The sequence below is a fragment of the Aedes aegypti genome, chromosome 2, assembly GCF_002204515.2.
Source record: "Aedes aegypti strain LVP_AGWG chromosome 2, AaegL5.0 Primary Assembly, whole genome shotgun sequence".
Classification (NCBI taxonomy): domain Eukaryota; kingdom Metazoa; phylum Arthropoda; class Insecta; order Diptera; family Culicidae; genus Aedes; species Aedes aegypti.
This window is the reverse complement of record NC_035108.1, coordinates 384,539,932-384,612,020: the sequence shown is the minus strand read 5'-3', so window position 1 is coordinate 384,612,020 and position 72,089 is coordinate 384,539,932.

Here is a 72,089-nt window from a genome sequence, read left to right as displayed (position 1 = left end):
TGATCTATCGAAACGATAGGGAAACTGAGTTACTCTTTTGATTAAAACTTATAAACCTGTTGGAAAATTACCCCGAGGATCCAAATCTTCGGCTACTATTAATCAGTAGTATTCTATTGCTATAGTATCTATTGCTGTGCTTTTTTATACTGAGGCTACTAAAAGCTTCATCCTGTTCAAGCTAGCTCATCCAAATGTTCTCTCATTTTTCCGATTCTTAACTCATAAGATGATGAAATAGGTTCAAATATAGCTATGAAACAAATTCTTACAAAGGTAGCGAACGTATTTATGTCTTTTTCAACTTAAGATAGGTTGTGATCTCCACGATGAAAAGCCTCTGTGCAAGTTTGTCGGAAATTGTCACAAGTACTCTCGGACTAAAATATTCCTCTCTTGCCATGCATCAGAAATTAGATTCTATAATTCCAAGATATTATTATATTTTGTTGATGCCCACACTTAGGCATTTTCATATTTCATACCGAGAACTCCAGAAGCAGTTGCATGCCAACGAAGTTTACCTGATACCTTGTACCATTCGTTTTCCCGATGCTTGTTCTCGTTTTCAGAGTCTGATTTTCATTTAATAATTCATAAACACCGTAACTACCTTTCCTCAGGATGTCGGCTTTGGCGCTTTTTAATTCCGAGTCGATTTTTTGGATTTGTTCTGCCGCTCTAATTTTACTTCCCATTTCGGAGGCCTTCAGATGGGTCGGATATGGTCGATTGGGGAAAAATAGCCGAAAAGGCAAAATCACTAAATGAGCCGAACAGATGAAATCCGCAAAAAAGGTAGTGAAAGTAAGCATCAGCTAGGGAACCAATGAGCCCCTCTGACCACCGAGGAGGGAAGTTAGTTACCAGGACGAGGGGTACAATGGCTTAGATTTGCTGGTTATTTGAAATTTTCGTGCTCAAGTTTATCCCAGATTTATCAATAATTGAAAAATGTTACGCAAGTAGGTTTCGATGTCGGGGAGCACCAACGGTACTTGCTGCTAATAAAGTACCTACCGAGCATAACGAGAGACCAAAGGTTATACCTAAAAAGGGACCTAATAAGCTGTGCGAATCTAAATAAACTCAGCCATTTCTTACCGAACCGAGCCGGTCACCCACAACTATAGGATCCCCTGCCATACCTTTCCCGAAAGAGACAACACAGCAAACGGTGTCGAAAAGAAAATTTCAATTTTAGATTTAATTATGAATTCTGTTTGATACTTTCTCAAGAAGGTTCGTTTGAGCGAAGGCTGGCAAATGATATTTTTTGCTGAGAAATCCCCCAGCCAGACCTCTCGGCTCGGCTGTTATGACACACAGTACATTCCCGTGCAAAAGTTTGGGGTCATCCCGTAAAAACCTAAAAAATTGTTTGGTCTTTATCTCTATGAATACACGTCTAATTGAATCTCTCTATGAATCATTTGAAAGGCAATGAGTTAATCTTGCTTCAAATATATTTCAATAAAAACATTTTCTAAATTTTCTACACTAAATTTCTGCTCTAAGTTGCGATATTTTTCAAAAATGACACTTTAAAAACATTTCTAATGCTCTCAACATTGGGCCAACCAAAATTTTAAACCAGTAAAACATTGGAACTAAATTCTCATAGTTTTTGAAGAGCACATTCAAAATATGGTGAATAATGACGCGTACACTCTTAAATCAGAATGCCGATCTCAGCTGTGCAAATCTCGGTTAAAGTTCGTTTGCTGACATCTCAGCAAAAGTGACGTTTGATGTCAGCGGCACTCATATGTGCTGCTATAAACAAACTTGATGTTTTGCTGACATATCAGCTAAAACTCAGTTGCTGACCGCTCGGCTGTGCGGATCTCGACAAAAGAATGAAAATTAGCCGAGCTCAACTAAGTGTGTACATAATTGGTTTAAAAATCTTCATTTTTTGAGGAACTTTTAGTAACCCCAAACTGTTGCACGATATACCATACTAAGAGGTAACCCGAAACTTTTGCACGATGACTTTAATGACTGTTTTAATGATTTTGAACATGTTTCAGTTTTTCCCGCCAAAATTATGCAAGTGTTCTTCAACAATAAAATTGTATTCGATCTAATGCTGAGAATATTAGCCATGTTTTTTCAATGCAAATTCAAAAAATGTAGTAAACAAAATTCAGAAATTCAGTTTTTGTTAAAATATCTACGAGTAAGATTAACACTTTGCCATTCCAATTAACCATATAAGATTATAACTTAGACTTGTAACCCAAGAGCTATATGGACAAGGACTTTTGTATGTTTAGGGGATGACCCCAAACTTTTGCACGGGAGTGTATGTCAGGGCGGGCCGTTGTTAGTATCGGGTGGCACATTCACTTCGCACGTTCGGTGTCTTTTCACCCTGGCTCTCTCTCTATCTGGTGTGATGACGTGCGGGGTACCTCTACAGAGAGCCGTAAATTTCCCTCTAATGGATCTTTTAGCATACATTTCGGGTTCAATCCGGTAGCGACATAAACTGGCTATCAAGAGGCGCTCCCTTTCTGAAACCATAAATTAGTGATTATGATTGTTGCCTATTGTTTGTGTCGTACTTAACTTCAGGACTTTTGAATTTGTTGGGATTTTTGGCGAAGGATTGAAAGAAGGTTTGCCTTTGATGTTGCAAGAAATTAGGAACATGGCATACATATAGAGGACATTGTTCCTTATTTATAACTGGACGTTCAGGACTATCCATTGATATTATATATAACAAACAAAACTAGTTGCATGAAATCATAAGCTTGTCATGATAATACCTAATGGACAAAACAAGGGTGATAAAAATAATAATAATAATTTGGAAGAATGAATGTGGTCGAAATAAAATTTTGTTTTTGCTAATTCTGCTACTGAGTTTCTGCCAGCTTGATTTGTTGCAGAATATTAGAATATAGTAATTTTCGCTGTTATGGTTATAAGCACTTGGTCCGCTCTGCATACATTTATGGATTTTTATTGGTCATCCATAGAAAATTTGTTATATATCTTTCACAGTTTACAACATTCTTCAAATCTTATCAAAGTGATATGAAGGTAAGATAATTTCGCATCAAATGAAATAATAATCCAATTTTCCCAAGTTTTCTACTTGTTCCACTCTGACTTAACACCGACCATTTTTGCATTGAATTTCCGTACTCTTAAACCTTTTTTATCAGCGGGTTTCACATCATGCTCCTCGGAGCACTTAACTACCATGGAATTTATAAAAAAAATCGAACGGTGCACTGAAGTTGAAAACAAGCACATAACAAAGCAATTACAAGAATAATAATCATACATTAGGGTGGTCCAAAATTGCAAAGTTTGAATATCCAATCTTCCATGTCTTTCTTATTATTATCAACAAAAAAATAGTGTTCTGTGTTGTTTTCAGCTTTTTCGGTGGTGTTTTTTTTGCTATTATATAGCTCAATATAGGATTGGAGTTGTGTTTGATCCTTCGACCTAGACGCTTGCTCCTGCGAGGTGGGTGATGAGGGCAGGATCAAACATGTCGCGCGTTGTTCACGTCAGTGTTGCGATGGATCTTCTTCGTGAACAATGATCGACGCATCTTCGCGATCCAACATTCGCCAAAATTCATTTTTCATTTTTGCGTCACGAAGATCATCGCAAAAAGCGAACGGATGCAACGCCGAAGAAGCAAAATGAATACACCGATAAGTGGTTCGCGAAGCCTTTCCACTCGTAGGATTCATTTATCCACGCGCTGTTCATTCTGGTGATTCATTACAAGGTTGCTTCTTCTCAAGTCAAGCACACACTCCACGCTAAGCCAGCTCCACGCAGCGCATATATTAAAACTATACAGAATGAGGCAACCAATGCAGAACTGGCTGACTGAGTGAAAATTCTGTGTAGGTCGCACTCATTCTGTGAGTTACCGACGTGTTGGCCTTCGGCTGTGCGGGGATCGATGGAAACGGACTGTCAATGATCTCCCGCGCGGCAGCAAACAGTTGGCCGTTGGTAAGATGAGGAGTTATCTGAGACGTTTTCTAGCATAAAGCCGGAAGATGGTCGCAAATGCGAAAGTTTTTTCCCCATTTGCTTCCACTTCGGCTATACAAATGAAAAAATCTCTGAAAAACTTTAAAATTAGAAATGAATTCCGCATTCCAAGCGTTCCTCCTCTGTGCTCATTTCACTCATTCAGTTTTGTTTACCACCGTTTGCACAAAACTGTGTACCGTAATCCGGGGGCAAATTGATCACTTTTTCACAACTTTTTGTCATGATTTTCTTTGGAATTTAAAAATTGCCAAATTTATTTCGGTAAAACCAGGACTTCATTGATCTCTATCAGTTTATGTAATCGATTTTTTATGAAATCAAATTTGGCATTTCATAAAATTAGTTTTAATATAAAAAAATTGAAAATGACACATTGGGGCCAATTTGATCACTATATAATAAAGCATATTTTAGAAAGTAAAATTCCCCCATCTACTAAATTTGGGTCTCCTGAATCTGAAAATGATGTCAAAATTCTTACAACTGGGGTATATCATCATTTTATTGCAAAATTAAACTTTGAAAATCTGCATAATACGCCTAAATGTATGCAATTTAACTTGAAACAAGCACTTTATTCAACAAAAAACGGTTTTACGAGCAAAAAAACTATTCTTGTTATACTGAACGATTTTAAAAATGAGTTCAGCAGTTCACACTGAAGCTAACACAACCTTTTTAACACTCAAAGCTTACATGCAGGCCTACCCGTAAAAATTCTCGATCTTATAAAAAAATCTAGGCTCGCTCGCTTACTGATAATATGGTGGATACAATCATTATAATTTTTCTTGGGATTCGCTGGAATATGTCTTATTTATCTGCCACCAAATAAGCCGGTAGAACTGCTTTTAAATTGGATTATCATATATAAGTACAAAAGTGATTTTACGTTGCCTGTTGCTAAATTGAATTTTTTTTAAATATTTTAATTCGACATAAAAAATTACTATGTAATTAGGCATGGATTTTCCAAACGATACATCAATTAAGTATTGGGGCCCAGATAGCCGTAGCGGTAAACGCGCAGCTATTCAGCATGACCAAGCTGAGGGTCGTGGGTTCGAATCCCACCGGTCGAGGATCTTATCGGGTTGGAAATTTTCTCGACTTCCCAGGGCATAGAGTATCTTCGTACCTGCCACACGATATACACATGCAAAAATGGTCATTGGCATAGTAAGCTCTCAGTTAATAACTGTGGAAGTGCTCATAAGAATACTAAGCTGAGAAGCAGGCTCTGTCCCAGTGTGGACGTAATGCCAGGAAGAAGAAGATCAATTAAGTATTACCACCGTGCGTAGTGACATTGTCCCTTTGGGAGTGACTCTGACCGCGCTTTTTGATGCATCTTATGGCTTGAATGAACATCAAAAAATAATCTATCCAAGTAACCACCAGTCTGCTAATTCGCTTTTTCGGACTTATAGGGCTATTATACGGCGTATATAGGACAAGTTAGCCATATAATAATATTATATTAGAAAGCAAAGCGAATTATAGTGCCATTTGGTTACTTGGGTTTGACAATCTAGTGACTATTTACAAAATGTTCTTGAAACTTGCAACATTGTTTTTATGATTGTGATATTACTTTGCCTTAAAAATAGTGGTCAAAACTCAGCCCAAACGAAGGTACTTAATTATTCTTGAAATTCTTTCCGGGACTGGGATATTCCGGGAAATGAGGCATCCGGGAAATTTCTTTCTGGGACATGGTATAGAACAGTTTTTTTACCTACAATTAGGCATTCCACATACTTTGTAGTTGTATCAAATGGATACATTGAAGAGAAATTTGTGAAAAAGTTACAAGTCTTCTCGTTGAGATTCGAATTCATCACTCTTGATTCGTTAAACAGGTGCATTACCAACTACGCTAAAAAAAAACCATGAACGCAGAGAACCACCTGAATTCGATTACAACTCAGTTACATGGTGCTTATTTAATTGTGTTGTAATAAAATTCAGGTTTCTTTCTGCATTCATGAGTCCTTTCGTACCGTAGTTCGGAATAGCCTGTCTAGTCAACTAGAAGTCGTGAATTAGATTCTCGCCGTGAAGATATGTAGCTTTTCAGCAAATTTCACTTGAATTATTCTATTTAATCCAATTACAAAGTATATATAATGTTGAAAATTGGTTGTTTAAACTTCCGCTCGGCTAGTTAGCTCCAAAAGCGATGAATCTAAATAAAATATTTTTTATAGTTTTTCCATAAATTCAGTTGCATTACATGAGTTTGACGAGGTCAATTACTTTATTTAATAAAATTCAAAAAACCATCAGAATATTGATAAAAATTAGTTGAATAGGCTTGAAAGTTCACACTTAAACGGTTTCGCCGAGAACCCAACAGCTGATATCTCGGTAATAATTTGACGATTCTCGGTAAAACTTTTACCGAGATCTCGGTAAACGTTTACCGAATCTTGGTAACGTTCGCCGAGATCTCGGCATAAAATTCGGATTGCCAAAATCTCGGTAAAATAAGTACCGAGATTCGGCGTTAAAAATTACCGAATTCTCAGCTTTTGGGTTCTCGGCGAAAAATTTTACTGAGGTCGGTGAAATAATTTAAGTGTGTAAGGCTCACAAGATTCTATAAAATCAATGTTTGACACTTAATAGTGCATCGTATTAAAACGCGTAAATTTTTAAACAGTGTTTTCAGATTTGTAGAAAAAATATAAAATTTTGTCTATGAAATTATCCAAGATAATCTAAATTTATGACTGATTGATTGATCCCAGGCTAACCACAGCCTTCAAATCTAGGTTATGGAGATAGTACGTCAGTTTAAGCCTCAATATTTCCATCAGTTACTCTTACTTTTGCTTTCAGGTAAAAAAACTTCAAACATTTTTTTCCAGTCAAAATTTTATTTTTGCCTCATTTGCTACGAAATATTGATCCTTTTTGGCACGGCATTCGAAATTTTGAAATGAAAATTTTATTTTGCACGGTACACATTTTCGGTGGAAAACAGACTGTATAGAAAGAGAGATAGAAAGTAAAATGGTTCAACTTAGAACACCATAACAGTTTGCTCTGGAACGACAACACTGGGAATCATCATCCTCTAGCAGCCTATCGGCATAGGAAGCATTATAAGACCAAGATTTGATTTTTGCCAGCTCAGTACTTGACGTCCTCCCACACCACCACCTTTTCTTTGATTGCGTTGTACTCATGAATCTGTGATGCGTGAAGGAGTCAGCTTTTTGTACTTTGAACATCTGCTTCGAAGCTGAGAGATACTGGCTGTTTAAATATTCATTTGAGGTATTTTTGTTTTGTCACACACTCAACCTTTCCAACTGTGCATTGTACGGGAAAGTGTACGACAAGGTACACACGTCCAAACGTCTTTCTACCCCCAGCCAACCATATGCGGCTCCTTTTGTGCGAAGCACATATAGACTTTCTCTACTAAGCTCAAAATTTGTCACCACGTGAGGATTTTCTCTTCTATCCCCCAAACTACTCATAATTTTCCTTTTACGATAGACATCTTCTCTCGTTTGTATACAAAAGAAATCTACATATTTAAACCCAAGAGCCTTTTCTGCTCCAATGGCGGCAACGAAGACGACGACGACGACGACGATGAAGATGACGCTCTGCAAATCGACTCCCACCTCCTTAGCTAGAGGCTCATCGCCTACCCGTTTTTCACCGAATGGCTCTCGGTTTCAAAAATATGTTTGACAACGTTACGTTTTCTTCAACTTTGAAGATTCCTTCATCCAACCGCCATTGAGCGTGTCCTTCGAGACGTTGGGGATTGTGGGGCGAAATGCATGCGAGCATGGCGCAACGCATGATGACTGTTACTGTCGTATAAGCATTTACGCAATAATTCCTAAAAAAAAGAGATGCTACGCTCGAGGAATTGCATGCTCGTTTATCAATCTACCAATTTGTCAATAAATCGCAAATTTGCCAGAATCAATTCGTCAGAATGATTTTTTCCGAAAACCATTCTCCAGAATAAAACAAGAATGAACTATTTGCGCGAAAATCATTTCCAATAATGGATCATTGACCAGAAAAAGTTTCCCATAATCTTTTTTTTTTTTGTAATTGATGTTTAACCTTTATATGAAATCTATTGATCTGCAAATTTAAAGTTATCGATTTTTTTTTAATTTGTCATTTTGGTATTTTGATTATATTTTTGCGTCTGCGACTTACAGACTTCTTCAGTTTCGAGCACCGACGAATCAGGCCTATCTGTCAAGATAAGCAACATATTAGAGTTTAAAGTGGGCTTCGTAGCCGTGCGGTTAATGTCACCAAGGCATTTAACCGTATCGTGCTAAGGAGTGTGGGTTCGATTCCCGCCTCAGACCGAAAAACTTTTCGACAAGAATGTTTTCCAACTGTTCCACTGGGCGCTGCATGCTAGTGCGTTGTCTAGTGTGATGCTTCCTTCAAAAGGCAAATAGCCCACTGGAAGCATTAACGTGCATTAGGTATTTTTTTTAAAGGGTATTTGCTCATCTTCCTAGTGATTTTTAGTATTTTCTTTTTTTCTTTTGCAAAAGTTAAGTCAAGTTTAATTTTTGTTTTTCTCAAATTCTATTAATGCTAAATATTCTTCAACATTACTTGAACTAAGGTTCTATTTCTAGTTAATAAGTTTTGCTTTGATTGCTTGGACGTTTAGACACAGCATAAAACTTTGAACCATGCAAACGAAAAGTATGATTATCACCGAAAAAAGTTAAAATTTCACGGAACACTATTTTTATTGTAAGGATGGTAATAAAGATATGGAAGATTGGGGTTTTAAACTTTTTTCGATACGATCTTTCTGAGATAAAAAAATTAACCATCTCGCTTTTACCTTGTAAATGAAGTAAATCGTTAGATAGAAAGCCGAATCCTATTCTTGGTACATTTGATTCTCTTCGGCAGCGGGATTTTTTGAAATCTAATGAGCTTATATTTGACCACAATATGCGACGTATTGAAGTGCTTCTTATTGCAAAGCTTGAGACAATTCGGTCCGGAAAAACCCTCCATGCCAAAGTGAATCATGGGAGTGCCCAAGTAACTCTGTATCCTATCCAGGGTTGGGAAAAAATCTGAAATTCACTCTACAGTAGCTAAGCGAAGTCAATCACAGTCAGCGAAGCTAGTGAAACTCACGCCCATCGCTGCTGTAGGCAAAATGCCTTGAAAATAGCGAAACACCCGTTGCTAAGGGCAACCCAAAACTACTGTAGAAAAATGTTCTATTTCCCGCTGCATTTCCCGCATTTAGAGCCTTCAATGACACTAATGATTTAGAAAATTCATGCACCCAACATAGGCTACTTAATGAGATTCACGTTTTTGAACTACTGTACTGACAGTGCCACGTGATTTTCGCGAAAATTAAAGCCTACTACTATCCTATCTATAATTTTATTTTCAGTTGGTATCGTTCTTAGAATGTTGATCAGAAATATTTGGTTTGCACTTTGTACTATCAAGCCAATAACATATTATTTTTTTAAGATTTCAACTAGGGCAAATATTATCAACGTTCAATTTGCCAATTTGAACCACCTTCTCCTATCTTTACACTCATTTCAACGGTATCCTTCTTAACTTTCCCAACTACTCCCCCTCCTCTTCGCTTAGGAGCTGAGTGTGTGTTTTTTCTCGTGTAAATTTTATTTTATAACCTTTATTTGTGTACCCAACGTGAAACTATAAGCAAAAGGATCCCGCGCCACTACCGACCGGCACCATAAGCAAAAGGAAGCAACACACAAACAAACGAACGAAGAAAAGGCGCATCAACATTTTTGGGACGCACATTTTCCCAGAGGCGTTTTTCATTTCATCCCCACCCTCCTCCTCCGGAGGAAAGCAGTAAAAGACACATCACCGTTGTGTCAGTTTGTGAAGGAGAATCTACTTGGGCGGTATTAAATTTAAATTTTTCTCTCTACATAATGATAATACCGATCGAAATAACGGAAAACATGAAGATACACTTAAGCCACCTGTTCTGGCGTCAGTCTGCCTTATTCATAGTGTACAAACATTGAGGTCGTGACTAATTTGTATCTTTAATATGTAGTTATGTTTTGTGTGTTTATGTATGTGTTTAGTAAATTCACGCATATAAGTTTTCCCATACAAAATTATTATCTTCATATCGATATTTCTTCGCCGTTATAATTTATTTGAACCGGATAGGTTATAGGGTTACTTTATTACATAAAATTAAAGCTAATACGTTCATTAATTATCAATCACATGCTTTATCTATATTAATCAAATGTTACCAGCTTTAAATCCATAATTGTTAAGTATGTTTGGTAAATTCATCGCAATAACGAATGAACTATAAACTAGTATCGTATGTAAAATTCGATTCAATCTTCCACATACGCACCCCTCCATTCGAAAAGCATGATTTACACTGTTAGCCAAATTAACCGGTATTTGAAAATTTGATTTCAAAATTGTTGTTTAGTATGCAAGCTACGTACGAACGTTCGGTTGTTGTCGGATCCCCCGTCTTGTTACTCAACGGCAGCAATCGTCGTCGTCATATCGAAACGAAATGTGCAGCTTTTCCAGCGCGCCATCAGTTGATCGCTGTCTGACTGAATACGGGTCCTCTGCGTTGGTGCATCGAAAGGAGTGCTCACGTTAAAATCAGGCTAACGAATGTTAACAAAAACTTAACAAATATTTTTTACTTTGGCGTAACGTCATATCGATTTTCGTCGGCGGCGGGGATTCTTAAATTGGCACGGCAATATTTTACACTCATATTTCGCTGAGCTCTTAATTTTTTGCAAGGACATAATGTTTGGTACGGATTGACATGATTTTTATTTTAAAAATAATAGTTTATAAAAAAAATAACTATTTCAAGTTGCGAAATCTCCAGCTGGCCAAATTGAGTTGGGTTCCCAATCCAGTAAACCTAGTAGATAGCGTTTTTAGTTATGAATTTTCTCAAGAATTATTCAAATTCATATAAGTTCCAAGCATGAGGAAAACTATTTTAAACAAAATTCTTTTCCAACTTGAAAATTATATATTTATTTTATAGATTTGAAGTCAAACTTTCTGTGAGAATCCTGTGTTATATGTGTAGTTCTCGCTGAATCCAGACCGCCATCTGCACATATCGTTAGAACTCGATGTTTTGTCATATGTTAAAACTAGATGGGAAACGTTTTGGTTAACTTTAATTGGTGGACCCCTTGTAAGCCAGAAAGCCGAACAGTTTGGAAAAATATCTCAAATTTTGATAAAGCATAGGCATTTCATTACGTGATACATCTCATACCTTCTTTGAAACACACAGAAAACGTTATGACATTTTATAGAGGAAAGCTGTAGCAATCACTTGAAGTAAAAAATAACATTTTTAATTAAGTCACCAAATAGAAAACCTTTTTTTAATGTAAATTACACCGCTCTCTTTAAACTCTGAGGCCACAATCACCAAGCTTAGTAAGAAAAAATGAGTAAGGGCAGCTATGGAACCCTGAGAGCAAAACCTATGTGATATTTACATGTTCTACGATTTTGACGTGTATAACAAGTGCAATCAATTCGAACAAAATTTTATGTAGGTACAACAATATCGAGTTCTGTGGAACTTAACCGCGTACATTTAACCGAACCACGGGCCGTAATGATCGACAGTGTTTGGCATGAAGGTTTGATCGTGAAATTAAAATACTTCAATTTTCCAACATACACTGTAAGAACAATCCAAAGTTATCTGTCAACCCGAGCAGAAGAAAATAACTACTGAATACCAAATTGAGGTATTCCATACCAGATAATTTCCAATACTACATACCTGAATGAGGTATGAATTGACCCTGCATAAGAGGTAAAATACCTCAAATAATATCTCAAGCATATTCTACAAACACCAAACTGATAACTAGATCAGGTATTGTAATACCTCAATAATACTTGATGGATTTTCATATAAAAATGAAATTTTACAATTGTAGTTCAATACCTCCAGCAGACCTCAATAGCTGTTTAATACCTCTATGAAGTATTTTTGATTGTTTTAAAGATTTTGTTCAATACCATTATAATACCAAATTGAGGTATGGACAACTGAACAATACCTAATTTTGATATGATACCAAAAAATGGTATGCATAAGTTATTGGGGAGTTATTTGTTCCTCCTCGGGAAATCGTACACTTCAGGTTAAATATCCGAACTCCAGGTCTGAAAGACTTCTTGTAAGAGCTGGTGTTACTCAAGACAGCATTTCAGGTCCAATATTATACGATATTTTCACATTTGACTTACCTGAGTTACCTCAGGGATGTCAAAAATCTTTGTTAGCGGATGACACAGGCCTCTCCGCCAAAGGACGAAGCCTGAGTGTCATCTGTAGTAGATTGCAAAAGAGTTTTGGATATTGTTTCTTCATACTTGCTGTACGAACCGCTAGGTGTGCACCGTTCTAAGAACCCCTATGACGATTGCCAAATGTAGAGAGAACGTGGAATGCTCTTATTTTCTCCAATATGCATAAGGACAGCTTGATAATGTAAAGAGAGGAAGAAGGCAAGTGATTGTGAGTTGATGCCATATAGCGTGGTCGTTAAGATTTCGAGATTTATTGGAATAATTAAATAGTAGAGTTTGTTCTTATTCGAGTTGTTTGAAGGTGAGACCGAATATTAAACGTTGATGAACCATAAATGATGATAGATATGAGGGAAAGTGTAATTAATCGATTCTAAATTCGCCAGATTAGTCGCCAGTGGGAGAACAAAAGCCTATAGAACAGTTGCATTGAATACGTGTATGAATTATAACGTAAGTCCGATCGGGGCTCGTTTGATGGTTATGTGGAACCAGTAATGATGTCAATTAATTACTTTAGGATCGCGAAGGGGAATTCGGACTATCACCAGGGTGCTGAGTAAAAATCGTCGGTTGTGGGCCTATCTTGAGGAAAACTAAAATTGTAAGAAACTAGTTGAATTACTAATTATAAAGTTACTGAATAAATTGAATTTTCCAGCTTTGAGCGTACTCACAGTAAACGCTACAGAGAGGTTTCCCGTTAAAATCCGAACATTTACTCAAAGAATTTTAAACATTGTTCGGAACCTCACAAGATGTCTCGGTCAGCACCCTTAGATGACACCTATTGCCTGTGTGACTTATGCCAAGAGTCTCCATCAATCGATCGTGGAATGGTGGCTTGTGACGAGTGCGAGAAATGGTTTCATTACTCGTGTGCAAACGTGGACGACTCCATCAAGAACCAACCTTGGTGCTGTGAGCGTTGCTTGGCGACGAGGGCCCGAAAGCACAGAGGAACTAGCACAGCATCATCGAGGCGAAAGAAGGCAAAGGATTTGGAACTCAAACGATTGGAGGAAGAGTATGCCATGCAGCAGGAGTATATGCGGAAAAGGTACGATGTGATGGCGTTGTATCTCGACGAAACGGACGATGAGGAGGAAAGCGTTCGAAGCTCGAATGTGAGCAACGTTGTTCGGACCAGACAGTGGATTGATAGGCAAATAGAGGTAAAAGGAGGACATAGTGCCTTGAAGACCTACAGTATGCAAGCGATCCCAGCAGCTGGACCCAGCTACGTTGGCAATCAGGGTGCCGATTTTCCTGCGACCCCAGTCGGTCGCCCAGATTCTCGAATACTACCACGACGAAATGAACCTTCTGCAGAAATCACGCACGGCATACATCAGATGCACCACGCACCGTCACTATCGGAGTTCCAACCGATGGAAAGTAACGTGGACTCCTACGGGCTGGGGATGGTATCAAGTTTAGCTCAGTCTCAAGAGCCCCTGGAAGATATGGGTCGCAGAGCATCGCGGATCGCGCCCCCATACCCTCCGTTTCTTCAAAATGTGCCGATGGAAAATCACTTCAATATGAATGCGAATATAGAACGAGGAGGTAGGCAACGGCCGTTAGTATTGCCGACGGTTCTGGGAGAAATTCCAGTATGTGGACCATCGCCAGCTCAAATAGTCGCAAGACAGGTCTGGCCGAAAAAGCTTCCGACATTTTCTGGAGTAGTTGAAGAATGGCCCATATTTATAAGCTCGTACGAGAACTCTAATGCGGCTTGCGGGTTTTCGCAGGTAGAAAACTTGATTAGGCTGCAAGAAAGCCTGAAAGGCCAAGCGCTTGACACGGTACGCAGCAGGCTGGTGCTACCGGAGAATGTGCGAAAGGTAATAGAGACGCTGCGGAGAATCTATGGAAAACCGGAAATGCTGATTAGATCGTTAATTTCGAAGGTACGAGGCATAGATTCCCCGAAATCGGAAAAGCTGGACACAGTCATCAAATTCGGGATGGCAGTGCAACAATTGTGTGACCATTTAGAGGCTGCGAATCAACAAGATCACCTAAGCAATCCAGTTTTGCTGCAAGAAATGGTAGATAAATTACCCGCCAGTTTCAAACTGGAGTGGGTACGATTTAAAAGGGCAGCACCACACGTGTCGATCCGCACCTTTGGGGATTTCATGGAACAGCTAATGGACGAGGCGAATGAAGTCACCTTCGTGAATCCGATTATGGAGCCCTCAGCGAAACATGACAGGAAAATTTCCAAAGAGAAAGGATATATTCACGCCCACAGTGATGCTGCCGCCTCGGCTACTAACTCGTCTACCGACGAGAAGTTGAAGAAGTTTTCTCAACAGGCGTCGGACGATAGACCCTGCGCCACATGCTCTAAGACAGGTCACCGTGCTAGAAATTGTCCGGATTTCAAAAACCTACCTCTTGGCGAGCGTCTGCGTCTAGTCGCCGATCGCAATCTTTGTTCACTGTGTTTATACAACCATGGCACAATGCGATGTCGCAACAAGCTCCAGTGCAATGTTGCCGGATGCGGAGCAAAACATCACCCTTTGCTACACCGAACCGAAAGGATGCCGGAAACAAGTTGTATGGTACACCATAGGACATCAAAGTCTTCGGTCATTTTTCGGATGATACCCATTATCCTGGTAAATGGGAGTAAGCAATTTCGCACTTACGCGTTTTTTGATGAAGGCTCCTCTAGGACTTTGTTGGAGAAAAACGTAGCAGTCAAGTTGGGCCTCAAAGGAACGATAAGGCCACTCAACCTGACATGGACGTCTGGTGTGACTAGAACCGAAAAGACATCAATGACGGTCAAGTTAGCTATTTCCGGCAAAGAACAGCTCGAGCATTATCCAATGCACGAAGTGCACACCGTAGATCGATTGAATTTGCCGCAGCAGAACGTCGATTTCAACGAACTAGTGAGGAAGTTCGCGCATCTAAGAGATGTTGACATCGAAAACCAGGAGAACGCACAGCCAACCATCCTTATTGGACTGGACAATATCGATCTTATGGCACCGATAGAATCGCGAATTGGTAATGAAGGGGAACCTATTGCATTGCGATGTAAACTCGGATGGACGATTTGTGGACCCACAAGCGCAGCATTAGCGGAGGACTATTGCGGCATACACCAGTGTGACGTTGCAATGGACCAAGCCTTGAAGAACTATTTCACCATGGAAGACGCTGGCGTCAGTTGTCCCTACCTGGTAGAATCCGAAGAAGAGCGTAGAGCACGTACTATCCTGAAACAGACAACCGTCAGAATTGGTCAACGGTTCGAGACGGGTCTACTTTGGCGAATGGATAACGTTAGCTTGCCGGATAGCTACCCGATGGCCTACAGGCGACTACAGGGTTTGGAGAGACGTTTTGCAAAAGAACCACAGCTGCGAGAAAAAGTCGTGAGTGCTATCGATGACTTCGTCGAAAAAGGCTATGCTCACAAAGCATCGCTGGAGGAGTTAACGGAAGTCAAACCCGACAAAACGTGGTATTTACCATTGAACGTGGTGGTGAACCCCAAGAAACCGGACAAAATACGATTGACATTGGATGCGGCAGCCAAAACAGGTGGTGTCTCCCTTAACGATATGTTGATAAAAGGGCCGGACATGCTGGTTTCGTTACCAGTGATTCTCAACCATTTTCGGTCACGTAGGATCGGCTTCGGCGGAGACATAAGGGAAATGTTCTTGCAGATACGAATGCGAGAGCAAGACAAATAATTCCAGAGGTTCTTATTTCGGCGCCATGCTGATTGTGAACCAGACGTTTATGTTATGGATGCAGTTATATTTGGAGCGAAATGTTCACCCTGTAACGCGCATTTCACCAAGGATAAAAACGCGCTAGAACATGCAAGTCGCTTCCCAGCCGCTGCAGATGCCATCATCAATCGACACTATGTCGATGATTACTTTGATAGCGCAGACGACGAAGATGAGGCAATAAGGCGGGCTCTAGAGGTACGTCATGTGCATTCGATGGGAGGATTTGAGATCCGAAACTGGCTGAGTAACTCACCAAAAGTGCTCGCTGCCCTCGGCGATCACGCAGAAGTTGCTAAGACGCTCAATTACGACAAGACATTGGGACCTGAACGAGTGTTAGGCCTGCTTTGGAAACAAGTTGAAGATGTTTTCTCGTTCAATATGGGATTGATAAAGAAGTTGGAACCTTATCTCATTGACGGAGCACGGCCAACAAAACGCATAATCTTGCGATGCGTAATGAGCTTCTTTGATCCGGTTGGATTTCTTTCGCCGCTGTTAGTACACGGTAAAATTATCATTCAAGAGACGTGGAGAAGCAACACGGAGTGGGACCAGCCCGTCACTGATGAAATCTTCAGAAGATGGCTTGAGTGGACCAAACTGTTGCCGAGAGTAGAATCAGTCAAAATTCCACGTTGTTTTTTCGGGAACCATTCGATTAGTAGCATCAAAAGCATACAATTGCACATTTTTTCGGATGCAGGCGACGACGCCTACGGGTGCGTTGCATATCTTCGGTATATAGTAGGGGACGACGTTTGCTGTTCTTTGGTGGGTTCTAAATCGAAGGTCGCACCACTCCAGTTAACATCGACACCTCGACTAGAACTCCAAGCAGCCGTCATTGGAGCACGATTGCTCAACACATTATGCTCATCATTGAATATCCCAATCCAAAAGCGTTTTCTGTGGAGTGACTCAATGACCGTCCTATCATGGATAAGATCCGATAGTCGTAAATACAAGCCGTATGTAGCACACCGAGTTGCAGAGATTCTTAGTACTACAAACATGGCGGATTGGAGATATGTTCCGTCGAAGAAAAATGTAGCAGATGACTTGACCAAATGGGGCACTGCAACAACTTTAGATCCGGGATGTAGGTGGTTTACAGGGCCATCGTTTTTGTTGGAAAACTCCGAATCATGGCCAGAACAACCTGCTAGCAAGTCATTGGTTCCAGACGAATTACGGTCATGTTACCTGTTTCACCACATTCATTTGCCGGAACCAGTCATAGATGTGACCCGAATTTCCAAGTGGAAAATTTTGCTCCGGGTGGTGGCGTTAGTTTTCCGGTTTATCTCCAATTGCAGGAGGAGATTGAACAAGCTACCTATTGAAGCAATCAACGGCGATGAAGAAAGGCCTTCAGTGATTCCAGCAGTGAAGATGGTAATTCAACAAGCAGAATTGGACAAAGCTCAACGTGTCCTGTGGCGTGCAGCTCAAGTAGATTCCTTTGCTGATGAAATAAAGGTACTTCTGAAGAACAAACAACTTCCACCTAGTGAATGGATTCGCATCGAACGATCTAGTCGTTTGTTCAGAACATCGCCATTCTTAGACGAAGATGGAGTAATTAGAATGGAAGGAAGAACAGCCGCTGCCGAGTTCGCCGCAATTTGTACACGATTTCCAGTGATACTGCCTAGAGAACACCCAATAACGATGAAGATAATCGACGATTTCCATGTTCGGTATGGGCACGCATCGAAAGAGACAATTGTAAATGAGGTGCGACAAGTCTTTTTCATTCCGAAACTGCGCACCGTTATTGGAAAGGTCATCAACAGCTGTTTGGTGTGCAAGTTGCGTAAAAGCAAGCCGATTATACCTCGAATGGCACCATTGCCGATTCAGCGAATGCAGCCATTCATCAGAGCCTTTAGTTATGTGGGCCTAGACTACTTTGGGCCTATTGACGTATCCGTCGGTAGACGTACAGAAAAACGTTACGTGGCACTTTTCACATGCCTGGCAGTAAGGGCCGTACACTGTGAAATCGCATTTAGTCTCAGTACCGAATCGTGTAAACTAGCCATTAGGAGGTTCATCCGTCGACGTGGATCTCCTGTTGAAATATTTAGTGACAATGGCACGAATTTCAAGGGCGCCAGTCGAGAACTAAGAGAAGAGTTGAAGAAGATTGATTTGGACTGTGCCGATACTTTCACTGACGCTAGGACCAAATGGACCTTCAATCCTCCATCCGCTCCCCATATGGGTGGTGTATGGGAGCGAATGGTGAGGGCTGTGAAAGAGGCGATGGCGGTAATGAACGATGGGCGGAAATTAAACGATGAAATTTTAATGACAACGTTGGCTGAAGCGGAATACTTGATTAATTCGCGCCCCTTATTGTACGCTGGTACGGAGGACACAGAATTAGATGTTATAACACCTAACCATTTCCTGTGTGGGAGCTCTTCGGGACAACATGAACCATATCGATCACCGATTTCGTTAGCCGAAGAACTGAAGAGCAGCTACAAACGGTCGCAAGCCTTGGCAAAGGAGCTGTGGAACCGATGGTGTAAGGAATACTTTCCAACGTTGAACCAACGAAGCAAGTGGTATGAAGAATCCCGTACATTGAAGGTCGGTGACTTAGTCCTCGTGATTGAGTCTAAGGACCACGTTGGAGTCCGTGGGTTTGTGGAAGAGGTTTTCACTGGATTGGATGGTCGGGTAAGGCAGGCCATAGTTCGGACCAGTACGGGTTGTTTTCGGCGGTCAGTGTCGAAACTAGCGGTTCTAGAAATAGGAAATAAACCTGACGAGGTATCTAACGATAAGCAGGACCAGAGTTTATGGGCTGGGGAATGTACGAACCGCTAGGTGTGCACCGTTCTAAGAACCCCTATGACGATTGCCAAATGTAGAGAGAACGTGGAATGCTCTTATTTTCTCCAATATGCATAAGGACAACGTAATAACAATATAATAACGTATCCGAGAATAATTTGTGATCTTGCTCTTAAGGTGTTTTATTAACGTATATTGAAAGTTTTTTCACATACCTGTTATTGAACCCAAGTAGCATGCGAAACATCTTCCAATAAGATGCTTTTCAAAAATGGTTTCAATCGCGTATTAATAAAATCATCTGTAACTTACCTGGTTCTAGTTCATTGTAAAGTATGGGTGAATGAAATGAATGTCTTAATTCTGTAAATTGTCAGTAGGATGAAGATATCTTTTTCAAACCTGATTGTTGCTAACAGAATGAAGGGTCTCCATTCTAATTACGTGTCGAAAGAAGTTTTTCGATGTGCACATTTTCGTTGCCGAAGAATAGCTTGACATTTTATTTGGGACACTCTCCGTAGGCCTTATCTAGGCTTATAAAGATCATCCTTCATTTCACCCAGCTTTTCGTTCGTTGACGCATATATGCTGCTAAGCCTAAAGTGAAATACCTGCCTTTCATTCTAAACATAGAGATTCGGTCGGTTTCCACCGAATAACTCGTTTCACTACTTCCGAATCACTAAAGAGGCAACTTCGCTTTCTGCTCTGTCACCGCCGCTGTAGTGTTAGCGATGGGATGCACCAGAATTCTTTGATTTTTCCTGGTTAGCTGCCACGTTCACGATGACATTCCGCAATTCACGAACCAGGAGCCCATTACGCGCTAGTTCATTAAAAGCTCACACATTCCAAGATCCGATTTTCCAATTGTTGTTCTCTTATCGTTGCCAGGTCTGTTGCCTTAAAATCTATACGTTTTTTCAACTTTTTCCATTCATTGGATCTCTGTGCAATTTCGATTGATCGGAGTAGCAACTGCGAACTGTACGGTCATCTATGCTTATGCTTTTGCCTTTCTTGGTAGGTGAAGAGTTGACACCTTACAAGGGTTGCGCTACCTGAATCGTGCTAGAGTTGCTGCGTCCCCGGTGCTGACACAATACAGCATTGTCCGTTTATTCATCATATGATGACCACGGTCATAGCCATCACAACCATTCACCTTTATCCGAGCTTTGGACCTGGTTCTCAATAATGGACCGTCCTGTATGTAACGGCTCACCTTAGTATCATGTCCGGAAGCACTTGAAACTGATAAAATTAATGAATGTAGACCCCTAGAGTTATTAGAGTCACACTCATCAGATCGATGACCAAATATTTCAGTGCACACTCCTTACAACACCCATACCTACCTGAAGCGTGTGTGTGGATCTAAATTGCGAGGGATGAAACACATTCCAATAAATATTCGAATCCCCGCACTGGCTGTACCTACCTACTGGGAGTGGATTTTCACCGTGCGTTCTTCATCATCGACCGTGACGTTCACGATGCTCTCCCGGATCAGCATCCACGGGCTTGAGTCGGCACCTCATTCGGATTTGAGTTCAGGTATACGAGTTTTTCCCGGGTCAAATGCAATTTTGTGTATCAATGATAAGTTATTGTCAAATGTAAATTTTCCACCATATATTGTCCACTGTTATTATACGCCACTGAATTGGATATCATATTCGACGTCTGGCCATGATTTGTGCGACGTGAGCTTTGGCCAGGGGTGACTTAACGTGTTGAAATTTAGCATAGTTTATGGCACCAACGATGCAGAATATCTTTTCCACCCATTAGGGTTGGGAAAACTCGTTCAGATCTCACTCGCTGATGCAAATTTTGAAACGATCTAACGTTTTCAACGGTGGGGTGTGAGATGTTTAATTAGAACCCAGTGACACCCACTAGCGAATGTCGATCTAGAACTGAAGTCAGAGTTTGTGCTCCGTATCGCTAGATTTCACGAACCTGTCGTAAAAATCAAAGGTTTAGTGAGTGCGATTTACCGGTTTCAAAGTTGTGCTGCTCCCGAGATTATCATCGTCTTTCGTGTCGGTTTGAAATGATGTTGCTACTGTTAGACTACTGCTGCTGCCAAATGGCTTTGACTACAGTGTGTATGCTTGTTCTTCTTCGTCTGTTTTCTGATTTTCCACTCAAGTCATGCGTTTCATTTTGCACTGATCTGTGCGGGAAAATCTTTTTGTATCTTTTCTTGTTTTGTAATTAAGCTTAAAAATCTTGAAGTCATCTCAGTCGGTGTGCTAGCTGATGATACTCCCCATCCTTTCTCGGATGGTGTAAGATGGGAGATTAGAATACATTTTAAGCATTCAGTCAGTGTGCAATGAATGGAAAGAAAAGATATTGGGCGTACCTGAGTTTGGTGAAATTTTATGTTCAACGTTATCCTTTCAGTGCGATCTTTTTGGTTTTTCATGAATAAGTTTATCTGTATCACTGAACTTTTTCTTATAGTAATTCTCACCGCACAATAGTCCTTCATGGTGAACGCACTTTGTAATCCACATTAATGGATAATGCGTTGTGCCAAATGGATTTCGATGGAAGATTAAAAGGCTCATTCTGTATCGCCCATCTAAATCGATCGTCAAGAGCGCCAATAATTGAAATCATATTTCACGATGACTTCTGAACCCAAGAATCACATCCATGCCATTCATTTAGGAACCATGTGCCAATTGCTCTTCCTACATGTGCGTGTGCATTTATCGAGAACGAAAATATATCCTTCCTTCACTATAATTCTTATTATTAGCGCAAAGATTGAAAATGAAAGTCACGATTTTGTCTTTATTACAGTTTTCTGATGGAAAAATAATGTTTACGATGAGTCGAGATGAGAGGTTTCGAAGGCCCAAAGAGATGGGAAGGCAGCGATACGAGGGACAGCCGTATTCGGAAAAGTCATCGATGCCATATCGGAGACACTCGATTGAACGACACTAGAATAAAGAGAGGGAAAAGCATTTTAGCTAATCTACTCCCTCGGTGTTACAAAATAGACACTGACATAAGGCGAGGAGCTGGCAGAAAAAAAGGAACCGTAGTGTATTATTATTTTGCTGGTGTCATCGAAAGCGACCGATGCTGAAGAAGAAAAACGAAGTAGTGTCACATACAGTGGAGTGTTTCTTTTCGCACTTATTTACGAACTAAGAGCTTTAGGCTCTTTAATAATAAGACTCTGGAGCGCAAACTAATCTATTTAGATGGTATCTTCACGTTTCTGGTGTGAAATTTGGCCTTTTTTCTCCCTTAGCAATTTTCATTATGAAAGTATCATATATTTCCCCATTGGAGAAAAATAAGGCAGCCATGAAATTTATTCTGAAATTATTAAAAAAAATCTTACATTGAAATTGCATTAACTCCTCTAATAAAGCATTTTTTTTAGTTTCTATTTCTTGTTCAGTTAATCGATTTGCATGATTTTTAATGAGAAGTTCTCCAATATCTTAAAATTTATATCATCGACTCACATCATGATTGGCCATCGATAAAAACACTAAAAGAGCGGAGGATGAAAAGCAAAGCTTTCTGAGCTGCTATGATTCCTCAATCTTTTTAAAATATATTTCAAAAATAAACAGAAAATCCGCATAAAATCTTCATAGAATCTTTAAAGGATTCTTCCCGCTTTGGAAGGATAAATGATAATTTCAAAATATGATATTCTCCATATGTTTTGGCTGCGAGTCTCTCAGTATTTTCCAAGATTTTCTCAATTGTTCCTGCCATTTAACGAATCCTGCAAAAAACATAATACATTACATTATATACCTATGTCCACAAAATATCTAAAAATTACTTACTCATAAATTTCTTAACGAATGCAGTTAAATATTACCATTGTTTTCTATCTTTAACAAATTCCTGCGTACGCAAGCAACAAGTATAATGAGCGAATACTATGTAGTAACCTAGTTCTAAACACAGCTCTTCTATCCAATCCAAATCCAATCCAAATCCAATCCAAATCCAATCCAAATCCAATCCAAATCCAATCCAAATCCAATCCAACAATCCAAATCCAATCCAAATCCAATCCAAATCCAATCCAAATCCAATCCAAATCCAATCCAATCCAATCCAAATCCAATCCAAATCCAATCCAAATCCAATCCAAATCCAATCCAAATCCAATCCAAATCCAATCCAATCCAATCCAAATCCAATCCAAAATCCAATCCAAATCCAATCCAAATCCAATCCAAATCCAATCCAATCCAATCCAAATCCAATCCAAATCCAATCCAAATCCAATCCAAATCCAATCCAAATCCAATCCAAATCCAATCCAAATCCAATCCAAATCCAATCCAAATCCAATCCAATCCAATCCAAATCCAATCCAAATCCAATCCAAATCCAATCCAAATCCAATCCAAATCCAATCCAAATCCAATCCAAATCCAATCCAAATCCCATCCAAATCCAATCCAAATCCACCAAATCCAATCCAAATCCAATCCAAATCCAATCCAAATCCAATCCAAATCCAATCCAAAATCCAATCCAAATCCAATCCAAATCCAATCCAAATCCAATCCAAACCATCCAATCCAAATCCAAATCCAATCCAATCCAAATCCAATCCAATCCAATCCAAATCCAATCCAAATCCAATCCAAATCCAATCCAAATCCAATCCAAATCCAATCCAAATCCAATCCAAATCCAATCCAAATCCAATCCAAATCCAATCCAAATCCAATCCAAATCCAATCCAAATCCTAATCCAAATCCCAATCCAAATCCAATCCAAATCCAATCCAAATCCATCCAAATCCAATCCAAATCCAATCCAAATCCAATCCAAATCCAATCCAAATCCAAATCCAAATCCAATCCCAAAAATCCAATCCAAATCCAATCCAAATCCAATCCAAATCCAATCCAAATCCAATCCAAATCCAATCCAAATCCAATCCAAATCCAATCCAAATCCAATCCAAATCCAATCCAAATCCAATCCAAATCCAATCCAAATCCAATCCAAATCCAATCCAAATCCAATCCAAATCCAATCCAAATCCAATCCAAATCCAATCCAAATCCAATCCAAATCCAATCCAAATCCAATCCAAATCCAATCCAAATCCAATCCAAATCCAATCCAAATCCAATCCAAATCCAATCCAAATCCAATCCAAATCCAATCCAAATCCAATCCAAATCCAATCCAAATCCAATCCAAATCCAATCCAAATCCAATCCAAATCCAATCCAAATCCAATCCAAATCCAATCCAAATCCAATCCAAATCCAATCCAATCCAAATCCAATCCAAATCCAATCCAAATCCAATCCAAATCCAATCCAAATCCAATCCAAATCCAATCCAAATCCAATCCAAATCCAATCCAAATCCAATCCAAATCCAATCCAAATCCAATCCAAATCCAATCCAAATCCAATCCAAATCCAATCCAAATCCAATCCAAATCCAATCCAAATCCAATCCAAATCCAATCCAAATCCAATCCAAATCCAATCCAAATCCAATCCAAATCCAATCCAAATCCAATCCAAATCCAATCCAAATCCAATCCAAATCCAATCCAAATCCAATCCAAATCCAATCCAAATCCAATCCAAATCCAATCCAAATCCAATCCAAATCCAATCCAAATCCAATCCAAATCCAATCCAAATCCAATCCAAATCCAATCCAAATCCAATCCAAATCCAATCCAAATCCAATCCAAATCCAATCCAAATCCAATCCAAATCCAATCCAAATCCAATCCAAATCCAATCCAAATCCAATCCAAATCCAATCCAAATCCAATCCAAATCCAATCCAAATCCAATCCAAATCCAATCCAAATCCAATCCAAATCCAATCCAAATCCAATCCAAATCCAATCCAAATCCAATCCAAATCCAATCCAAATCCAATCCAAATCCAATCCAAATCCAATCCAAATCCAATCCAAATCCAATCCAAATCCAATCCAAATCCAATCCAAATCCAATCCAAATCCAATCCAAATCCAATCCAAATCCAATCCAAATCCAATCCAAATCCAATCCAAATCCAATCCAAATCCAATCCAAATCCAATCCAAATCCAATCCAAATCCAATCCAAATCCAATCCAAATCCAATCCAAATCCAATCCAAATCCAATCCAAATCCAATCCAATCAAATCCAATCCAAATCCAATCCAAATCCAATCCAAATCCAATCCAAATCCAATCCAAATCCAATCCAAATCCAATCCAAATCCAATCCAAATCCAATCCAAATCCAATCCAAATCCAATCCAAATCCAATCCAAATCCAATCCAAATCCAATCCAAATCCAATCCAAATCCAATCCAAATCCAATCCAAATCCAATCCAAATCCAATCCAAATCCAATCCAAATCCAATCCAAATCCAATCCAAATCCAATCCAAATCCAATCCAAATCCAATCCAAATCCAATCCAAATCCAATCCAAATCCAATCCAAATCCAATCCAAATCCAATCCAAATCCAATCCAAAATCCAATCCAAATCCAATCCAAATCCAATCCAAATCCATCCAAATCCAATCCAAATCCAATCCAAATCCAATCCAAATCCAATCCAAATCCAATCCAAATCCAATCCAAATCCAATCCAAATCCAATCCAAATCCAATCCAAATCCAATCCAAATCCAATCCAAATCCAATCCATCCAAATCCAATCCAAATCCAATCCAAATCCAATCCAAATCCAATCCAAATCCAATCCAATCCAATCCAAATCCAATCCAAATCCAATCCAAATCCAATCCAAATCCAATCCAATCCAATCCAAATCAATCCAAATCCAATCCAATCCAAATCCAATCCAAATCCAATCCAAATCCAATCCAAATCCAATCCAAATCCAATCCAAATCCAATCCAAATCCAATCCAAATCCAATCCAAATCCAATCCAAATCCAATCCAAATCCCAATCCAAATCCAATCCAAATCCAATCCAAATCCAATCCAAATCCAATCCAAATCCAATCCAAATCCAATCCAAATCCAATCCAAATCCAATCCAAATCCAATCCAAATCCAATCCAAATCCAATCCAAATCCAATCCAAATCCAATCCAAATCCAATCCAATCCAATCCAATCCAATCCAATCCAAATCCAATCCAAATCCAATCCAAATCCAATCCAAATCCAATCCAAATCCAATCCAAATCCAATCCAAATCCAATCCAAATCCAATCCAAATCCAATCCAAATCCAATCCAAATCCAATCCAAATCCAATCCAAATCCAATCCAAATCCAATCCAAATCCAATCCAAATCCAATCCAAATCCAATCCAAATCCAATCCAAATCCAATCCAAATCCAATCCAAATCCAATCCAAATCCAATCCAAATCCAATCCAAATCCAATCCAAATCCAATCCAAATCCAATCCAAATCCAATCCAAATCCAATCCAAATCCAATCCAAATCCAATCCAAATCCAATCCAAATCCAATCCAAATCCAATCCAAATCCAATCCAAATCCAATCCAAATCCAATCCAAATCCAATCCAAATCCAATCCAAATCCAATCCAAATCCAATCCAATCCAAATCCAATCCAAATCCAATCCAAATCCAATCCAAATCCAATCCAAATCCAATCCAAATCCAATCCAAATCCAATCCAAATCCAATCCAAATCCAATCCAAATCCAATCCAAATCCAATCCAAATCCAATCCAAATCCAATCCAAATCCAATCCAAATCCAATCCAAATCCAATCCAAATCCAATCCAAATCCAATCCAAATCCAATCCAAATCCAATCCAAATCCAATCCAAATCCAATCCAAATCCAATCCAAATCCAATCCAAATCCAATCCAAATCCAATCCAAATCCAATCCAAATCCAATCCAAATCCAATCCAAATCCAATCCAAATCCAATCCAAATCCAATCCAAATCCAATCCAAATCCAATCCAAATCCAATCCAAATCCAATCCAAATCCAATCCAAATCCAATCCAAATCCAATCCAAATCCAATCCAAATCCAATCCAAATCCAATCCAAATCCAATCCAAATCCAATCCAAATCCAATCCAAATCCAATCCAAATCCAATCCAAATCCAATCCAAATCCAATCCAAATCCAATCCAAATCCAATCCAAATCCAATCCAAATCCAATCCAAATCCAATCCAAATCCAATCCAAATCCAATCCAAATCCAATCCAAATCCAATCCAAATCCAATCCAAATCCAATCCAAATCCAATCCAAATCCAATCCAAATCCAATCCAAATCCAATCCAAATCCAATCCAAATCCAATCCAAATCCAATCCAAATCCAATCCAAATCCAATCCAAATCCAATCCAAATCCAATCCAAATCCAATCCAAATCCAATCCAAATCCAATCCAAATCCAATCCAAATCCAATCCAAATCCAATCCAAATCCAATCCAAATCCAATCCAAATCCAATCCAAATCCAATCCAAATCCAATCCAAATCCAATCCAAATCCAATCCAAATCCAATCCAAATCCAATCCAAATCCAATCCAAATCCAATCCAAATCCAATCCAAATCCAATCCAAATCCAATCCAAATCCAATCCAAATCCAATCCAAATCCAATCCAAATCCAATCCAAATCCAATCCAATCCAATCCAAATCCAAATCCAATCCAGATCCAATCCAATCCAATCCAAATCCAATCCAATCCAAATCCAAATCCAATCCAATCCAAATCATAAAATCCGAAAATAACCCGAATCCGGTCCTTATTAACTTATCTTTCTACTTTGAGATTATTTTTACCATATGATTGAACACCAGAATTAGTAAATAAAATTATTTGGACATTAACATACGACTATCGAAATATAATACCTTCTTGATAAGAGAAAAACAAACAAATACTCCACAAGAATAAGGAGATCATACATGATAACCAGAGATACCACCCGTCCATGTCAGTAGAAAACAGTTTCATCCCCATAATAGCCACAAAATCGAAATCGCCTACATAAACCAGCTCCTGAGGGAAAAAGCAGACAGGGGTTTATCAGGTTGAACTTTCTTCTCCATCGGCCATCCGCATGGCCACTCTAAACGTATTTATATTTTGTCATCTTCATAAACTACGATAAGTCCCTCTTGCAAGCATACTGACCGTCACGAAATATGTTCATACCTAGGCGAAAGTACTTTGCCTTCGCATTTCTTCGACTTTGACTTTGACTGCGCCTCGTCTGCCTTTCTCCTGTCGATACCTTCCGAACCGCGCTCGAGTAATACACATTTCTCCTGATATCATACATCTTCGAGGGATAAATATTTTGTTCATGTCCAATATCAATAAAGTTTCATTTTGAGTCCGAGATCTTAGCCCCCGGTTAGATTGGAAAAAATGGAATCGAATCTAACGGGTCATCTGCTTAAATCCCGGTCATTTATATCGAAGAGTAAAAGCTACTGCTTGTCCAACCTGGAGGAAGTTTTTTTTTCTTCTTGCTGCAATCTCACTCACCGTTGTACCATTCCATTCACGTGGTAGGACTTTTTTCTATCCTCTTACTAGCTAAGGTGTTGGGGAAATGCCTCAAGTTTCCGTAGTGGCTATCGAAATTCAGTAGAAAAGGATGAAAACGAAATCCGAGGAAGTCAAACCTTTTTGGTCACTTCTAGCTGGGCAAGGAAAAGTAGAATGGAATTTATGAATACAACAGGTTGATTTTCTTTCCTTCCACTGTAGGTCTCTTCCATCGCATTCGTGAGCTGATTGCTTCGAAGTTAGAAGAGTTGTACATTTAAATGTGTACACTTTGTCGTTTAAATTTAAAAATCCAAAATGTTTACTTTTTATCACTCATTTGGCAGTGCCCAATTACCATGCAAAACAATCGGAGTAAATGGAATTAGCCGCTGTCAAAAGGATAATTGCAATTAATATACTTCAAAAAATGTGCACTTATAGGAAAATATAAAAACTATGACCACGTGTATACAACCTTTCAGCCTTTGATGACCCTTATTATGTCAGATTAATAGTAAAGACGTGGGGCGTTTCAACATAGGAGGAGATCCTCCAGCACCGGCTGGCACCCAATACCGGAAAAAGTCGAAAACTTGAGAAATCATGGTCCAATCAAGATGGTGTATTAGAAGAAAAGGAAACTATTTTGGAGAGTAATGTTTGCGTAGAATATCACATCCTTGAAATATGCATGCCTTTTTAATTAAGTAAAAATATTTTGAAATTATTAAAAAGTTGACGTATCGCCCTAAATATGAGCATAATTAGTAATTATTTTGAATATGGCAAAATAGTTTGCATGACCGAACAAAATCATAATTTGAAAGTATGAATGTATTTTGAATCATATTTAAACTAAATGAGGTCATATTACAATATTGGTCAAGTACCTCCAGTCCCACAGTTTCGGACAGCTTGATTTGTTATATGATATGTTCGTAATTTTTGCACCAGTGTCTCAAAAAACATTCTTTTTTTCGTGGATTTCGTTGATTATGTTATTAAACATTCATTGTTAATAACAAGAATGAACATTCAGAACACCATCGTAAAATGTGTTTTTTATTCGTCAAATATGAAAGAGATTTTTGATGGGCATCTTAAAAACTAAGTAAAATTCAAATTGACCTTGTAAATGTTGAAAATGCATTAAATTTGCTATGAAATAATATTCCTGTAGTAAAAACATTCTATGATGTACAAATTTACAGAAAGCGAGTTATTTCTGACTATGTCCGGTATTAGGAGCCACCTTTTATGATGAGCCAAGTACAGTCGAAGCTCGTTATAACGACAACTTGCGATGTCGTTAAAACAAGCTTCGACTATACTAGAATACAACATCAAATTGTAATGTCAGAATACATATTTATATTTTTAAATTAATTTTTGTACGACATAAAAATGATGATATTTCCATAAATGGGTAACAGGATTACATAAAACCAATATTTTTTAAATTATGAATTTAGTGGCTTAAGTGTCCGGTACTGGAGGATCTCACCCTACATGATATTAGAAAGTTATGAACGTTATTTAATTTTTGATCTTTAATCACGAGATTTTAACCCTAGGCTAGTTTATCTCGGGTTATCTCGGTTTCCTTCTCTTTCGAAGAAAGTCGTCACTAATTTACTTAAACTAATTGGATGGGGCCTTCCTTAGCCGAGTGGTTAGAGTCCGCGGCTACAAAGCAAAGCCATGCTGAAGGTGTCTGGGTTCAAATCCCGGTCGGTCCAAGATCTTTTCGTAATGGAAATTAACCTTGAGTTTACTAGTCATAAAGTATCATCGTACCTGTCACACGATATACGAATGCGAAAATGGCAACTTTGGCAAAGAAAGCTCTCAGTTAATAACTGTGGAAGTGCTCATAAGAACACTAGAGCAGGAGCAGGCTATGTCCCAGTGTGGGACGTTAATGCCAAGAAGAAGAAGAAAAATTGGATGAAAAGATGAGCAATATTGCATCGTCTATTCATTCTTCCAATGTATTTAATTCATGTTTTTTTTTTTCATTTGTTACAATAAATCATTGCAAGAAATATTTGACCTTTTGTAATATTTTCGTCTCCACAGGCATATGAAATAGTCAGATGTATTTAAAACTGTGAATTAAATTTAAAATGATTCATAATAAATCTCTTATCATACTAAAATTGAGTTTGTCTAACCAATAACACAGTTATTTAGAGGGAGCTTTTCCAATGAGTTCTTCTATTAATATTAAGGTACAATACGCAGTTTTTGCTACTGTATACGCAAAATTATGACGAGCACTGGTGCCATCTGTCATTGGGTTTTTGAAGTTTGATCATCAAAAATGTTTGGATAGCGATACCTGCTGCTTACTTTTTTGATCGCTTCTTTTCCGACAAGCTGGTCAAAATACAGTGAATTTGTCATATTTTGTCGCAAATTTACAATAAAATTGTTGGTAACATCATGTCTTTAAATTGAACATGCATGCGGATACGCGACATTTCCCCGTATATTAAGTTGATTTAAAGATATTATTCTGAGGATCTTCTGGAAATAATGATAACAAAAACCGAACAGGTAACATGATAAGGAAAATTCTAAAATTATCAATGATTATTTGTGAATGCTAAGGCAAAATATTTTGACAAAACTAAGTTTATCACCAATGGGGGTTCTTGGTAAAAAAGGACGATAGCAGCTTAATTATCGTTATGCATTCCGACCTACAGCTCTTCGGACATCTTCGGAGGAATCGAGTTAGCTCTGGCTTTATCCTCTCTTCAGGCAAGTTTATTTCGTTTGACGAAAGGGTTAAGTTAGAGCCAGCTCGATTTGTGATCTAACGCAGGGGTTTTCAGACTGTTTGGCTCGCGAGCACTTTGTGGAATAAAATTGATGCGTGGAGCATCTGTTCTTCATCACTTTCCGTTTGAAATCCAGATTACACGCTTAATGAACCCAATAGTTACTAAATTAATCATGAAGTAAGTTTTGTGTTAGTCAATCTTTCATTAATGTTTATTTTGTTTTGATTTATCAATTCTGACTTCAAAAGATTTCTTTTATTTGATTGAGTAAGCTTTTTTATTTCAGGCTTAAATTGTAACGAATAATCATTTAAATGGAACTATGTTTAGGTTTTGAGAGAGCATTTGATCTCTTGGTCAACTTTGCCAAAAAAAACCTCTCTTCTATAATCGTGAGATGCAAATTTTAAAAGTTACTAGCGTCATATAGTGGGAAAATGCAGAACCAATCAGATGCTTTCAAGGCTGCCCTTGGTCGTCTATTTAACTTGTATGAAGACATGACTCATGTCTAAGAGCGATTGCACATACATAATGAGTAGAATGACAATTTAAAAACTCAGTTATTGAATACGTACGGGAAAATGGGCAGACTTGCTCCCCGAGAAGACTTGATCCCATCCTATTTTCTCGGAACCTAATTTTATGCAACACTTCGTGTATGCAAAATATAATGTCAGAACTGGAAGTTTATTTGATGGTATAAAAATAATGTTTTAGATGCAGTTTATTTGAATTTTAGAGATCATTTGAATGGCTTAGAAACATCTTAATAATTTAGTGTACAAATAATCCAATTATGTCAAATTTTCAAAACTTGGTAATTTAAACAAATAACATTTAATGACTCACTTTTGAAAAAAATAAAAAATACTCTTTCCTAACGTTCAGCTTCATAGATATATTTTCTTCTGAATGTGTACAGACTTACTGTGTACCAACTTCCATGCTTGGCGTAAAAACTGGAGAACTTATGACGACAGTTTTTAATTCGCATCGACCAAAATTTACTGCTTCGTGGGGTATAAAATAATATCTCCCAATTTTGGATAGAATAGAAGTTATGGATATAGGATTCGAAATCCTCTGTTTATTGAAGTTTCACTTTTAGTAATACAACAAATTGATCACCCGTTGCAGAAAATTATAATCTGAGCATCACAAATCAAACAAGAAACACATCTCTCGATTATTACGATTGATACAAATGTGTAACTCCACCCACCAATGCCATGTTTATGCTGAGAATAGTATTGAATGTTACCTCCACAGAACAACATAAACGAGATTTATTCCTTTTCGAACACAATAAATATACACTACAGGGCTGCTTTGCTGTGTTTCTTGGTTGATCGTCCCTACTATCTTTTATTTCTTCTGTCCATCCTTGAGGTCTTCGTCACCCGGCATCAGCCGTGTTATCTGTCGAGACGCCCTCCAGCGTCTAATGGGCCTTTTCTTGCTGGCTTGCTGGGCTACTCCAATTTACATATATTTGTTATAAATTAAGCTCGAAATGATAAAATACCTGTAGGGCAGTGTATGTATTTGGTTTATTTCATTCAGTCGTTTGTCTGAGCTCTGACTGCTCTATAAGAAGGCTGAAATTAATACGTACACCAACAGTCACACTCACATTCGTACTACGGACAGCCCAAGTCCCAGAAGGTCTTGCCCTTTTTATTGGGAACCACATTGCTGGCTGCCGGAACGGTTTATGGGTTGAACCCGGTGCAAAATATAGATTTATTTTATTTATTAATACCTCCATACATGTTTTTGTCTTACATTGTACATCACAAATCATGTGTTTGTTTTTCGCTCGATCCTCTCGGAGGAAAATTAAACGCTAACCAGTGAAGATAAACGATTGGCAACAGGAATAGGAACATTGTGGCTTTTAATTTATGACATCTTAGCTTTCCAACGGGTGGGTTACAAAGTTATCCGGTGGCCCACCCATACGATGGATTGGGAAATCCAGCCTTGCTGTCCCCACTGCAACCATTTGCACATCCTCTGGGACGGTAAATATGTCACCGATATGGGATTGATTTTTCACACTTACGGAATCGAACCGTCTCACTCGGACGAGTACAAATCGAAAGAGAATCTTCCATCCTTTGAGGGTCGAAATTTATGTTTCCATCATCATCAGTCCGACTCATCCACATACCTTCTTCTATCGTTCGGAAAAATATCACCGAACAGATAGCAGAAAAATTCAATCTTCAAATCATGCGTCTCACGGGACAGATCCTTTCCGCACGTCCAGGACGACTAAGAGGACATCCATTGGAAGACGTGGAAGGTTTGAAGGTCGCTCACTCGGAACGGATTGATATGGATTGATATCGGTTGGTTGGTAATTTTCCGTCCCAAATGGTACGAAAGGATCCTGAGGTTGATTCACACACAGATTGTGAATGGATTGCATACTCGGGCTGGGAGACCTAAATAAAATATAAACTTTGATAACTGCTATCACGGTGTCAATCTCATTTGCTTTTGTGTGCTCGGTGGTCATCAAACGGTTAAAGGTGAATCAAAGTTGACCGACGAGAATTTTCACCGTTTTCAATTCGAACGGAAGACGTTAAGGGATTCCATTTAGCATTACAGCATATTAAAAAAAACTGCTTCGGCAAATGAAACCTTATATGTTGTTAATATTATGTTAATAGTAAACTAGTTTAGTTTTACAAAATAATTGTATGCGGTAGTAATTTTACAACTGCTTTTGGAATAAGGTAAGATCGTTTATTCCTTCGATAATAACCCACCTCGTAAAGCTCAATCTTTCCCATGGGAAAAGCCATGGTAATTATTCTCGGCACTGAGCTATCTATCGCGGGTCCGTGCTTTCTCTTGACCATCAATTATCGTTTAGCATGAAGAGCGTGAATTTAAACTGCCGAATTCGAATCATTAGTTAAGCACTCATTCAAACTTATGACAGCGATACGGTCGTATTTTATCGAAATTCCGATAATTAAATTGATATACGGCACTAATTAAGAACGAAAGTAAATTTATAAAGACCATTTCACATCTTCCCTATCAAGTTGCTCCGTAAGTCTGTCCACAAACGGAAGGATGGAAGTCATTTTGGCTGCGCAGAATAGAAGGTGGAGAATTTCAAAATACTGATGATGGCGATTTCATAGATATTCAAATCGATATTAATTTGATAGATGCGAACCGGCAGTCTTCTCTTTTCAGAACGGGATTCTAGCAGTTAAGCTGCACTGAGAGCAAAATGCCTCCAAGGAGTGCGTCAAATTCGGAAGCGTACTAACCGCAACGAGCGAGTCTTGTCGACAATGTCGTTATCGTCATGAAGTTCGGATTCCCTTTCCAACCAGGAGGAAGCCCACATAAGCGGTAATTTCAATAAAATAAAATTAATTACAAGCAATTGCATTTCCATGAATTTATAAAACAAACAACCCCAGGACGCACGAACGGAACGATGTCCTGCCATGACGAGAGTACCGTATTCCTAGTGGCTGGATCTCGGACGAAACATCTCTGATTGGTCCAACCAATCAGCAAACGATTAGAACAACTGTTCCCTAAAGAAAAATATAACACATTTCGGAGCCCGAGTCAGACGAATCTGTCCATTAGAAGGTCGGAATGGTTCAGTTGATGCAGTCCACTTGAATTGCACAGCCAGTGTGATGCTCCTTCAGCTAGTTACGGAAGCTGCAAGTTTGCTTGCACGCAAATAATAACCAGTCTCATCGTTCGGTGCAACATTCATAGTTCCTGCATCCCAATTGGCTCCTGATGCGGCAGTATGTATGATAAACTTTTCTCCCACAGCACAATGATTTCCATAGCTATGCTAGAACTTAGGTTGGAAAATAGATATCGAAGCGAAGTGTTTAACTGTTAGGCCAGGAGATTGAAGTCCAATCCTAAGCAATGCTGCATTGAGTTGAATTTGATGAGGATAATACACCCTGACGTGCTGGAAGCGCTTGGACACAGCATGATACGTTCCCAGTGAAAATTATTCGATACGCATAATACGATAAGAGTGTTGCCATGAGGTTTTCATCTTTCGGTAGTGTTTTTCTTCTTCTTCCTGCCGTTACATGTCAACTGGGACAAAGTTTGCGTATCAGCTTAGTGCCTTTTGAGCACTTCCACAGTATATTAAATGAGAGCTGTATTTGACGATTGACCTTTTTTGCATTCGTATATCGTGTAGCCAACACAAAGATATCTTCTTCTTCTTCTTGGCATAAACGTCCTCACTGGGACAGAGCCTGCTTCTCAGCTAAGTTTTCTTATGAGCACTTCCACAGTTATTAACTGAGAGCTTTCTTTGCCAAAGTTGCCATTTTCGCATTCGTATATAGTGTGGCAGGTACGATTATACTCTATGCCTAGGGATGTCAAGGATATTTCCATTACGAAAAGATCCTGGATCGACCGGGAATCGAACTCAGACACCTTCAGCATGGCTTTGCTTTATAGCCATGGACTCTAACCACTCGGCTAAGGAAGGCCCCCACAAAGATATCGTATACGCTGGAATGTTAGGAAAATTTCCAACCCGAAAAGATTCATGTACTTTTCAAAAATTACAAGACGCACAAATTTTTAAAGGAAACCATTTTAAAAAAATTTAGAATGAAAACTCATAAATGTTTTATATGCAGAAAACCCCATAAAACATGGGTATGTGAAGAGCAGAAGTGTAAGTTATAAACGTTTTTTAAAGGCATAGTTTTTTAAAGGCAAACCTAAAGTTTGTCTCAAAACCAAAATATATGAATTTCCACGTATATTAGTGTTTTGTAAATATAACCTCATAATGCATGTTTGGAAAGCATAATTAAGATTGGTTATGATTTTCAATCATTATCATGATAGAAGTTTGAAGGGCAGCTCGTGTTTATACTTTAGATTTTCGTAAAGGAGTCTTCCTTAGTTGAATGGGAAGAGTCCACGGCTACAAAGGAAAGTACTGAAGGTGGCTATGTTCAATTCCCGGTCGATCCAGGATCTTTTCGTAATGGAAATTGACACGACTTCCCTGGGCATAGAGTATCCTCGTACTTGTCCTACGATGTACGAATACAACACTATTATACTAATTTGGTAAAACTAAATTGTGCTATTAACATTTTGTTAATAACATATGACATTTCATTTGCCGTAGCAGTTCAGGATTTTTACAGGTAAATAGGTAAAAAAAACTGTGATTGATTTGCAAATGTAGTGAATGTTGGATATGTTTATGCAATTAAATACATTGCTGCGCGATTCCTTAGGAATCCCATCACAATATGAATATTGCGAAACTGACAGCATGTGGCAGTGCCATCTCTTAAAAAAAAAGGAATTGCGAAACTCGTGTGACGGAATCTATGGTCCATCCAATCTCTCTCCCACCGTCCAGATACAGGTAGTTAAACGAAGTGTAGAGTATGAGTGCATGCGGAGTGAGATGGCTCACGCCCCCACCAATAAGAATTGCAATAGCGATCGCGGCGCATACCATAAGAGGAAATGCGAAAGAGTATCTTCGGATCAGGCTACGCGGCAGATATGGATTGGCTGAGATATATCTGCATTGCAGATATTTTAGCACTGCGAATTTTGAACAATAGGTGTTTACCAGTTTTGCTAATTTGTATTGTTGAGCCTGAGTTGAGGCATGTAGAAGGGAATGCCACCAAATCACTTTTGTGAAGGCAAGCGATTGAGTCACACGTAGGCCAGTTTCAGTTCAGTTCGATTAGAGAAAGATACTTAATACATATAAACCAGTTCTGTGCTTGGTGAATAGTTGAGGTGAGAATTGAAGATCTAGTAGTAGATCCAAACTAAACAAATTCTATAGTTTGCAGGATAAAACTTAATCCGTTCAATAATATAGTACACTGTGTGAGTGATAAGCATAAAACAGCATAGGTAAGCCAGTTTGTGATCCAAAGCTTTTAGGAAGCATTCTAATTTCGTTGTGGGATAACTTTCCCTGAACGAAGGGTTTTTATTTTGGGATTTAGAATCCCCAAGCTTGTCGGCGCATCGAGATTTCCACGCGTATCGCCGCTTTCACGCGCATCAACGGTCTCACGCGCATCAGCGCGAGCCTACGCGCAACGGTACTCATCCCCTTCCGGTGCACGCTAAACTTCATCCGCTCAGAAATGAGTGCCGTGTACACAAAATGGAGGAATGCTTGGAATGCGGAATTCGCTTCCATGTTTTGCTTCTGAAAACATTAAAAAAACATTCCGATTTTAAAGTTTTTCAGAGATTTTTTCATTCGAATAGCCGAAGCGGAAGCAAATGGGGGAAAAACTTTCTCATTTGCGACCATCTTCCAGCTTTTCGCCGGAAAAAATCCCTGAAAACTCCCCATCTTACCAACGACCAACTGTTTGCTGCCGCGCGGGAGATGACTGACAGTTCCATTTCCATCGATCCGCGCACAGCCAATGGCCAACACATCAGTTACACATAGCATGAGTGCGACTTACACAGAATTTTCACTCAGCCAGAGAGTCCTGCATTGTTTGCCTCATTCTGTGTAGTTTTAACACATGCGCTGCGTTGAGCAGGCTTAGCGTGTATCAATCAGCTCCGCGCTGAGAGGTCAGCAAACAGTTGGCCGTTGGTAAGATGGGGAGTTTTCAGGGATTTTTTCTAGTGAAAAGCCGGAAGATGGTCGCAAATGAGAAAGTTTTTTCCCCATTTGCTTCCGCTTCGGCTATTCGAATGAAAAAATCTCTGAAAAACTCTAAAATCGGAATGTTTTTTTTTTAATGTTTTCAGAAGCAAAACATACGTGGAAGCGAATTCCGCATTCCAAGCGTTCCTCCTTTGTGCGCATTTCACTCATTCGGTTTGTTTACCACCGTTTGCACAAAACTGTGTACAGCCCCCTTTGCACATAATCTGTGCTGCATGAAGAGAGACAAATTTTGTGTACTCGGCACTCATTTCTGAGCGGATGAAGTTTAGCGTGCATACGATCTGGCGCTCTAGGGAGCGACCGTGATACACCAACGTATTGCACTCCAACCGACCATCATACCTCGTCAGCCACCCATCAAATCTCAAGAGCTGCAGCCTGCAGGTCACGCGACATCGATTGGAGCAACACGACGATCGGACCCCAACGTCAGAACACAATTTGTAAGACAAACTAAGTTTTTCATTTGAGCTGAAAACTTAATCAATTGGTCACCATCAGCTAGTGACCAATCGATTAAGTTTTCAGCTTAAACGGATGTTTGGTACTCCAGATTTGTGCTCTCGAAAATTTGATGTTTGGCTTCGATTTATCTTCACCTTAAGACAAAGTTTTGATTTTCTATTAATAAGAGGATGGAGACATTTTACATATTTGTTACATTTGGCTTGAATGCCCTCAATGTGATTTTTGAAAGTTAAATTCTTATCTAGCATGAGCCCTAGATACTTAACTTCATCTGACCAATTTATTGGAACCCCTCTCATCATGACAATATGTCTACTTGAAGGTTTTAAATAAAGAGCTTTTGGTTTATGTGGGAATATTAATAGTTGAGTTTTGGAAGCATTATGAGAAATCTTCAATTTCTGCAAGTATGAAGAAAATATATCCAAACTTTTTTGCAATCGACTACAGATGACACGCAGACTTCGTCCTTTGGCGGAGAACCCTGTGTCATCCGCAAACAAGAATTTTTGACATCCCTGAGGTAACTCAGGTAAGTCAGATGTGAAAATATTGTATAATATTGGTCTCAAAATGCTGCCTTGAGAAACGCCAGATCTTACAGGAAGTCTTTCAGACCTGGAGTTCTGATAATTAACCTGAAGTGTACGATTTGACAGATAACTTTGAATTATTCTAACAATGTATGTTGTAAAATTTATTTTTTTTTTTTAATTTTACGATCAAACCTTCATGCCAAACACTGTCGAATGCTTTTGCCAAGTCTAAAAGAGCAAGACTAGCAGAATAGCCTTCAGATTTGTTGTAACGGATCAAATTTGTTACACGTAAAAGTTGATGAGTGGTCGAATGTCCATGGCGGAAACCGAACTGTTCATTGGCAAATGAAATGACCTTTTCCTAAAGTTTTTTGATGGAGGAAAGCAAACTGATTGGACGATAGCTAGAAGCTTCCGCAGGATTTTTGGCTGGTTTTAGCATTTTTCCATTTGTCAGGAAAATATGCTAATTGCAAACATTTGTTAAATATATCAATTAAGAATGATATACTACTTTCGGGAAGTTTCGTGATGAGGAAGTATAAAATTCCATCATCGTCAGGTGCTTTCATACATTTGATTTTTTTAATAATAGTTCTTACTTCTTCCAAATCAGCATCCCAGGAGTTTTCGAAAACGTTCTCTTGATTGAGAATATTTTCGAAGCCCTGAGTAATTTGATTTTCAATTGGACTAGTAAGTCCTAAATTAAAATTGTGCGTGATTTCAAACTGCATAGCAAGTTTTTGAGCTTTTTCGCAATTAGTTAGTTATAGTTAAGTGTTTAGTTTTTCGGTAGTTGTAAAACCACGAATCATAATTAATTAAAAACAAGTAGGGTAGGTGTACCAATTATGGATGCAATATGTCAACAGTAGTAATAAAAATCAAGTTGTAACCGCGTTTCTAAAACGCAAGCATGACTTGTTGGTGTCAATTACTTGTTTAAAGCCTTGCGAATCTGTTGATTTAAACAGTTTTAGTACTAAATTGACTTTAAGCTTCTAAAAATGGATTTTGAAAAGCGTTGTCTTTGTACCAATTATGGCAATAGCGTTCCTAGCATTCGACATAAAAGTGTACCAATTATGGACTATCAAATATTTGCACGAAATGAACTCAAACGCCATAAAGAGCGAATGATAATGCAACGCTAATATGTAATGAAGATATCGCTCATAAAAGTTTCCAAAAATTTTGGGTTAAATAGATGTTAAATCAATTTTTTGCAATGAGTTCATGGGAGAAAATTAATTTTCGAAAAAGAAGTCAAAATGTAGTGTAAATGCAAATTATGATACAAAACAGCATTAATGATCTCACATTACCTTTCCAGTGCCAATTTTTAACGAAAAAAGAGGAAAAAATAAAAAAATCGAGTGTCGCTGAAAACCCCTCTCTATCATGAAATTAGCATCTTCCGCTCGCGAACGTTTTCGAACGTGTGATTGAAAAATCTTAGTAATTGAGTACAAAACATAAAGATAATGCCTTACCGAATCGTCCCGTCGTGGAAGTCACCCGTAAAATAGCTTTACTTCTTTTATTTTACTGATCAAAAAATGTAAACAAACCGCCTCCGAAGTATTGCCATAATTGGGCTCTCATACACTCTTTGTACCAGTTATCGACATAGTGGAAATAACACGATTTCCAACTTAAAACAGTAGAATTGTTTGCATACCAGCTAAATTTATTTATTTGTTCTCACTAGGTAACAAACATTCATCGGTTGAAACAGTTTATCCGGATGGAACCATACATTTCGTAACGGAGGTCCCTTAGCCAACTGCTAAGAAGGTGACATATATGTGAGGCAAAATTTTCAAATGTTCATTTTTCGAAGCTTATTGCACGAATGTTCTTTTCAAGGTTTAGTTACCATCAAAAACAAATAGTTTAATCATTCCTGTGAATATAAGCCATTATAGTCTAGTGAAACAATAAGAAAAATCTCTTTTTGTTCCCACTATTGCCATAATTGGTACTATAGCCATAATTGGTACTTCTACCCTAGTTATAATTTGTTTTCCTCTTTCAATGCCAGTATTGGCTTCTGAGGTTTTTTCAAAATTTTAGATAATTTCCAAAAGGGCTTAGAGCCAGGGTCTAATCGTGAAATTTTATTTTCAATTTTTTTGTTTCTTAATGGAGAAAAACGTATATGGGTTTATAGAAGAGGAAAATCATGTAGGGCTATCAGGGTATTCATTTGAGAAATATCCTGAAGAGCACTCATCAAATAAAATTCTGCCGTTGGAATTACTTTGAGAATTATTCCATGACCGATGTTTGGCATTAAAGTCACCAATGACAAAAAAAAAATTTGACTTATTGCGAATCAATTTTCGCAAGTCAGTTTGGAGCAAATTATCTGGCTGTCCAGAGCATTGAAAAGGCAAATAGGCAGCTATGAAAGTATATTAACCAAGCAGTGTTTCAACAGAAACACAACACCTAAAGCATCAAAAACTTTAGTTTATCCAGAAACGTTGATTCTTCCCAACTACTCGTCTAGCTGCTGGTGGTACTGTGCAGCTACCCAATAATTCGACAATCGTTGGGTATTGAAGCGCAGCGTTCTGTCAATTCTGGAACTTCTAACGCTGGATAACCGCGCCCGAATTTTGCTTTTTGCGCATTTGCGTCGCGGATAACTATATTGACATCTTGTTTTAGGCACTCTCCGTAGGCCTTATCTAGGCTCTCATAGAACTCATCTTTCGTGTCATGGGCTTATCGTTCGTTGACATATGATCAGGTTGTAATTGAAGAAGTTACCCTTCATTCTCAACACACAGATTTGGTCGCTTGCCGATTTCCACCCTTCATCTGCTTTCCAATCACTATGAAGTCAACTCCATGTTCTGCTCTGTCGCTGCCGCTGTTTTAGATGTGGTACTTGAATTAGGTGTCTGCGGTAGAATGCTTTTTCTTATTCTTTCTGGCGTTACGTCTCAACTGGGACAGATGGAATTCACGTGCTCCGGTTTTGGAGCAGCGTATTTTCTGGATCGCTACGATCACGAGCCAGGAGCCCAACACGCGGGTTCATTCAAAGTTCTCTTATTCCAAGATTCGACTCTCCATTTGTTGTCCTTTATTCGTTGCCGGTTCTGTTGCCGTAAAATGGAATACAAACATGCTGTATATTGAAAAAAAAATTCCAGTATTTTCAGCCCCTGTCAGATGCTAGGTGAAATTGTTTGAACCATGAGCAGTTTTTATTCTATAGATATTTTTAAACACGATGCAACATTCTAATAAACATTGGCGTAGCTAGGATTTTTTTACTGGAGGGGGCCTAGGGGGGGGGGGCTGGCAAATTCTTGTTTGACAGAAGTAATATCGGTCGCAATAATAAAGATTTTCACAAATTTCGTTGTTTTAAGAGATTTGTATTGAATTTAATTAATTTGTTATTTTGTCTCATTTCGCGGCACATCAGTCATATTTGTCAATTTCAATTTTCGCTTTGGAAAAGATTCACTCTTTTTGTAATGAAATCGAAAATCCTAAAAGGATTCTAGCAAAAAAAAACTTGCAAGGAATGTCCTTTGTGATTCTTTCACGATTTTTTCAGGTATTCAACCATGTGCGTTGAAGAGATTCCTCTGAGAATTTCTACGGGAATTTCTTCATGAATTATATTCGTACTTTTCAGTGATTTCTCCAAGAACTCATTCACCAGCTTTCACTGAGTTCGTCCTAGGATTCTCGTGGAAAATCATTTTCAGACCTTCTGATCTCACTAGAAAGTTTGTCAAAAATGCTTCCAATGCTTCCACCACACTACACTGTGTCCATTTAGCTTAAGACCACCTACATTTTAGAACAAATGAAACAAATTTTGTTGAACTTCAAAGTAGTTGTGAATGTTTTATTGAGTACTTCAGTTGTACAGTATTTTGTAATGATTAACTTACGACTAATGAATAAATCTAATTTTTAGAGCAACTTTATTGATTTCTGCTGTCAGTTTTATTTAGGACCATTTCATATATTGTTCGCTTTTACACAGTAAAAGCTATGTAAACAGTGAAATTAATGTGTCAATAATCGGTCACCTTACCATTCCTGTTAATAACCTGGAACATTCGGTTCGGCATACTGTTAACCAAGTTTTCCAGTACAGTCTTCTCAATATTTCCCCATGCCTCCAAAATAGCTGATTTGAGCTCATCAACAGTGGCGTACTGCTTACCTTCAGCATTAATCCTGCGTACAAGGATTCCCCAGAGGTTTTCCACAGGATTTAGGTCTGGGGAGCGCGCTGGCCAGTCCAGCAGATCGATTTTGTGGTCCTTAATCCACTGTTTGGTTTCCTTGCTTGTGTGGATAGCAGCATTGTCCTGCTGAAAAGTGAACTTTTTGCGTCGAAATCTGCGCAGGAATGGTAGAAGACGCGTTTCTAGCACCTGGATGTAGTCCTTGCTGTTCATTTTGAACGACGTGAACGCAAGGTCCAGCTTTCCAGATGCACAGAATCCTGCCCAAACCATGCATGAACCACCACCAAAATTTCTTGTGGTGAAATATTGTTCTTCTTTCCGCAAATCTCTCCAGTATCCATTAAATCCGTCGGGACCATCCAGATTGAACTTCTTTTCATCACTGAAGATCATCTGGAAGTAAACAAAAAAGAAAACATACTTTTTAATAAACATTCCTTAATCACGCTGAAAATTGCTTTAAAATAATACGCCCTTTTCACAACTTACCATGGTCCACTGTCGATTCATGTTGGCTTTTGCAAAGTTCAAGCGTCTCTCGATGTGGGATGGAGTAAGGTTTGGAGCTTTTTTTTTATGTACGGACTTTGGACCAAAACTTGACGAATAGTCTCCCGGCAAACGTTCAAATTCAGCTCCTGCTTAATCTGCTTCAGCGATTTTTGGGAGTTCGAAGCGGTTCTAACGATTTCACGTTTCTCTCGTCCGGAAAGCTTCGATTTGCGAGGTTTCTTCCGATTTTTGCCATATCCGGAAGGATTTTTCAGATAAGTTAGGACCACTTGATGTGACCGGCCAATCCGACGAGCAATTTCTCTGATTCCAACTTTATCCCGGTGAAATGCTTCTATTTTGCCTTTCTCCTTATCCGTCAGTGCTTTTCCCTTCGACATAATGAACTTTTTCTTCTTAAAAATTTCAAAACACACGTAAAACACTTGTGGTCTTAACTTAAATGGACACCGCAAAAGTATGCGAAGGACGAATAAACACTGATCCTTCATCATCATCCACCACTACTCGTACATTCGACTGCTTACACAAATACAAGCAAAGTGTCATAGGGTGGGTCATAAATATAAACTGTTTTCCTATTGGATCTGAAAAAATTCAGGTGGTCTTAAGCTAGCTGGACAAAGTGTAGACAACGGACTAGCATGCAAAAAATACATTTCTGACAAAAAGTTTTCCGGACTGAAGCGGAAATCGAACTCACGCTCTTTGACTCGATGCGGATAAATTTTTGATAACCCAGACAACCAGAAGTCGCATAAGAATTAACGTAGAAACTCGTTTACTTGTCAAAAATCGTTTGGGTGACGGGTTTCCTCACATGAAGCGCTATTTTCCGAGTTCATCAGTGCATTTTTTTTCTTTCCGCATACACGTACAAAGTACGTACGAAGCTATCCGTAGCAGCTGTCAAATCAATTTTGTTTTCGCAAACTAAGTCGCATATGATTACAGAATAGTTCGCAATAAAGTCTTTACACTCACATTGCATGTTAACTTTCATCATATAAAATGTGTGGAGGCGATATACCACTTTTGTACGCATAAGGCCTTTTGATTCACAAATAAAATAAATTTTTCAAGAAGTTCTATCAGAATATTTTTTAGAAATTATCCATGAAATCTATCCTTCTTTGACTTCTGTTTTTTTTTGTAGAATTCTGTCAGAAAGCCTCTAAAACCCTCGTATCGCACAAAAAAACAGATACCTTTACCGCTATACTAATGTAGGAAGCAAAAGTTTTCCTGGGGTTTTTCAACAAATTTTCTCTAAGGATTCGAAAGCAAGATACATTTCAAAAACATGTTTTTTTTTTCAATTCTTGAATAATCCGGGGATTGGAAGCAAAAAAACATAGATGAATGATAAATTTCGCGGGAGAATTTATAAAAAATTTAGTGGGAAAACTATTTGAAGAAATTCACATAAGAATTTCTAGTAGAACTTCCAGCGAAATATCTCAGTATTTGATTTGACAGAATCAATGATTCTTTGGAGGAATTGCGAGGGAAAATTGAACTTTTTAAGGATTTATTAACAAGTTTAGGTAAATCCGGCAACATATTCAAGAATCAATTTGCTAAAAAAAAGTAGACATAGAAGGAATGGATGCCCACCAGAAGAAATTCGCTTTACATGTCCCAAAATATTGTTTGACTATTTTCCAAGAGATTTGCAAAAGTTCTGAAGCTCCCCTTGAATATTCCTTGGAAAATTTGATTGTACTAAGATAATAAATCATCGAACTGTTTAGTAAATTAAGTAAATGAAAACCCGAATTTAGTGCTATACCATTTAATTCCACTAGAGCAGTGGTTCCCAAACTTTTTGCAGCCGCGACCCCCTTTGAATTTCAGCAAACATTACGCGGACCCCCTAAAAATGAATGTTCTCAAAATGGAAATTCATGAAATTCTTCCAAAGACAATAAGTCAAAAATGTTCTTGGAAGAACAAAGTCATGTCTGTTATCTACCACAGATAAAGCAACAATTCTTTCAAAATAATCTGGATCAACTAGTCCTGTAAGTAATTGACAGGTGTCTACCAAACATCTTTCCAAGAGTTCGATAAGGATTTTTTAAATAGGAAATAACCTAAATCTAACAGAAGTCAGGTTGTTGGGAAGCCATTTTTTTTTTCAAGAACGATGATAAGATTTAAAAGATTTTTTTCCAAAGGATCCGCGAAGTTCTCCTCAATTATGTTTCCAATCATAGCTCAGGTATTCACCAAGCATTGCCTTTGCAAGATGTTGTGCATATTTTAAGAGCTTCATATTAGTCAACTAACGATCTAGGAAGAATTCTTCGAAAATCTTGTCAAATATTCGTCAAGAAACTGATAGACTTGAGAAGATTTGGTGAAGTGATTGGAGTGGAAATAGTTAACTGAATATATTCCCAGTCACAGCAAGAGTTCGCTAAGGAACTTCCAAGAATTTTTTCGTGGATCTCGTCAGGAAGCTTACCACATCTGCCAAGGATTAAGCCAAAAACAAGCCAGGGATTTAAGCAAGCCAGGAATTTGCTATTTGACACCTCATTTGACTTTATTAGCATATTTGACTTCAAATTACGATCCGCGAAACCAATTTAAATAAGAGTATATAAATAAATTTGCATATATAAAATCCACATAAATTTATATATGAAATTTGATGCAAGCACGGTAAGATATTATTAATTAATCCTTATATAACCCCTTATATACAATGCCTTTACAGACCCCCTGAGAAGTCGTCGCGGCCCCCTAGGGGTCCGCGGACCACCGGTTGAGAAGCTCTGCATTAGAGTTTGTATCCTCTGAGAGACGAGTCAAATACACAACACGACAATGTCAAAGGATACAAACTCTAGTGGAATTAAATGTTATATCAAAAAATTCGAGTTTTCATTTTCTATGATTTCTATGATTCTATATAAAATATCGAAATGTTTTTTGAAAAAAAATTGCTACAAATCTGTTGGAAATTGATCGAATTATCTATGAAATAATAAATTTTCTTGAAAAAAATATAGTCTATGCAATGAATTTATTCATGTGAAAATACTTGAAAAGTTGAATCAAAATCAAAGAGAGAATTTGGTTCTGGAACAAAACACTATGGTCGATTTTATTACATTTTTTCATACCAGGTTTAATTTCTGCCATTCAACTGAAGAAAACTTGGCCATGCCAAATTTTTTTGAAAGTTAAGTCTTTATTGTCGCTTTGTATTGTCTGAGAAATTGCTTTCGAAATGTTGTCTATTTTTTCAATTATTATTTTTTTCGAACATTGTACGAGTTGAAGTTAATGTATGAATTTAAGTAGTAAATTCTTATAAGGGAAATCATCATCACCGGATACCTCGAGCAGGGTATCCTACAAAAATATGAGAAATCAGAATACAGTGAATATGCTGATTTATGCTAAAACAGCAACGGAGATAACAAAAAATTGCGCTTATCGCAAGAAGCTAGTTCAAAAAATAACCAATCGATCGACAGCCGGACGGTTAGGCTTTTGGTTGTCGCTTGATTCACCGAAATCAGAACCGCCACGCTGATGCTATGTAAGACAAGCGAGTTTTTCTCTGAAATAAAGACTTCTGAAGAGATTTTTGTCCATAACAAGAGTCATGTACATTGATTCAGACGATTTCGCTTCATGCTAAATTGTTTTTTTTTATTCTCATCAAAACTTCTGCGGGGGCCTGGATGATTCTGGAGGAGGCCAGGCCCCCTGTTCCTACGCCAATGCTTATAAAACTCTCCAGGCAGATCCAAGACTTTACACGAATCACAATATTGCAGGAAATATCTATCTTTTAAAACTATTCTCTAGTATGAATGATCTGATGTCGACCTCGAACTTCGTAAAAAAGGTTTCGTTGATTGACTAAATACGTTTCGTAAAAAGAGACTTCGTAAAGTTTTAGAGTAACTGAAATAATCACATTTAGAAAACCGTTCTACCTACCTAGTAAAAACTTTCGTTTAATTATTATAAATCACTTTTTGTTAAATGATCCTTACGTCTGTACTAGATGTTAATTGCTTGTGTGCAATTCTCGCCAAATACTAATTGCAAACATTGTGTAAACATTTGATCAAAAGTAGGCATTTATCCAACTCCGATGCATCGTCAAATCATCGCCTTCGCTATAATGCCCATCATCGTGTCTTGCTGGCATAGTAGCTATCAGCACTGTGTGCTATTCATGGTCATTGGCAGATACACTACCCATCAAAAGCATAAAGGAATCGCTACCCCGAGTATAGCAACACTTGTTTTTATATGTTGCCACATCCCCGAAAAGTTGTAAATCACTACAACAGCAACCTGTGCTTATCGGTGATTCTAAATATTTTGGGATGTTCCAATATTTAGAATGGGTGTTGGAATATTCGATTAAATGATCACATACTTTTGATGGGTAGAGTAGGTACCTACTAGAGGCTTGCATGATGCACAGCAATGAGCAAATTATGCTGCTGAGCTGTATCATCCGCAGCCCGTCATCAGAAAACGTGTGCGTGTGGTAACGTGCTGTAGCAAGCAGGGCTTTGATATGTTTATGCTAACCCTGTGTAAGAACTTGAATCGACTCTACCCTAACGACGACAGTAGCACCAGGGATATGAACATATTTATTTCAAATTGATTACAACACCAGAACATGCTATTTATGTTTGCGCTTTTCTTCTCCTCCCATGTGCAAAACCACACCGAGATTCAGGTTTGCTTGGTGAGTATGGAAAGCTACAGCTGTATGGACGCATTCTGCAGCCGGAATTTATTTATAAACAGTATTTAATGTTAAATTATGTTGGAAAGAGTAAATATTGCCACTAAACTGTCCGGAGCAAGAAGAACACCCAGCACACTGTGAGAGCGACTGAGTGAACACCGGAAGAGAACACACGGTAACTCACACTCCCCCGCAAAGCTCCTGTAGTCCCTTCTGGTGAGAAAGAAAGAAAGATGGGAAAACGATTTTCCGTTAAGATTTATAAGAACATCCGGCCGAGAAGGAAGGCACCGTACAACTGTGACTTCAGATTACTACACTGAACCGAGACTCACCCTGATGGTGGATGTGTAGTGTATGCGAGAGCAGTCACTTAAAAACTTTATACATCGAGATTAAAATGTTAGCTTTTCGGATCTAAATTTCTTGACTGGTTTTCTTCCTTGTTTTCAGATTCCCGACCCTAACGGGTGGAAGATGAGCATCCGAAGTGCTCGGTTCGTTCAACACATGGAATAATTTTGCATATAATACATACCGTCTTCCTAAACATAGAAGAAACCGACCATGGAAACTTGATTTTAGATTTGTGGAAAGAAAACAATTCCGGCAATGCTCTCCTGTGTGTTCCATGGATTTGTTAAGCTATTTCTGAATTGCATTCCTTGATGGAGGGGACAGAGAAAGACTTCTTGGATTGATAGTTAAGGTGCATCTATGAGTACCATGTGAGTTTGGCATTGAGGATAGAATTTCACATAGGTGGAACCGACCATTAATTCTCAGGGTTTACTTTGGTAATATATAGATGGAAATGAACTTCTTTTTTCAATCAAACACACGATCATTTAACAAGGGTTTGTTTGAGTTGACGTGGTTAAGTTTTTATTGGATGAGCCACACATGTTTTTGAAGCAACAAAGAGGCGACTAAAACTACCAAAAACGATTATTTGATTTTCTAACATACCTATACATAGCAGTTAACTGAAGCTTATTTGAAACCTGGATCCAAACTCAAAAGAGATCCAAACTTTTTTTGTTAATCGTAATGATCGACAGGATGGAACATGTGAGGATTTTTTTTTCTGTTTCTGTTCGGGATGAACCACTGCGACCAGTTTTCTTTGATCTTTTGTGGTATACCCGTGTCCTTTGTTTAGTGCATGTCGTTCTACTCCATTACTATTGAGAAATAATGAAGTAGTCGTTTTTTATACAAATATCATTCTTTACCATTTTGCATAGAGCCTCTTTAGAAAAAGATACCGCTATTTATACCTTTTGGAGAAAACAGTTTGTCACCATTAAACTCTCAAAAGCGCGCCCCTTAATCAGGTTCGGCCACTAAGCTGGTTGAATGATACTGATTTTGACCATGCATCGGTACTCTAGCGTATCAAATTATTGCTTCTACTTATAAGGTTCAAAGTCGTTTTTTGAAACTGTGAACAGGTTTCATCGCATGAGACAATTAGATTCCTTGAAACAAAAAGCTTATTTTAGAAGTTAAGAGGTCTGCTACTCCACTGATTCGGAATCGTTTACCTCCTAGATATCGAAAGATAAACTCTTGAACTTGGAAAGAAATTGTCTCATGCGTTGGAACCAACCTCAGATGCTGATTGAGCCATTTTTCCACTTCGACCTCCTCATCATCTAGGACAAATAGGTGGGTCTTAGTGGCTTGTTACTCTGTTATACTCTTCCGACCGTAGCTAATAAGTATTCACAAGAACAGATACAGCAAGAGTACAAGTTGGTAGATCTTACCCCGTAACGCACCTCGAAAAGGTGATCTACCCGCGTTACGGGTAATGAGAGGAGTTACTATCATCATTCGAATAAAACATCAACTTTTTTCGTAATTTTAAACAAAAATTCACCAGAATTTGCTTCAAACTGACTTGGGGAGATTTACTCAAGTTAACAAGTTTTGTCATTGATGAGTTTAATGCAAAATAATAATAATGAAAAAAAGAAATAATGGAAGAATTCGCAAAGCAATTCCAGTGGCAGAATTCTATTTGTTGAGTGCTCTTCAGGATATTTCCCAATAGTGAGAGCTATTGATAAAAATTAAAAACTATGAAAACCCTTGGTGATTATGGAATTTTCTTCATCCTCATCAAGAAACTTCCAGAGAGGAGCTTATCATTCTTAGTTGATATATTTAACAAATGCTTTCAGTTGGCATACTTTCCCGAAAAATGCCAATTTTAAAACCGGAATAAAAATTCTGCTGAAGCTCAGTAAGGTTGTTACAGAATGTTCTTTCGCTAGACATAAGGTGATCTGTGGCATAGTTGATTAAAGCACCGGTCAAGCGTACACAGAGTCGTGAGTTCGAGTCTCACTAGAACGCGTATTTTTTCGCAAATTCATGTCCCAATTTGCCAAACAAACACACTGTATCTTTTGATTACAAGTTCTCAAAAGTACGTTGGAATATTCTCGCTGATTTGCTTCAAAGCGGTTTTGTCGTTTGATATCCAGTTTAAACCAGCGACATGAATCTTTGCCGCTTTCAGTGCCAACTCTGTCGCTTCTTGTGCTGTATCTAGGCTGTCAAGATAGTCGTCGATATAGTGCTTCTTTTTTATCGTGGTGGCAGCTCTTGGATGCGTGATTTCGTATTCGTCGGCATTTTTGTTTTTTCACAAACAGGGAGAGCGCTAGGGAACATGTCGCGCCGAAGATTGCAACGTCCATAACCATGGTTTACATCGGCAGGTCCGGCGAGTCTCTCCACTTGTAGAGTTGTACGCAGCGGTCTTTCTCCCGAATTAATATTTGGTAGAACATCTCCGTGATGTCTGCACATATAGCCACTTGTCTCTCGCAAAATCCAAACATCACTCTCAACAGCGGTGCCGCTGGATCCGGACCGCCTATAATTCAGTGTTCAGCGTAACACCTTTGGCTGCTGTATCCCAAAATCAGTCTAACCTTTCCGGGTTTCTTTGGATTCAATATCACTCCTCGTGGTAGGAACCGTGAACGTTCACACTGGAACTCAGCCAATTCAGCAGCAGTGACTTTATGTGTAACCGAGGAGGAAAAAATAACTCGCAATAACTTATGCATTCAATATTTTGACGACGAACAGATTTTACAGCACTGGGTATCTGTTGAGCCGCTTTTCGAGACACGTAAGCCGCTCTTCCGTTATTGGTTCGCTGTCCAGAAAATGAATGTTATACACAAGAATTATCGAAACCTATGTACAATTCATAAAGCTACAAATTCTCAAAGCTTAAGGCTCAATAATCCATCATCCAATCATCAGTAATTATCGAATCTTAAAAACCAGTTTTTCGTTCAAATTTAAATAAACCCTCATGAAAATCTATCATCACATTACAAATAACAAAGGCAATGCAATGATAGATTTTCATGAGCATTGCTTCGACTTGGAGCAAAAAAAACTTGTTTTGAAATTTTTTTAAACGATGATGGTTATTTGGATGGAATCAATGTAAAAATAAGCCCCGTTTGACGGTAACTGCGAATTAGGAATTTCGTGTAAACGATTGTTGCTAAACAATTAAATGGTAATGACAAATCTTTAGGGTTTTACTACATTTCTTTTCCTTCCTGGTGTTACGGCGTTAATATTTAAAATTCGAAAAGATACGGTATACGACCCTCAGCTTTGTCTTGCTGAATGCTGCTCTTTTACCGTAACGCAAAATGTTTCGAATTAAAAAAATGTCTTGTAGTTTTTTTATGGGATATGTTTATTTTTTTTGATGAAATAATTTCAAATATTCTAAGATGACTAAACCAACAATCTGTAAGAAAGTTTAGCTTGGTAACAGAATTTCATTACTAAACCATTCTTAGTGGTAAATACTTGAAAAATAACCCTAACTTCGTCTCTGTAACAGTGAGTCGAACAACGCATTTGATATGGATTCCTATGAGTAGAAGAAATGCAACATCATCATCCAAAGCCAAGTGCAAAATTGTCTCCTGCTGTTACCATTGTTTTGTATCAGCACACATTCAGAGCAGAGATTTTTCGTGTTTATATTTACATCCAAATGAAGTGACTGCCGCTTCTTAGCCACTAACCAAAATGTGCACCAAGTGAGCTTCCTCAGTCTATAAAAGCTCTTTAGCATCCTATAGGTACAACATTATAATAATAGATTTTCTAAACATTAACCACACATATGCTAACTCGTTCCACATTCGTTTGTCTTCCGAGCTGATGGGAGTCGGCTACAGCTTTTACATTGCACACTGAAAGATTGTGGGTACTGCCAGGTGAACATGTCCCCGTTGAGAAGAAGACTTCGGTGGTGTTTTGTTAATCCGATACTACTTAGCATAGGAAAATTAAATCGCTGTTGTATGCATATTTGTTGTATATTTACGAGATAATAAAAGCTTGCTATTGCCTAAAAGTGAATATCTTTTCTCTGAGCTGCCACACATTATAGACCTAGTTGTAGGTATGTGGTGGTGGGTGAATTGTCTCTTCAGTGGCAAGCCGTTTTGTTTTCGAAGGGATTTTAATTCCCAAGCTCGTTATTGTCTCAGCAGATTAAAAGTTATCGAACTCAGGTGTGTCCAAAAATTGCTGCGCAGGCAGAATATTCCGATTACAAGTTTGGAGGTGATAAAAAATAAAGCTAAATTTTCAATAATAAATGTGTAAATAATCTTTTTAGTACTGAAATTCACCATGGTAAACTCTGATCAGCCAATTTTTCACCGGATGATTCTCTAATTGCCAGACACCATGATAAATTTTCCGAAATTCCATTTGTGACTCGCTACAGTCACAAATCCTGGATTAACGTGTCCCTTGGTGATGTTCTTTCGCAAATAATTAGTCCCTGCTCTGCTCTTCTGGCCACCTCCTGGATTTCATATCTCCGACGTCAAGATGTTGCCAGTCCTGTCCGAGAGCCAGAGTCGTTCCGTTTTGCATTTTATTTGCCAAAACGAATGGTTTATAATAATCCTAAAATATTATGCTAGATTTTCTTCACTTTCCCCTGCACAACACGCTTTGACCCCACCGCCAGTGCTGCAATCAACTTTAGAAAAATCCTCGGCTGCTAAAGCAACTGCTGGACACTTCTCTCAATTCACGTCCCCAAGCGCTCACTTTGAAAAGCATGGTGTAAACTTTTTTCATAATTTTCTTCATTATCATAAAAATGCATGAATTATAGATAAACTAAATGAGAAACTTATTTTTCCGTTCTTATCCCACCCTCGAGTTCATCACAAGCAAAACCAGCTGGTCGAGTTTACTGGTATCCCTCAAGAAACGCGAAACTGGTGCTGCTGGGGCGTTGGATGGACCGCTGCTATCCAGGTCGATCCGGAAAAGCACGAGTCTTCCTAGCTGGCTGCACGAACATGATTAATTAATAAGATGCGGGTAATTACACGAGAATGGTGCATCACCAGAGATTGATCTACTCCGTTCGTCGCCGATGGAAGGAAGGCGTGTCCGTCCATGTGCAGGTATAGTTGAGAAAAGGGTTGCCTTAATCCACAACTGGGTGACTCCATTATCGTTTTTTCCAACGATGTTGCTGTTTCGTGCTTCTTGATGGGCTCCCTTTGCGACAGAAGAGCACGGAAGAAGTTGTTTAAGTAGTTTTAATTTTTGTGGGAGCCATTTGCTGGACTGGCATGAATGAATAGATTAAAGCAAGAGTTTAATGCGGGATTATAGGCTATTAATATTTTTAAGGCACCGTTCATAAGCTTACATGTAAAAACTGAAAGGCTTAGAAACAAAGCTTGTTTTGAGAAAATTCTTTTTCATTCCATAAAATAAAAAACGCCAAAATTTTACGTAATATGATATCTTTCATATTGAACTTCAAAATTTCATAATAATACCGTTAGAAAGCTTAAAAACAGTAGTATATTCAATATACTTAACTCAAAACCGACCAAAATTTCACTTACACCTTTTTGCGTTTGAGTCCTTCAAATTTCGTTCAATATACAAAGCATTAAAATAGGGAGGATTCCATATCTTGTAAAAACATAGCTTTGAGGACATTTGAAAGAGTTAGAAGCAAAGTGGTGTAGTTCCTAAGCATCTACATCTAAGAAATATAGCTTCAGGGGTTCTCAGCAATTTTTCACTTATTCAATGAATTAGGTTAAGAATAATAATAACGAATAACGAACCTACTATGCAAATCAAAACTATGAAAACTGAAAAACCAATGCAGTGTGGATTGATATTAGATTTACGCCGCATCTTTGAAACGTAAGCATAACTTTTTGAAGTTAATTACTAGTTTGAAGCCTTTCAAACCAGACAAAATAAACAGTTTTAGTACTGATCTAAAGCATCCAAAAATTTGGTTTTCAAAATCATTGTCTTTGCAATTATTATGGAAATATTGTTCCTGGCATTTGCTACCAATTATGAACTATCAATCATTTGTCCGAAATGAACTTAAATGCTATCAAAATTGATAATGCAACGCTTATAAGAAATAAAGTGATTGCTTATAACATTTTCCAGAAATATTCTTTAAATTGATATCAAGTCAGTTTAAGATTCAATTGAGAATCGTGCATTTGCAAAAAAAAACGGTAGTTTTCGTCCGAATGGACAAAAAATCTAAAAAAGCACAGACAAACAGACGTAATACTTAGGGCAAATTCACCGGTGATATATTTTATGGTCCAAATTTATCTCAAAAATGGACCTGTCAAAATAAAATAGACCAGTAAAAATAGATTGAACCACACGCGCATGCACCGGTTGTTGAATTTTTTTTTTAATCCATTTAGTGAATTGAACAGCAAAATTGATTGAACCAGCAGCAACCCGATGACCTGGATAAACTCCAAAGGGATTTCCGGAGAAATGCCGAAAGAACTCGTGGCGGAGCCTCGAAGGAAATCTCGGCAGAGCTCCGATGGAATTCTTGGTGGAATTCCGGAGACTTTTGCGGAAGACCTGATGAGAAATTCCCGTTGGTTCTGAGGAACTTTCGAGGGATTTCTGGAAGGAGTGGTGAGGGATTCGTGGAGAAACTCTGGAGAAAATCCCTGATCAACTTTGAAGGAATTCGCTATGCAACTCTGAAGGATTTCCTGGAGGAACTCTGGTTATTTTCCAAATTCTCAGAAAAACTCGAGAGCTCTTCTGGAGAAAATAAATGAAATACCGAATTTAATTCCACTAGAGTTTGTATCCTTTAACAGATACGCGTAATTCGACCTCAACTGTAAAGCCGTCTCCAGTGTCGTGTACTAGACTCGACTAGTCCACGACACTGAAGACAGCCTTAGAGTTATGGTCGAAATACGCGTATCTGTCAAAGGATACAAACTCTAGTGGAATTAAATGGTATAGTACTAAATTCGGTTTTTCATCTACTTACAGGTATTCCACTAAACAGCTCTAGGATTTATTATCTGGAAAAACTATGAAGGAAACCTTGAGGAACTCAGAGTAACTCCGAAGGAATCGGTAGAGGAACTCCGGAGCTGTTTTTAGAGTAACTCCGGTGACGTAGGAACTTCCAAGGTTGCTTGAGGAACTCCGGTGAAATTCATGGAGAAATTATGGAGGAGCCCCGAAGTAATTCCCAGTGGAGCTCCAAAGGAACTACCGGGGAATCGCTGGATCAAATCCAGAAGAATTGCTGGGAGAGCTCCGGAAGAATTTATGGAACAACTTTGAAGCGAGTCCCGGTGAAACGCCAAAAGATCTTCCGAGGAATTGCTGGATGAAATAAAGAGGAATTACTGGAGGAACTCCAGAGGAATTTCTGGTAGAAAATAATTCTTTAAGGGACTTCGAAGGGATACCAGGAGGAACTCTGAACGAACTCCGGAGGAATTCTAGGAAAAACTTTTGAGAAATTCCCGGAGGAGTTTTGGAGAATTTCTCGGAGCAACTCTGGAGGATTACCCGGAGGAAATCTGGGAGAATTCTCAAAGCTACTCCAGATGTACTCCTAGTGGAACTCCGGAGAAATTTCGAGGAATTACTGGAGGAACTCTGCAGAATTCCTGGATAAACTCCTATACAATTCAAAATCAGCTATGGCGAAAATCAGAAGAAAGTCCCGGTGAAGCTCCAAAGGAATTTCCGGAGAAAATCTATAGGACTGCAGAGAAACTCCGAAGAAATTCTATGAGGAATTACGAAAAAAAGAATTTCCGGTGGAAATCCGGAGGAAATTCCGAAGAGTTGCTGGATGAAGTCCAGAGGAATTGCCGGAGCAACTCCCCGGAAGAGTTTCTGGAAGGGCTTACAAAATCCCGGAGGAAGTACGGAGGAATTACACGAGGAATCCTGGAGGAATTCCCAAAGAAACTTCTCAGTTCTCAGCTACTCTAGTAGAATACCTAGTAGACTCCGCATCATTTCGGAGGAACTATCTGGAGAACTCCTGAAGATATTCTGAAAAAACACAGAAGGAACTATGTAGGAAATCCGAATCAATTCCTGATAGAGCTCCAAAAAAATTTCTGAAGAAATTCATGAAAAAAAATTCCGGAGGAATTTTTGAAGGTAATTTCTTGAAAAAACCATTGGCCTTGGAGAAAATCCTTGTGAAACCCTTAAGAGGAGTTCCTGGGAGAAATCTCCGGATTAATCCTCAGAAAATTCTCAGAGAAAATTCCTGGAGGAAAGCCGCGGATGAATTTCTGGAGTAAATCCATGGATGAAATCTCCGGAGCAATTCCTGGAGGGATTCCCGGAGGAATTGCTGTAAGAAATCCCCGCAAAAATTTATGGAAAAACTCCTGAAGGAAATCCCCGGATTAATTCCTGAAGGAAATTCCCGGTGGAGTTTGTGGAGGAAATCCCCGAAGGAATTCTTGGAGGGAATATCCATGGAAATTCCTGGTGCAAATCTCCAGAGAAAATCTTAGAGGAAATTTCCGGATAAATTTTCTGAAAAATCCTCGAAGGAATTTCTTAATGCATGCATGGTCGAAATCCTCAAAGGAAATCCTGGACGAAATCCCCTGAAAAATTCCTGTAGAAAATCTCGGAGGTGTTCTGGGAAATCCCCGGAAAAATTTTTTGGAAAAAATCTCCATAGAAATTTCAGGACAAAATCTCCAGAGAAAAACCTAGAGTAAATCGAAAGATGAGTTTCTGTAGGAAATCTCCGGAGAGATTCCTGGAGGAAATCCATGAAAAGGTTTCTGAAGAATATCCTTGGAGATGCTTCTTGGGGAAATCCCCGGAAGAATTACTGGACAAAATCCGCAGAGATATTTCCAGACCAAACATCCAGAGGAATTGCTATTGGAAATTTCATGAGAAATTCTTCGGATGGGTTTTGTTGGATATCGCAGGAGGAATCCATGAAATCCCCGGTGGAATTCGTGGACAAGTTTTCAGAGGAATTCCTGGAGAAAATTCCTGGATTAAATCAAAAGAAAAGAACGAGGAGGTAATATCCTGATAAATTCTCAAAAAAAATACCCGAAAATATATCTGAGTAAAATACTCGGAGGAATTCCTGGAGAAAATCTGCGGATGAATTACTGGATGAAATCTCTGGTGCAAATACTCAGCAAAATTTTTATATGAGGTCGCCGGATAAATTCTTTGAAAAAATCCCTGAAGAAATTCCTAGAGCAAATCTCCGGAGGAATTCCTAGAGCATATTTTAAAACTTTCTTCTCTTTCCTTTAAAACTTCGAAATGCTTTCTTCCTTTCTAGTATGTTTCCGAAATCGTTAGCTTTCTTTTGTCTTCCTTTGTTTTTTCACCTTCCTTTTTTAATTACTCTCAACTTTTGCACATTCACCTGTTTCAGGGAGAAAAATCCGAAGTGGTAAACAAACATGTGTCAACCAAGATTTGGAACAGCTCAAATCGATTGTGCTACTTTTCCCCGAATGTCGTTTCCCCGAATGTCGGTTCCCCGAACGCCAGTTCCCCGAATGACCCGTTTCCCCGAATGCCATTTCCCCGAATGACCCGTTTCCCCGAAAAGTGTAGCAGCTCAAAAAGGTGCTATGATAGTTTTCAGTGGCAGGATGGTGAATTAGAAAGAACGATATGCAACCAAAAGAAGGAGGTATTTTGTCATTCTCGACTATACACATATTGCCAAAAATGCTGAGGACGGTAAAACTCGTAAGAACCGCCAATTGAATAAAGAAGGGTGCATATCAGATGACCAGTACATTCACCCCGCTGAAATGTATAAAGTTATGAAAAATATGAGTGCCAAAAAATTTTCGGGGAAGTGGGCTCTTCGGGAAACGGGATATTCGGGAAACTGGCATTCGGGTAAATGGCGTTCAGGGAAACGACATTCGGGGAACCGACATTCGGGAAAAAGTAGCACAACCGCTCAAATCATAGGCCAAATCCGACCAAAAATGGACCAGGCGATGCTTCCAGTGGACGATTTGTCCTTTGAAGAAAGCACCACACTAGACATCGGACTAGCATGCAACGCCCAGTGGCTCAGTCGAAATACGTTCTTGACGAAAAGTTTTTCGGACTGAAGCGGGAATCTAACCCACTTGGAGGTTTTCTATCAAAATGCAGATTAGCACTTTACTGCATCATTGCCACAATTAATTATAGTCGAACAGGCTTATTCCAAGTGGCAGTAATACTTTAACATTTTTTACAAGCAAGTTTTTTGCAAAATAAATGAAAGGAATAGACTAGCAACCCTGCTGAAAGCACATGGTTTTGCTAAAACGTTAACAATTTTCATTGGCGCGAAACCGAAGCAATGCCTTTGCTTGCCCGCTAACGGTGAAAACGAAGGGTTTGACGTTGCCGCACTTATGAGCTCGGCCGCATTTCTGAATTGCGGGGTCCAGTAAGGTGGGAACTGCGCGATAATTTTGCCGTTATCAAACAACAAACTTTGAAATATTTGACAAGAAACCAAACATAGGTTTTTTTAGATGCATAATTCTCGCGCGACGTGTCTAAAGGACCTATCTAACATTGAGAGGCTCTCCTTGTTTACTTTCTCTTCAATCAATAATCGAGTCACATTAACCTCTTCTGTTGCGTTTTTTTTTTTTTTGCATGGGACGGATTTCACGCCAACTCGACAAAGGGATTGGCAGCACCCCTTCAGAATTTATTGAAACTTTCTGGGTGTGAAGACTATGTGAAACTAAGATACTTTACATACTTTGTTTTTCAAAATCGATCTACACTAACATTTGGAAAGGGCCAGTTTTTGGACTTAAAAAAATCAATGTTAGAAAAACTTTTTGCCCAATTTGCAATGTATGGACGACTTTTAGTAAATTCAATTACGAAACTTTTTGATTAAGGATGATCAAAATCTGAAATGGCCGTTATTTTTTAATCGACTTTAAAGTTTTGAATCATTTTCATTTCAGTGTAGAAAATGTTGTTTTTTATTTTTTTAATATTTTTTCTAAAACTTCTGGAAATTTCACGACAGTTCCCCGTACAACACTTTTTTGTAGGTCTTACCGTTTTCGAGTTATACGGGTTTATAAAAAAAAAGTAAAACAAACTTTGACCCTTTCCAAATGTTAGTCTAGATCGATTTTGAAAAAACAAAATATGCAAAGTATCTTAGTTTCACATACTTTTGACATCCAGAAAGTTCCATTGAATTCTGAAGGGGTGCCAATCGCGTGTCGAGTTGGCGTGAAATCCGTCATGAAACGCTAGTCAAGGTAATTGCCTTTCGATCTATAGGTAGTGGAAAACTTCCCGAAAGCTTTAGCACAGACAAACGGACGTCACACTCTCACCGATGTCCATCGACCACCTTTTTAACGGCCGATTCAAATATATGGTAGGTGGCCAATCCACCACCCGCAGCGCTCGCATCGTTTTTGTTCGCGTTTGACGTTTACACACTACCGCCATCTGTTGGTCCATCGGCCAAACACACCGATTTTAGCATTGGGCGTACATGTCATCGTGACTAAGATTTTGATCGGGATTTGTTCTAAGTGTTACGTCTGTTTGTCTGTGGCTTTAGTTTTCCACAGTTATAATCGAAAGAGAGCGAGAGAGGAGGGAATATCTCATTTGTACATAGGTCCTTTAGTAATGTTTAGCGAGAGTTGTTATAGTTTGACACTGAAATAAGATAGTTTGTTCAATCCATTAGAATAAATCTTTTTATATTAGAATTGAAATTTATATATAAAATCAAAATTAATGGAAAATTGATCAACATAAATCTTATTTCACGATTTTCGTAGGAATTTTGGGGTCGTGTATGAAAATCCAGATTTCAAACGGAGTGATAATTAAGGACAGGTGCTCCACGCAACAATTTAATTTCAAAAAGTGCTCCGCGAGCCAAAAAGGCTGATAACCCCTATCCTAGCAAAACAAAAAAAAAATTGTTTAGCCATAATTATAATTTACCCTTTAAACTACAGATTTACATAATTTAATAAGTAATGTTTTCTAAAATATGTTTAAAAAGTTTGAGAGTTCAATCTCTTATATCTTTCTTACTATTTTTACTATAAGAATAAAGTTCTGTGAAATTTAGAGCAATTTTGTTGGTGATTTAAAGATGGCCCAAAGACGATGTAGGTTCATACGAAAATCATTATGGACAATTTTAGAGAAATGTTCCAAACATGAAGGTACTTTAATATAATTACCAAATCATCAGCTCAAAGTGAATACTTTTTCTTCAATCCATATTAAAAAAAGTTCTTGACCCTTATACATTTCTTCCTTCAACCTTTTGTCCTATCGAGCGTTTGTCTTTCAATCTTCTATTATTTCGAAATTTTGTTTTTTAACCTTTCTTCATAGGTTCCAGGTGGACTTTTCAGTTTAATTTTTCTTGACATTACGTCCCAACTGGAACCTCCTGAATGAACTTTTCAGTCTTCTTTTTCTTGACAATACGTTCCAACTGGAACAGTGCCTGCTTCTAAGCTTAGTGTTCTAAGCGCACGTCCATAGTTATTAACTGAGAGCTTTTTTGCCAAAACTGCCATATTTCATTCGTATATTGTGTGGCAGGTACGATAACACTCTATGCCCTAGGAAGGCAAGTAAGTTTCCTTTATGAAATGATCCTAAACCTAACGGGAATCGGACCCAGACACATTCAGATTGGTTTTGCTTTATAGCCGCCGACTCTATTACTAGGCAAAGGAAGACTAAGAGGAACTTTCCAGTCATCAACCTGATCTCCTGATCTCCACCAAACAAGCTGTCATGGCATCTCATTTAGATGGAATAGCAGATTTTAACATAGTGAGTTTTTTATATGACTTTTGAATTTTACCTGTTGTTGTAAAAACATGTAACGTAAGTAGTTAGAATAACAAAAAAATCACAAAATACCCACCATTTAAAAAAAAGAACATAACAAATCTCATTACAGGGAGCTGGATACTATTCATGGCACTTTTGATCCACTTCGACAGTGGGTTTTTTGAAAGCTACTGAGCTCGTATTTAGCCAAAATATGCATCGTATTGACGTGCTCCTTGTTTCAAACTTTCAGACGATTTGGCCGATAAAAATCTTCCATGCCAAAGTGAGTCATGGAATTGCCCAAGTAGCTCTACACCCTAATTATTGAAAAATTGTGACAATATATGTTTCAAGCATCCATAAAATTCCATAACAACAAAATTATTACAAATTCTGTTACTGTTCATAACTTCGGCTGTTATTTACAACAAACATACAAATACAATGTCAACAACAACAAAAGTTTAACACATTTTGTTATAGTGTTACATAAAATATTGCAATTTTCGTGCAAAGTCGTCCTGATAACAAGATTATATCTAGTTCTGCAACTAACTGCAGTTGATAGAAACGTGTTATCATTATGTATTTTGATTCTGGTCGGGTTGATCGGAGTGATCGAACTCATGATTAAACTTAGCGAAATAAAAGCTGTTCCTATCAAGTTAAAATAACCGCTTTATATCTCAACATTCACATTATCGTCATACTATAAACCTTGTTGGGTGTCGATCTTGCATCAGTGCACCAAAGTCTAGGGAGACGGATCCTATTCTTGGCACTTTTGATTCACTTCGACAGTGGATTTTTTTGAAAGGTACTGAGCTCTTAAATGACCATAATATGCGTTGTGTTGAAGTGCTTCTTGTGCTTCTTATTAAAAACTTTCAGACAATTCGACCGAAAAAAATCCCATGCCAAAATTAATTATGGAAGTGCCTAAGTAGCTCTGTACCAGTGAATCAAATTGTCATCAAAACAGATGAAAAACAAACAACAAAGCAAGCTCGCTCACAACCGTTTGTCCAAACTGTTGCGGATAAGGATACAATCAAAAGCAAAATTGTCATGACAATCACAGAGCGCAACATTGTTGCAATGTTTTCAACTCGCGAATAATCAGGTATTTTAAACACAAACCCAAATTTGTTTTATGGATGCTGCTCGATAATGTGTCAATCTTTTCCAACACGGAGAAAGTTCTCGAAAATTGCAATGCGAAGCCCAGAAAATCGCTGCGCACGTGGTGATCGATCATTGTCATATTCTTTTCAAGTGGTGATAAACTGATGTTGCGAAACAAAATTGTTGCAACAAGAATAGGAGATGACAATGTCTTTGTTGCTGCGTATTGGGTGACAATTGATTCACTGCTCTGTACCCTATACTAGGTTCTCCCGAAGTGTTATAGCTTAACGTTCCACGTATTGTTCTATGTTCATTCTTCTTCTTAGTGTTCTTATGACCAGTTCCACAGTTTTTAAATGAGTTTTCTTTGCCAAAGTTGTCATTTTCGCATTTGTAAATCGTGAGGCAAATACGATGATACTTTATGCCCAGGAAAGTCAAGGAAATTACCATTACGAAAAGATCCTAAGCCGACTGGAAATTGAACCCAGACACCTTCAGCATGGCTTTGCTTTGTAGCCGAGGACTCTAACCACTCAGCTAAGGAAGGCGCTATACTTATTGTTCCGTGTGAATCTTTTTCCAACAATGTCAAAACAACGAATATTTTACTACTTATTCCAACCTAACACCGAACTCTGTGAGCAATTAACTAATTAAAACGTGCAACCATCATTTCAGAGAAATCTGGCACGTGAAATATGCTTCAGTTGCGACCAGCACCGAAATTTATGGATTCATTGTTCACTTCCGGAATAGTTCTTCGGGACGCTGGAGGCACATACATTCACACATACTTCGGATTCACACGTTTTCCCCCACTACTTGCTAGTAGTGTACCAGCAGCTCTTGCATAGGTACGCCCCAAGTGCAACGTATTGCCGGAAAGATAAAGTGTGGCATAAATTTACATTTAATTAGAAAATTAGCCGAAAATATGCGACTCACGGTAATCGTATGAATACCGCGTCTCCAGAACTGCAGAGTGTGCAGTGATGCAGTGCAATGCAATGCAGCACATCCCAAGAATCAACCACTTCTGCTGTCTGAACGGGATGCAGCTTTCAGCAACGGCGGCATTTTCCGCATCAAGGTAATTTCTGGATGAAGAACAATAACAACAACATCACTATTTGTGTGTGTATGCAAGAGTCAAGGAATGTGCCACCCATTTTAAACGCTTACATCCGAACCGAATCCGAGAATGAAGCGAATTCCTAGCGCGCGAAGGTGAGATTCCTCTAACTAGATCAAATGCAATACCGGGATGGGAGTCTTAAGTAGTTTACACTCCATTGCCGGCTGATCCCTTGGGCGAAGGTTGTCAACCTAATGAATCCACGGAACATTTTTTTTTCACAAACTTCGAATTTCTCTAAGGGAACATCCAATAATTACACAACGCTAAAATTGAAAGATTAAGAACAGCTCCCGTTCCTTCCGTAAGATTTTTTTTAATGTGTGTGTGAGCCGCAACACTTTAACTTACAGTCAAGTCTCCTATAAGACGCTGCCACCCACACTCCTCCAACGACAACATCCTGGAAGATTTGAATTAAATGAAGCTGTTCTTTGTTTGTGATTGAGCTATGAGCTTACTACTTGTAAAATTTCACCTGAATCCATTGTACGACTGCTGAGGAATTGCGGCGGGCGTAAAGTAGATAGTAGCGTCTAAAAGGAGAAGGCATTTAAAACTATCTTCTTCATTATTGTGATTCAGTCAACTTTCTTCCCTTGGATCGCAGTCGCATTGGTTTTGTGTTTTGTAACTTGATACCGCCCTAACTCGATGGTCCCTTCAATATCGAGGTATGGAGGGTTGACTGTACAATTTTGTGGTAATTCACAGGTCGAGAAATTTCGTTTGCAAATAAAAGTTCATTTCAGGATACTATTGATTCATATATGTTTTATATGTATTCTGATCACTTCTTAATAAATGAAAGTGGAACTGTTAGAAAGTGAGAACTGCTGCATGGGTAACTTGAAAAGTAGCAGGTACATGATGAAAATCAAATTTAGCCTAATTAACCAGTTGGTTACGGAGATATTTTAATGTTCCCTGGAGAGCCACAACTGTCCATATTAGTACTTTTGATGACCACCGTTTTGATTTTAGTTAAGAAAATGAATTGAAATTTTGAGTAACTGCTCAACAATAACGATAATATAAGAGTAATTGTAATGATATTGGAATATATAAATGAACAACAAACTTGCATTCTACACAGGATTGGGTTGGAAACGTCTGCCGCACACAATAGATAAATAGGCACGGTGGCAAGTCAGTCAGCAAAATGTTCCCTTTGCAAACTAATGAAGGTAATGTAAATGCAGCAACACATAGTAACAAGAAAAAAATGTAATTGAATTTAATTTAATTTTTCGATGCTTTGCCATTGCTTGCCACGGTTGGCTTAAGAATCGTGGACAGGGCGTTTCGCGTCAGACGTAACATCCGCAGTTTTCCAATCTGCAATTGTCGAGGATAGTTGATCTCTTTGTTGTATACACAAAATAAAAGCACCCGCCTCTGTTTGTTCACACCATTTTTTCTGCTAAAACTTAGTTATGACTGCAGCTTTTGCATCATTTTCATTTCTAGCTTCCAATTGGTGGCCGGTACCTACGTGGACCTGTTAGCTAGAAATTTACCAGCGAAATGAAGACGCATCCGTTTCCCTGTTGCACACAGTCGCATATCCTATCAGGCCGTTGCACAACGCGCCACGCCATGCGCCGGGCGAGTGAGAAATAAAAGTAAAATATAATTTCAAATTATAATAATTATTCTTTATAGAGTTTATCTTTTTAATAAACAAAACAATCTCGCCGTACTGGGAGGTCTGGCAGCCGGTGGAGCCGCAATCATGCTATTATATTTGCACAAGAAAACGCTGCAGCAGCTGAGGAGACAGAACGAACAGAGGAGCAAATCTGCAGCCTGCATTACAACTCTATTAGCCGATGGTGGCGAACTAATAATTTTGTGGAAATTGTTATTTATTTCCGGACAAAGCATGCAGATGCAGACGAGGACTTTGTTATTGCTTGATGAAGAGTATTTTTCCTGATTGGAGCGTATAACTTAGTTATATTATTAATATCAATTAACTTATTTGGATAAATTTCTAAATAAATAATATCGAATCAAAAATTTCACACAACATAATGGTATCACCCATAGGCCAACACTTGGAAAACAAGTTGTCTTGTTATTGACTCCCATTCCCACTAGGACAATGCCTGCATCTCAGCTTAGTGTTCTTATGAGCACTTCCACAGTTATTAACTGAGAGCTTTTTTGCCTAAATTGCCATTTTCACATTCATATATCGTATGGCAGGGCATAGAGTCCTGGGAAGTCAAGGAAATATCCATTACGACAAAATCATGGACCGACCGGGAATCGAACCCAGAAACCTTCAGCATGGCTTTGCTTTGTAGCTGCGGACTCTAACCACTCGGCTAAGGAAGGCTTCATTGTAGTTCACTATTGTTTTCATTTTCAGACAAACAGCATTCGGCCAAACGACCCGGAACCGTTAAAATTGCAAAATATAGTTTCACCGATCGAGCTGAAATTTTGCACAGTTGTTATGGGACCTAAATGCAATCCAAATAGTGGACTGGAGCGAGAATCTAAATTTTGTCCACACTATTGTACACCTGATGTGTTGGTCCAGGAAAGCTCGAGATGTTGTGCGAATCATACTCAATTTTGTGTAACTTTGTTTAAACGTGTCACTTTAACTGAACTATGTTTTCGAGAATTTTCTTAACCACATTTGAGGGGCACAAACGCAAGGGAACAGTGACATTTTGATCAGTTTTGAGTAGAGTATATTCTACTGTAGTAAAATTCTATAGTTTTCTAGCTTTCCAACGGCTTGTTTTTCGATTTCCATACATTTTATATGGAATGTGAAATTGCTGAAAAAACTTCAAACTCGTTTTTCTCAAAACAGTTTTTGGTCACTTACACCCCTTTGCTTCTAACCCCCTCATTTAATCGAACGTTTGCCACCAAATGATTATATTTGAAATGACAAATGAACTTGTAATTATTTGCAAAAAATAAGTTTGCAGGACGCGATAAAAGGCAGTGATCGAAAATTACTGAAAAAATCAGCGTACACTAATATGGCATAAAATGTTCAAAATAAATGTGTAAAATTCAAAAGTTTGCACCAAAACTGTTTTAATTTAATATAATTGAACTTGTAATATTGTATCTTAATTTTATAAATATTTTTAGTTAAATTTAATCAATAATAAAATCTTTACGCGTGGTAAAGATGGACAAATTATGGGTGAGTACGTGGATTTTTTTCATAATTTCACCCATAATTTGTCCATCTTTACCACGCGTAATGAGTTAATTAATTTAATAACCATGCGGATTGGATTACCAAACAGCTCAATATAAGTGTCAATTTAATAAAATCTTAATAAATTAAGTCTGGACCATAGCCCCATTTGAATAAGTGTCACATAACTCCACAAGGTGTAGGTGGAATTACATGGAAATTTTCAATTAACAAGATCTATAAGTCGTGAAATTCATAATTTGGTTAGATGGTGATAGTCCTGATATCAGGACTACAAATCATGGTTCTTCATAAGTGTAAGATCCAGAGTACCGTAATCCGGGGTAACATTGATCAGTTTTTAGGATATTTCTTAAATATTTCATCCAAAAATGTAAATGATGTGAGTTTTATATTTTTAAAACAAGTACTGCCATGCATGGCTCGAGACTATATACTATATTTTGTTTTTTGAAAGATTCAAGCATGTTTACAAAAATGTTTTATGTGAATTTTTCATTTAGCTGATATGGGGTAACATTGATCATCCATGTAAACAACGTTCGATAATATTGAAAATGTCATTACTTACATAAATCATGGCCCCTGAAGCCGAATATGATGTCCAAACGCTTACATCTCATTTACTTTTTGAGTTATTTTAAAATTAAAAACACCTTGAACAGCGTAATACGCCTAAAGGTAGGCAATTTCCTAAGGGAATTCAACATTCTTAACAGTAATTCGTGAATGTTACCTAATTGAACATACTTATAAAAGTTTTGACAGCGATATCGTTTTCGGCGATGCCATTTTTAGTGAGAACCGCATTTTCCTTGTTCATATCGCTTGCAGAACTTATGTGAGACATGAATTTTCGGTAGTGTCATCCTTAACCATTCAAATAATTGTTTCGAAAACTTGATAAATTTACGCATAAGGTTAACGCAATTTTTGCAAAAATCTTAATTTTTAATAGCCTATAAATATAAGAAAGACAAGCAGCATTCATGCTTTGGAAATGTATCATCAATAAATGATGCTACCAACTTATTACGAGATGAGTCATTCCGATCAATGTTACCCCGCCGATCAATGATACCCCGGATTACGGTAACAACACTAAGCTTTACTTCAAGTAATTCGTATCGATCAACCATTATTACTACGACGAAGTGGTTGTGTGGTAGATTATGTGGCTGTCAACCGGAAGGCTGTTGTTCCGAATCTCGCTTAGGTAATTTTCTTCTTCTTCTTTGTGGCGTTACGTCCCAACTGGGACAAAGCCTGCTTCTCAGATTAGTGTTCTTATGAGCACTTCCACAGTTATTAACTGAGAGCTTTCTTTGCCGATTGACCATTTTTGCATGTGTATATCGTGTGGCAGGTACGAAGATACTCTATGCCTTAGGAATCGAGAAAATTTCCTTTACGAAAAGATCCTCGACCAGCGGGATTCGAACCCACGACCCTCAGCATGGGCATGCTGAATAGCTGCGCGTTTACCGCTACGGCCATCTGGGCCCCAGGTAATTTTATTATCTTTTTTTTGTCGATCACAAACGGATTCTTCTACTTCTTCTTCTTGGCATTAACGTCCTCACTGGGGCAGAGCCTGCTTCTCAGCTTAGTGTTCTTATGAGCGCTTTACAAAAAGTTTTCTAAAATTATAAAATTCAGAGGATAACAAAAAATTGTTTTCTGTGATAGCTCTATCATGCGGTGAAATCCCCTTCTGTTTTTGCACGGGGGATGCGTACCATAGTAGCCCTACCACTATTGCAAATCTTAACCGAAGAAAGTGTAGTTTTATGTAAAGCTGTTTCTGAGATAGAAAGCTTGTTTTTCTCTTTTTTTTTTTTGTTATAGTTCACGACTAATTCGTTCCTTTGGAGAATAGGTTTGCTGCGATCCCTCGAATCGTACTAAGTAACTTATTTCATAGTTCTAGCCACCATAAGTTTATCGCCTTCTTTTCATTTTTAATGTGATTTTTTTTTTGTTCGTAATTTGGCCAAACGGCATTCGGCCAAGTGGCAGGACACCCACAGACGTAGGGTTAAGTGGATTAAGTGTCATGCGTCGACATGACATTACATTATCTTAGGCTGAGATTGATGTTGAAAGTTTAAGTTAAATTATCAACATTATTCGAATTAATTCACTATATAGGGGACGGACCTGGCGTAGTGGTTAGAACACACGCTTCTCACGCCGAGGACCAGGGATCGAATCCCATCCCCGAGATAGTCACTAAAAAAATCTGTGGCGACTTCCTTCGAAAGGGAAGTAAAGCCGTTGGTCCCGAGATGAACTAGCCCAGGGCTAAAAATCTCGTTAATAAAGATAGAAAAAAAAATCACTATATGTATCTTCAGCATGTAGAAGGGTATAGAAGCTTTATGTAACTCCAAATGCATGCTTATTGAGCATGTGAAGCTACTCGGAACAACGCATCCTATGATGTTGGTCATTATTATTCCTGATTGGTCGTCCAGCTGTATACCTAGTATTATTTAACCGTTAGTGTTTCACTACAATTAAACATTTTTGTTCTAATCTTCCTTCTTTATTGCACAGTGTACAAACAAGTAACGGATGCAGTTGATTGATTGGACCATTTCCGATTGAAAGATGTTCCTTATTTTTGGCGGTGGTAGGTCATTTGGCATAGAGTCGTTTGGCATAAAGCCGTTTGGCATAAAGTCGTTTGGCATAATGGTCGTTTGGCATAATAGTCGTTTGGCATAATAAGTCTGAAATAAATAATTTCTCAATTTTTCGTTTTTAAGTTTCTATTGAATCTTTCTGATGACATCAGGCTTGATTTGGAGTCAATTGATACAAAATGACACTTTATTCAACAATCATTCGCTCTTGAAAAAAATTAAGCATATAAGAACAGTTATTGCCAACAGTATTTTATTATTTATTCAGAAATTACCCTTCTTGCATTATTCTTTTGAGTTTCGCTATTGGAACAAATTTTTGCACTGAAGATTTTTGTTTATTTAGCACAAATTTACCCTTCTTTTAATTGTTATATTTTTTCTATACATAATGTAACCATAATTATAGGTATGAAAACTGTTAATTTAAAATTTCAATAAATTTTTCCTTCTTTCATGCATAGGCTGTTCTTTGAAGCTATATTTTTTAAGTATTTTTTTGTTTCCAACTGACGAAAAGGCGGCAATCGATAACATTGATCTGCTCAAATTATCAGCGAAAAGAGAAATCGATTATTGCAGTTACTTCGATGGGTTGTGCTACTTTTCCCCGAACGCCAGTTGCCCGAATGCCAGTTCCCCGAATATCCCGTTTCCACGACTAGCCCACTTCCCCGAAAAGTTTTTAGCACTCATGATTATCGTAACTTTATACATTTCATGGTGGTGAACGAACTGACCATCTAATATGCACCCTTCTTTATTTAATTGGCGGTTCTTTCGAGTTTTACCGTCCTCAGCATTTTTGCCAACATGTGTATAGCCAAGAATGACTTCCTTATTTTGACTGTTTATCGTTCTTTCTCGTCACCACTTTTCTGGGAAATGGCAATTGGGGTAAAGCAGCACAATCACTCCGATGGTACTGAACGAACTTTTTTTTATGTGTTTTCGTTTTATTATGCCGCAATGATTTTTGGCGTCCATTCTTCTATTGGTTTAATTATAAATTTTGTCTTCTTCTAAAAATAGGCTGTTCTTTATAGTTATACTGTTTTAAATTTTATTATTTAATAAAGCTAAATGTTGACCATTTTTATATTTTGCTATTTTATCAATTCTTGCCAGATGTGTTGTTAGAATGATAATTACTTTAGAACCTGCCAATATTCAACATATACTTTTTTATACGTAAACGCGTGATCTCCTTCCGAGATATGCTGGAAAAAATATTATTTCAATCACAAATTTTTCCTACTATCGATAATAGACGGTGTTTTTGATGTACACTTCAAAATGAGAATTTATATTGAACCGTTGAAAAGTTTTGCCACAAATATTTATTTGAGCAATGCTGTGAAAAAAATTTTTTGCGTTAGAGGCTTGAACATTTTGAACGAAAAATAAATCTCTCGTATATAGGCTATTTTTGCATTAAGTCGCATTGGCAGATCTTTGGATTAGAGGTTTTGATATTTTGCAAAAAACATTCCATGCTTTTATCGAGTAATTTTTATCGAGTGTTACGTTCAAACTGGGACAGAGCTTGCAGCGAAATATTCTATGAGCGTTCCCTTGATGAATAACTGCGAACTTTCTTTGCCAATTTACTGTTTTCAAATATGTATATCGCAACAAGCTCAAAGATACTCTATGTTCTGAGATGTAGAGACCCGTCACGAGTTTTATTTAGTAATGCTCTGTAATGTCACAACAATTTTTGAAATTCTTAGCTTGGAAAATCTCTGAACGAACACCACGCTTGTTTAGAATCTACCAAAATTTTTTGCTATGGGCTCGGTGGTGTTGATCTCGGTAAAATCTAAAAAAAAATGCCGATATTTATTTTAAGTCAATCATTATGCCAAACGGCCATTATTCCAAATGGCCATTATGCCAAACGGCCATTATGCCAAATGACCATTATGCCAAACGACTTTATGCCAAACGGCTTTATGCCAAACGACCTTATGCCAAACGACTTTATGCCAAACGGGGTACAAACCTTTTTCGGCTGGTGATTTTATTGACTAGAGACAGCGCCCTGGTCAACAAGAAGCCCGAAATATTTTCTCTTACTTGATTTATATACAAAAAGCCTGATCATTTTATGAAAAATTTCTCGGATTTCCACATTCATATCTTGATTGTTATTTCTGATTGATATTGAAATTTCAGCTGATTTTATTAAGATAAACAGTTGAACAAATTTGTTTTGTGTTTTTAGACAGTTTACATGATTAAAAAAAATCATAATTAAGCACAAAC